General features: G+C 31.1%; 2 protein-coding genes and 1 long non-coding RNA gene across 4 annotated transcripts in view; 1 reads left to right on the top strand and 2 right to left on the bottom strand.

Annotated features, from left to right (window-relative positions):
• The window catches only part of LOC124439029, a 3,946-nt gene extending 3,361 nt beyond the window's left edge, over positions 1-585 (bottom strand). The window contains exon 1 of the mRNA XM_046989225.1: positions 1-585. This exon is cut by the window's left edge and continues 735 nt beyond it. The gene's annotated coding sequence lies outside the window, so the exon portion shown is untranslated.
• A 5,783-nt stretch (positions 586-6,368) lies between these two features.
• On the bottom strand, positions 6,369-7,182 carry LOC124438787. Of its 2 annotated transcripts, XR_006946166.1 has the most exons (3): positions 7,003-7,182; positions 6,638-6,912; positions 6,369-6,431 (listed from the first exon to the last, which is right to left on the bottom strand). It is a non-coding gene; the product is annotated as an uncharacterized LOC124438787 (long non-coding RNA). The 2 variants fall into 2 exon arrangements; XR_006946167.1 differs by lacking the exon at positions 6,369-6,431 and having other exon boundaries at positions 6,502-6,912.
• A 35,160-nt stretch (positions 7,183-42,342) lies between these two features.
• Positions 42,343-44,896, top strand: LOC124439412. Its single transcript, XM_046989637.1, has 6 exons — positions 42,343-42,382; positions 42,923-43,255; positions 43,466-43,698; positions 43,833-43,966; positions 44,054-44,328; positions 44,855-44,896. Exons 1-6 carry the CDS (start codon positions 42,343-42,345, stop codon positions 44,860-44,862), a joined length of 1,023 nt encoding a protein of 340 aa, XP_046845593.1. The 3' UTR covers positions 44,863-44,896.
• The last annotated feature ends 27,193 nt before the right edge of the window (positions 44,897-72,089 follow it).

The raw sequence follows: 72,089 nt of genomic DNA on the forward strand, positions 1-72,089 counted from the left end.
TTACGCCTGCGCTTCGACATATTTTCAGCTTTTCCTAGTCAGAAATGATTTCGGCTTTCCCCAGTGATCCAGTGAGAAATAACTTTTGGCTTTTCCCAGTCAGAAGTCATGGGAAATACTATTATAATGTATATTGTTCAATCCCGATTGCAATTGGCTAAAAACCTAGCTACACTGCTATAGGTGACATATTATATAATTGTTCATGCAAAATTGTAAATAAAAATGTATAATGACAGACTCTTGCTCGATATTTGCAAGCGTTTTGTAAACTGATTTCGCTCGAATTATTGAGTATTAACACGTAAAAATAAACGGAATGGGGTAAATTGTCAGTGAGGAGAGTTTTCATCGAGTATTTTCTGGAGAAAGACGAATGCGACACTGCGGACATTACGTCATTCGAGTGTGATAGTGTGATGTTGTGTGATGTATCACAATATTGCTAGCCAAAGTAGCAAAAAATATATCGCGCATCAGATGAAAAGACTTTCATTCGCGCATTTGTGAATGTCAGCACGAAGTCGCAGCGAGCAAACGTCGCATCAAAGAGCGCGATCTTTATCATGAATTCATAATCTTAGCCTAAGCAAGTAAAAGATACGATAAACATCGCGTGTCAAAACGCAATAAATTGTTGCTTTGAAGGGTAAGTTTAAATTGAAATAAAACCTCTCGAATGATTAGTCAGTCATTAAACAAAACTGTAACGAACTTTCATTACAAGAATTTGTATACGGAAATACGTAAACTCGTCAATCTATGTACAGCTGTTCAAGTCGCACATTTCAACATGTTGACAATTTTTGGTCGGCAGCGATACGTTTTCTATACAATAACTACAAAGTAGCATTCTCATTTCAAATGTTAAATAAGATTATCACACACACGTGTTAAAATGACTCTAACTTCGACCGTTTTAGAAAAACCGTCGTAAAGTATCATACCTAATAGCTGGTCGGGTTCCAAGCCGGACACATTGTCAAGTCCGCAAACAACGAAATAGTCAATGAGCCGTTCTCCCGCAGACGTTGGAGCGGTCATGGCGCTCTTCTTTATGTAACCCTTACTTTAAATAGAGAATACGCCATTTTTTAAGCTACATATCACTGTATGCAAAGTCTCGCATGCATCAAACATGCAAAGAAAAAATCGTTCTCGTTCAAATGTCATGAAGTCATTTGAATCGTTCTCGTTCAAATGTCATGAATGACATGGTTTGATTGATCTCTTGCCACTCCAGCTTCGCGGAGGAAGGACTGTACACTGACCGACCATTGAACTGGACTATTATTTCACCGCTGGCGTTGTTAGATCATGTCAAACCAAACCCATTGAGTTCTAGAAGACCTGGAGGGGAAACGTACGGTGGCCCATAAGGGCCATCACTTAAAAAAAGTCACAACACAAGTAAATGTAATCACAACACAAGTAAAATAATCACAACGCAAGTAAATAAAGTCACAACGCAAGTAAATAAAATCACAACACAAGTAAAATAATCACAACAAGTAAATAAAGTCACAACACAATTAAATATAGTCACAACACAAGTAAATATAATCACAACGCAAGTAAAAATAATCACAACGCAAGTAAATATAATCACAACACAAGTAAATATAATCACAACGCAGAGTAAAATATGAAATACTGGAAATTCTTTTGTGAAGTGGAAACATTGTTGTGATATTTTGCAAAATGGCGCTTGTTTAAATTTGTTACGAAAAAGACTTATTATAAATTATATTCAATATATTGCTTGATGGATAGCAAAAAATGTTTTGTTCAAACTGTGGTATAGAAAGTGTGGAAAATGCGTTTACTGTTATAAATGTGGCAACTCATTCGCACTGGATGTAAAAACTTGAAGAATCTGCAAACACATGTTCTACGTCGAATTCTATAACTAGTGGGATCTCAGTATTATGTGCTAGCGGTACCCTTACTGGTACAACCCAGCCGCCTAAAACGTTAAGTTTTACGATAGCAAGCGCCAGAAGGAAAGCGATAGCGCAGCGACTCGGCCATGCCAGTCCACTCAAAGCAAATTCATGGGGAAACGATAACGATATGAAGTTGCATACATTTGGTTACATGAAGGTCGATAATGACGGAAATTTGAAAAGATGGGTAAACTCTCCCTGTAAAATTTTGCCAAGTGCGAAAAAGAGGAAATCTTAGAAAAGCAGTTAGAAACATGCTAACCACGACAATAACATCCATGGCGAGTTGGGCACGTCCTTTTGAATGTAAACGGGAAGGAAATCACACTTTGCCGGGAACTGAAAAGAGTTTGTGTTAAGCGAATACAGGAAGATATAGGAAGAATTATAATCGCTTAACTTTTCATTGCACTAAAATCTGCATATATGTACAGAGATTTCAAAATTAAGAAGTTGTGATGATAAACCAGAGCTTTCGAATTTTATCTTTTTGTTTTCTTCTCATAAAACAAACCAAGCAATGTTTCAATTAACTTCTTACGACCCTGTCTTTTTCTGACACTTATAATTAAAGACAACCTTAAACAAATTTTATACCAATTTTATCGGTTTATATCTTTCTGATTTAACTCTCCCATTTACTGTTTCTCATGTATCACGAGCAAACCATCCATATGTTTCATGGAAAAGAAACAAGGATTATGTGGTTCCCTTAGTTAACATGCGACGCTCTAGTGCTCAACTATCTCGGGGTATCTGGAGGCATGGACCGAAAACGGGATTCTTTGGTTTTCAAAATTTATCTTTTTCTTTACAAGAATTCTTCTCATAAAAAAACTAGAACGTCCAAGGATACTTCAAAGGTTCAAACAACTTCTGCCTTTTTGAACTATAACTTAAACAAACACTAAGCATGTTTATACGTTTTTTACTTATTACCTTTTACAACGTAACTTTCTCATAACTCTCTCGTGATGAACGAGCCTCCTTATACAATATGACTCTTTCATCATGAACGAACGCATCCATGGGCTTCACGGAAAAAAGGGATTATGTACTTTGTTATAATAGTTTCTACAAAGATAACATTTATTAAGCTAAGAAATTTGAAAATAAATATATTTGAGTTATTAGGAAATAACAAGTCAGAATTCATTGATCATACTCATTCCAATTGGTCTGGAACAACCATGACATTTATAATTTTGACCATCCACCCTTTATCAAGGGCTATTATTAATTAACGACAGTAACTTCATACGTCGTTCTTGCTGAACACCTTCAGGTGAAGTAGGATCATCAATAATCTGTTATATATAAAACATAATTTATCCATAGAATTATAGCAAAGTTACGATGCACAGATAAGAGTTATTAACGCTATAAAACTTAAATTCAATATATCGTATAAAGTACCTCAAATCCCGACGATTTCTCGTATCGAAAGAATTCTAAAGTAAAGGTGATAATTAAGATGAGAAATTTCGAAGAATTGAAACTAGAGAATTTTTCAACAAAAAAATGTTGAAAATACCTGTACTACCACAAGATTCTTCAATGTCTATGCTCTAAAATAATAGTCATAAAAACGACAATTTCAAAAAGCATAAAAAAACTAAGTATTTGTAACATTGGTGAAAGATACAGGATGAACATGAAACCTTCTCAGAAGACGATGGAACGAGACCATAACCATTTGATGTGAACTTCTTCCTAACAACGTTTGCGTAATCCGTTAGCATATCATGAAAACTAACTTCTTGTTTAGGCGACGCTTTACTAGAACCCTCCTCAACGTCTTCAGGACAATTAACGTCTACTGAACTAGTGTCACAAGGCTCAATGACGATGACCAACCACTAGCCATACCTAACATGTTACCACCAGAGATCTTTCTTGGGTAGATCAAGGCTTTAGGAACTTTAGACAAGGGTTTCGTTGAGCTGAGAACTAAAAAAGAACAAATATGGATAGATGATGAAGTGGAGAACAAGAATAGAGGTTAAAGAAGACACACTACGTATGCTCATTGGTGTTTCACAAGAGTATACATTACAGGATAACTATGGATCCAACTAGTCTAAATAACTACGTACATTTAAGCAATCCAACTTTCCCATGGTAAACACATGTGTCAAAAAGTGATCAAATTACAAAATTCGTGCAATCAAATAGTCGGACATGGTATTGTATTTGTAGAAGAGAGCCAATAAAATAAAAAGATTCTCTTGAGGCATTTGTAAATATTAGTTTAGAAATACAGATCGACTAATTATAAAGGCAGAAGATGTAAGAGTGAATAAAACCATTTCCGTCAAATCAAAGGAAAGCTTGGATATGACATGCAATATGCAGATATAAAGTTGTAGAGAAAAATAAAAAACATTTTTAACGTTGTCACGGATATTACGAGTGCCGTAACAAAGTGTTGACGAGTTTCACATGCATTTGTAAAAACAAGCTTAAGTAGACAAAAAGCATGCCAAAAATATATGATGGAAAACTTGCTCAGCGCATCTACAAGCACCAATTTCAGAGCTCGCTCTGTCACAAATTAATTCAGAATCTGAGCATGCGTTGTCAACTCCACAAACTCTCCAAGCTCATGGTAACGACCAACTGGATGTACTAGTACCGATTTTGGAGTAATTAGCTCGCTCAGTCACACGTTTTAAGACAAATCATCTGCGCATGCGCAGTCTTATTGAGTATGCGCAATCAACTTGACCAGCTACCCAAGTTCGTGGTCATGGCAACGACCAACTGCATCTACTAGTACCAATTTTGAAGTAAATAGCATGCTTAGTAACAATTTAATAGAGAAATCGTCTGCGCATGCGCTCGAACATGCGCAGTCCACTCGAGTAATTGTTCATAGTCATGACAACGACCAACTATATGTACTTGCACTACATTTGTGTCAATTAACTCACTTAGTCGCAAATTATCGAAGAAACTATCTGGGCATGCGCAGTAACGATAACAATCATCCCACAACTTTCGTAGGCCTTTAAATTTTGGTATATATATAAAGCTAAAACTCCATATAGTAGATGTCAAGTAGCAGTGGAAGCTGGATGCGATATAGTATGCAGTGGCTTAGGGGCCCTCACTTCGGTGGTGGCGACCGCACTCTCCCAGCGTACCCTGAGCAAAGCCTATCGCAGGTGATCTCAGGGTTTGATGGGCGGAAACTTGCTATTGGCATCTCCCAAGTAGGATAGCGTGGAGGGGCCGAAATCTCCTACCGAAACGATAACATGCGGCGTTCTAGTGCCTTGTGCTTAAGAAGGTATCGGGAAGCATGGACCGAAAACGGGGTTTTTTGCTTTCGAATTTTATCTTTTTGTTTTCTTCTCATAAAACAAACCAAGCAATGTTTCAATTAATTTCTTAGGACCCTGTCTTTTTCTGACACTTATAATTAAAGACAACCTTAAACAAGTTTTATACCAATTTTATCGGTTTATATCTTTCTGATTTAACTCTCCCATTTACTGTTTCTCATGTATTACGAGCAAACCATCCATATGTTTCATGGAAAACAAACAAGGATTATGTGGTTCCCTTAGTTAACATGCGACGCTCTAGTGCTCAACTATCTCGGGGTATCTGGAGGCATGGACCGAAAACGGGATTCTTTGGTTTTCAAAATTTATCTTTTTCTTTACAAGAATTCTTCTCATAAAAAAAACTAGAACCTCCAAGGATACTTCAAATGTTCAAACAACTTCTGTCTTTTTAAATTATAACTTAAACAAACACTAAGCATGTTTATACGTTTTTTACTTATTACCTTTTACAACGTAACTTTCTCATAACTCTCTCGTGATGAACGAGAGCCTCCTTATACAATATGACTCTTTCATCATGAACGAACGCATCCATGGCCTTCACGGAAAAAAGGAATTATGTACTTTGTTATAATAGTTTCTACAAAGAAAACATTTATTAAGCTAAGAAATTTGAAAATAAATATATTTGAGTTATTAGGATATAACAAGTCAAGAATTCATTGATCATACTCATTCCAATTGATCTGGAACAACCATGACATTTATAATTTTGACCATCCACCCCTTTATCAAGGGCTATATTATTAATTTACGACAGTAACTTCATACGTCGTTCTTGCTGAACACCTTCAGGTGAAGTCGGATCATCAATAATCTGTTATATATAAAAACATAATTTATCTATAGAATTATAGCAAAGTTACGATGGACAGATGAGAGTTATTAACGCTATAAAACTTAAATTCATTTTTAGTTCGTATTATATTTGTGTCATCTGCTCCATCTCACTAATGTTACTTATATGAACTGGAATTCTCAGCAGAAGATCGCATGTTGATGTTGTGGGGCGACATTTACAATTTTCTTTGCAATCATGTACAAACGTTACGGAAAATTTTTGGAAAACCCAGAACTGGAATAGTCTTACATCCCGATAACCACTTCAGAAACGCTGATATGGATACGTCTCCTGTTAAAAACATTTTAAACATTTAAGACTGAAAAATGAATAAACAAACTAATCAAGGTATCCATTTTTGTTTTATACCACAACTTCAGATTAGAAAACATCACTTCAATAAATTTTACGCGTTATTTGATACTTTCAAAAAATTCCATCGTAAATACAATAATACAATTTGGCACCCAATTTACAACATATATATTCAAACTAACCTTCAGTATCTAGGGTTTGCACATAGTCGCAAAATATCTTTTACACGTCAACCTCCTTTTCCTTGTGAATCTGCGAACTGCTGAATGTTGGAATAATTTCATTGAGGAAAGTATCAGCAGAAAGTTTAAACGAATCGTTATAAGGATCGAACAATGGCTTCCACAACTCTGGATTTTCTATCATATAATTTATAAGACCACAACTGCTGAGGCCTTCAAGCAATTGCATAATTTGAGGAAGAACTGATGAAAAGTGGCCCATTACGCAAATTGACCTTTAAAAATAGAAATAAATCTTAGACTTTGTAAACCAGCAGCACAAGAATAGTTTTTTTAATCTCCATTAACTTTCAAAATGTACTTACTGAGCAATTTTGGAAACAGTATGCACTGTCTCTTTATGTGGTACACCAGTGTATCCAGCCTCTGATAGCATTTCAATCATATCATCGCTGACAAGTATCTCCCTCAACATTTCATCGTCACAAGCTTGCTTTATCTTTGAAAAGGAGAAGTGTAAAGTAATCATTACTGACATCAGAGAATATAATAAAATAGACTTATTTCAAAATCATGCCACAGCAAGGAGTAATAATCAAGCATATGGTAATCTCCATCTTGTTGCAGCATACCTTTTAACAGCTTTTGTACTTGAGTCGGGCATTCCTTCTGTTGTGAGTGCCTGTTTGGTGATGTACTTGTAAACATCTGGACTTATAAAGATGAAGCTGGTCCGCCTTGAAGTAATGACATCACCATGACCTCGCCAGCAAAACGAAAGTCTCCATTCATGATGGCGACAGTTGAATTAATAGGTTTTCCATTACAGAACAGTCTTCTTTCCATATGCTCCAACATTTCTGATGAAAGAATTAACATCTAATCATATTTTTTCAATTGTCCCCATCCTATATTTAAACCAAACTTGTCAACATTGATTGATGCATGATAGACAAATTATGGGAAATAAGCTGCAAAGGAATTGAAGTGTAGCAGAACAATATATTTATTTTAAATCAACAGGGTGCTCATATTAACCCTAGAAACATATGTCTTACAATATTAGTACCTGAAAAAAACTCTCTCTTTGGCCCCCCGTCATCAATTGCACACTCTCCAACAAACACTATCTTTACACTGTCAGTTGGTGACACTTTACCACTTGATCTATACTCAATGAAGTCACACCATATATTTTTTCTACGAACATTTAATCTTACTGCCTTTGGTGACAATGTTACAGCTTTAATATCCAATAACTTATCTTTCACATTTGTAGTGTTATCTTGGTTTATCACCACATAAGGATTTTCTTCGGGAATGTTCTTTTCACTATCCGTATTTTGAGATTGAAGTGCTCCCACCCATATGTCACAACATATATCTGCATGCTCTGCTATTTCATCTATTGAAAAGTATTGTTGACATGTTGGGCACTCACATTTGAGCTCCTTAGTAGTATAGTACATGGGGGTAGGGGATCAAAAAAAGTTTACTTTTTTTTATCCCATACGCCCCATGTACTATACTACATATAACCTTGGGTAACAACTATCTTTATAACAGCGTAAAATAAGACCATGGTTCAAAAGGCGTCCCTCAGTAAAAGGTCATGTAAAAAAGCTGTGTAAAAAATAGTCATTGTTTCAAAGGGGGTAAAAATCTCGAGGTTACAATTTATCGTTTAAAAATATAGAATCTATATGTTTTTGAAATATATAGGTGCGTTTAAATTTTACAAACGGTCTTTACAAACAAATGTTAACAAGCATCGGTTCGGAGAGGGCTCGGCAGCGCAAATTTTAGCGTAGCTAAAATTGAGCAGGGGAATGGAGCCCTCGAGAATTCTGGAACCCAGGTGGGGAAAATTTTTCACGAAGTGAAAAATTCGGGGTTCCCCCGTAGATTCGAAGAATATTCGAAGAATATTCGAGAATAACAGAGGCTTAAAAAATGCTCTTCAAAAAACCGTCTTTAATAATCAAGTGTTAATAATCAAGTGTTAATAAAGCATTGGTTTTGATGGGGCTCGGCAGCGCAGAGCACAAAGTGCTCGAGCAGGGGATGGAGCCCCATCAAATTATAGGCGACGATGGGAAAATTTTTCACGAAGTGAAAAATTGGGGTCGCCCCCATTGGATTCGAAGAATATTCGAGAATAACAGAGGCTTAAAAAATGCTCTTCAAAAAACCGTCTTTAATAATCAAGTGTTAATAAAGCATTGGTTTTGATGGGGCTCGGCAGCGCAGAGCACAAAGTGCTCGAGCAGGGGATGGAGCCCCATCAAATTATAGGCGACGATGGGAAAATTTTTCACGAAGTGAAAAATTGTGGTCGCCCCCATTGGATTCGAAGAATATTCGAAGAATATTCGAGAATAACAGAGGCTTAAAAAATGCTCTTCAAAAAACCGTCTTTAGAAATCAAGTGTTAACAAGGCCCTGCCAGATCTGTCAGGCGCGTGTCTTAGTGCATGTTTTTAACAATGGTTGTTTAATGTAGATAGCACATTTCATCAGCGCGTTTTAATAATCAAGTGTTAATAATTTAATGTTTTATAAACTACCTTCAGCAAACAATGTCATAGATGCTCTTTACAAAATATGGAATCTATATGTTTTATATAATTTTTGTTAAAAGTGTTTTTACTAATTGTTTCAGGATTTTGAATCTTTTTGTATATCGCTTTTGTATTAATTACTTATTACAAACAGTTATGTGATATGTAGTCAAACATGAGGAGCAGGTATGTATGATTTTACTCTAACAGAGGCCCACGCTACATGCTTACTACATATTATAACTGTATATTAAAATAAGTTTTAATTATTATTTAAATAATGACCATAAGCTCTAGTAGATATACCATCATCTAATATATACCGTTTATCATCAAAACAGCTAAGTGATACTTTATTAATTTCATAACTACTAAGTTGATGGTTTACACTTCTAATAGTTTTCATTGTATGATGTATTTGTTTATTTTCAAATAGTGTTTGTTTATAGTCTTCATATTTTATTTTGTTTTTAATAATATTTTTCTTAATTCCTTTAGCTTTTTATCTCCTTTATTATTATCTTTAATATAACTATACATCTTACTTCTTAAACCAACAAATTCTTTAATTACTATTCCCGAAGCTTCATCTTTCATTTTACCAATAACTTTTTTATTAGTATTATCATAATATTTATGGTATTTATCATAATCACTGTTATCAAATTTATCTTTATCACTCCAAAATCTTGATAGACATCATTAGTTTCAATTTCATATGTTAAACTATCTGTATCTGTGAATAATAATTTAGCTTTATCACCATACCGATTTTGATATAGTTGTAATGAAAATCATACATCAAAGTTTTACTTAAATCTAAGATACACATACCCACATATGCAGGTCTGTTGAGCACCAATTGTTCTTTGATCTTATGCACAGCCACAAGGTTCTCATTGAAAATTTTACTACTTACATAAGTAGGTTTTGAAGCTAATTTTAATAATTTATTTTTATTAGTTACTAGTCTAACATCTACTCTTTTCGTAAGTTTTCCATCGTCTTACCAAAACACTGTTATTCATGAGTTTGAAGAAGTCTTTTTCAAAAGAATTTTTTGCATTAGTTCTTTTTTGAGTATTAAAGTCTATGTATTTTTTCAACCATGGAGATTGATTGAATTCAAGTACTCTATGTACTTTTTTTAATTTTAACCCAAGATCTAAATATAGTTGAAGATTTCTATAATGTAAAACGTATTTGTATTTATTTTGCAATGTAGGTATTAATTTTGAAACTAAACCTGTTGATATATTGTAATTAGAAGCAATTGTCTTACAATATTTTGACAGCATGTTGCTAGTTACCTTAATTTTTTCAGGTCCTAGTGGATAATCGTTATGTAAATTATGTAGTTCTTCAGGGTATTCTAAATCAACTTCTAAAATTAAACCTTTTTTACTATCTGCTTGATATTTAGCAAGGTTTATGTTGTTAATCTGTTTATCATTTAACCATTTGAAATTACCAGTAGGTAAGTTTTGTGACATAGCCCATCCATACAGATTGTTAGCGTCAAGATACATTATATATTTTGAGGGTTTATTCTTATCAAATGTTTCCATATACTTGTTATTAGCTTTACCATATCGGTTAGAAATATAAGAAATACCTCCTCTCATACCTTTTTCAATGAATTGAAACATATCAATATCAGTCATTAGTTCTAATTTAATATTTGTCATTTTTAACATAGCATCCCAGCTTAATCCCGGACTCGTGAAATAATGACATGGGTCTAAGTTATAATATTGAAAACATGTTTTTCGAAAGTTTTCAAATACATCAGCTAATAACAAAACATCAGATTTCAGATACAAATCGTGGTAATCACCCATGTTTTTGAGATTGAATGTATTCCACACTTTCTGTGCATGATTATAAGAATCATCTGATATATTTTCATCAGTAAGAATACTATAAAAATCTTTTTTTGAAGGCAACCCCTCATAAAACTTGTCAAAACTATCCATATAATCATATGGGTATATACCTTTCCTAGTCATTAAATTAAGTTTTTCATCTTTAAACTGATTAGAGGTATATTTAAATGACTCTTTAGGTAAATTACTAACAAGCTTATCAAGACTAGAGCTCATAAATTGAAAACTATCAAGGAATGTGAGATGGTTTCCTAACATAAAAGCCATATACTTTTCCATATTATTAGGTATAGCATTTATATTCATATGCGTTTCCTCACCTTTTTTGTTTTTGTATGTATGCTTATTAACAATAGCTCCGATCTCTTGCATTATGAAGTGACTGTCATACCCACGTAGATTGTGAAATATTACTGGGATCTTTAATTTATCAGAGTCTATTCTAAGTTTTAAGTTACAATCTTGATGTGCTGAGCCTCTATATTTTCCAGTGATATGACAATGGTCTCGAACTCTAATATCTTTGTTAGTATATTTTTTGTTACAAATATGACATTCATCAGCTTTTTTAAATTCTTCTTCATCATCAGTGGTCATTTTTAATGGTTTATTAAAGTGGGTTTTCATAATATTTTTACAATATTTAACTTCTTTCAACATAGCTTCCATAAATTTGTAAACAGCTTTTTCACCTCTATATAGTTGAATTTTTTGTAAATTTATCATCATAACAACAAACAACTTTATATCCATAACCACAGTCTATGTGTTTTGATAGGCTTCTGTGAATGATTTTTATTATTCTGATTACAACCAGATATCTTTTCTGTAATAGCCTCAAAGTCTGCATATATAACAAATGGTACTGGTTGTTGCTTATGATAGTTGTTGAATTTAAGTATGTTGTTATTTTTATCAGGCATTCTTATTGATTGTATACCATTTATTAATATACAGTTTTCTATATGGTTATTTAATATTTTTCAGAACTAAAACATTGAAGACAGCATACAAAAGTGTTTTCTTTCTTTATGCTTTGTTTGATTGTACATAAATGCATTAAAATTTTTTATTAGAATATAATGTTTGTTTTTATTATCAGTTATTAATAGTAATTCCATATGGTCTTTAAATTTTTCTTTTGATATATAAATGGGGTATGGTTGCTTATTTTCATAACCGAATACATTAATGTTAATTTTGTTTTGCTTTTCGATTTTATTATATTGTTTAACAGTCACTGGAAATTCAATCCCAGAGTAGTCTAATTTGTTAATATATTCGTTATCAGATTTTTTTATTCTGTATGGGTGTTTATTTTGTGGGTTTAAATAACGAATATGGCACCACCTAAAACATTCATTATCTGTATTTTTGATATTAATTAATCCTTAATATATGAAGATCCTTGTAATGGCTTGTATTTAACAACATTAAGATAATGATTATCTATAGATTTAATAACCCATGAAGAACCTTCTTGATTAAATTTACTAATTTATTTAATATATTTTGTTTTGAAATTTGTAATGATTCATTAATATTTTCATTATTTATAATTGTTAAAGCTTGACTGTTAAAATAAGCAGTTTCTATCATATGATCAACATCACCACTATTTTTAATTTTAATTTTTCAAATGTTATCTTAAGCGTTTCAACAAATTTTAATCCTTTCATTACTTGTAATATTTCTTTAATATAATATGTAAGATATTTTCTAGTGTTTTGTAATTGTATTAATGGATTTTTATTGTCAATAATATTATTTATATGATTTAGTAAATCCTTTAAGAGCATTGTTTGTTTCTCTTATTTTAACTCTTTTGTTGGTATTGGTTTTTATTTTTATCTGATAGCATCTGTGTATTATTCTCATACTCTTTAACCATCTCTTTTACACTCTTTCTTGGTTTTGGGACTGGTGTTAATACTTTGATTAATTCGTTTTTTAAGTTTATAATAACCTTTAACCTTTTTTCCTTAGCAATATTTTTAACTGTTGCACAGTCATTTGTTTGATATTGGATTGTGATAGTACTTTTGTACTGGTTTGGAAATTGAAGTATTATTAACTTCAACCCACGGCTTTGATTTAATATTAAATTAATTAAATCGTCTTTAGTCAACTTTTGAAGTTCATCTTTTTTCATATTAGGCATACTATATAAAATACTCATGTCTTTAAGTACTTTATGTTTTGTTTTATCTTTATTCATCTTATGCATATTATATAATATAGGTTTGTCTTTAAGTACCTTTCGATTTAAATAATCTCTATTCATATATATACTATATATTTTATTTTTATTTTTTAAACGCACTAATTTTAATTATAGAAATAAATCTATATTTAAAACTTTTTAAAAATAATTAAATTAATCTATTTAACTTTTGAGTGTTTTTAAATATTTTGTAAATATTCTCTTAATTTAGCTTTAGTTTTTATTGTGTTGGGTAACATTCCTGGTTCAAGACCGAAATACCATGGTATGAAACCCTTCTCATGTATCCAGATCACTTTGTTTAATTTTTCTCTAATTTGTGGGTTATTAATAGCATCTAATACACTTGTATTATAATAATAATGAACCTCTTGTTGATGATTCATATAATCATCAGTTTTAAATATTAATAACCTTAAATGTTTATGATGTTCAACTAATTTTAATTGATGTTTATTTGCTTTTGTAATTAGTGTATGTATAAATGTTGGGAGATCTTTACATTTTTCATAACCGGTAGAATCAGGTAGACTATCAATGAATATGAACAAACCAATTTTAGAAAATAACTCCTTATCAACCATTCGAAAATGCCAGCCGGCTCCGAAATAAGCAACGCTAAAAATTTCATTATTATTTTTTCTATTTACTATCATATATATTATGTATATATATTTCTTTAAGTATTTTTAAACGCACCATAAAATTTTATAAAAACTATATTATTTTTAATTTTTTGAATTTATTAAATGTTTTCTAGTTTTAAGATGTAAAGTTTTATATGCTAAACTATATGTTTTATTACATAAATCACAATGCCATGGTTTTGAGAGCATATATAATGTCCTATGTTGTTTAATTTGTTCTTTAGTATAAATTCTTGGCCTTCCTCTTATTAGGTTATCTGAACACATATATATACTATACTATATATTTTATTTTTTTAAGGTGCGTTTAAATTATCTTTTGTTTTATACAATGTTTTTTCAAAATCCTTTAAAACACCTTCTATATTAGCACTAGTTTTTTTACAACATAGAATAAAATTTCTAATCTTTTTTAATAGATTTTTAAGATTCATATATAATAGGAAATATTTTATTTCTTTGACTCTATCCAATTTTTATAATAAGTACAGTTGATGTCTTTATCCCATTCAAGAATTTTATATACTTTACCGAATAATCTATCATCAAAAATCTTCTTTGTCTTACTATTTTTCATATCTCTAACAGGGTGGTTTAATGATATATTCCTACGGCTAGATAAGCGTATTATATAATAGTTATACATACTAATATTCTTTTTATGAATTAATTTATGTTCAATCAGAGTACTAACAACCTTTATAAAATCATTTGTAATCATCTCAACATATTGAAAACTTACACACAATCTAATTTTATTATAAAACCATTTTTTCCTTGAATGAACTGATCGTTGACATTTCCAAATTTCTGGTATCCATTCATTAACTACCTTATATGAGTGAACAGAACCACAGTTCTTACAAACATTCCTTGTATTATCTGAAATAATTTCTTGATTGTCGCAACATAAGTATGTCTTAACAGAACTATTAATATAATTATCACAAATCTTTTTATCACAAAAGCAACAATTTACGTACCCAAAAAACTCTTCTAACTCTTTATGAATCAATTTATTACAATACATATACTAGTACTATATATTTTATTTTTTTAAGTAATTTTATATAATAAATATCCAAATATAATACCAAGCCCTACCATTGTACTAGATTGATAATTTTTCATATTCTTAGATGGTTTGTAAAAGTCATTTAATTGTGGTTCTCTATGAAATGTTAGCCCGTTGTAATGTATCGTTTTTACTTTTCTAAGCGCATCTAAAGCTTTATTCGTAAGTTCTATATCATCATCAGCATATTGAAGTTCTTGTCTTAGCTGTTGAATTTTATCATGCTGCTTGACTTCATTTTCATAGAACGCCTCTTTAGCCTTTTGTAGTTTTACTAAAGAATCATGGTATCTTTTCATTTCCTCAGTGTAACCGTTTTTATCAAGTTTATGAAATAGCCAGCCTGCTAGACTAAATCCTAGGCCGTTAATAACCGCTCCTATAGAAGTTGTTAATCCACTAGTAATAACACTTGTCATATATATTTATACAGATTTAAATGGATTTTCAGGGACCCATTTTTTGTCTTGAGCATATTTAACTAGCATTGTTGATGTCGTAATAGCAATAGCTAGTTTTGTAAAATCTTTAATATTATCAGTATCTGTTAATTTTTGACCTAGTAGTTTTTTAGACGCCATAGAAAGACCTACAGCAGTTGTTGTCACAAGCACTGCATCAAAAGCTTCATTCATAAATTGTTTCTTATTCATAGTATTACTCATATATAATAGGAAATATTTTATTGAAATGAGTCTAAATTATTATTTTTATTTTTTTTTATCAAAACATGTTTATCACTAGTTGTTTCTTCTTTTGCTTTATCGTTTGTTAATTTTTCCTGTCTCTTATCATTTTTCCTTGTATAATAGAGGCTAGCAATAGCGGTCATCACTCCAATAGTTCCAAATAAGAATCCGTAATTAATATTCCAGCTATCATCCTCAATTTTCTTTTTATTTTCTAATTCAATCCTATCTCTCATCTTTTTTTCTTTAGCAGCTTTCGATATAGAAGCCAAGCGTTTCCCAGCTTGAACTCTAATAGGGTCTTTCTCTTTCTTAACTGTAGTTATCTTTACGTTTTCTTCAGACATGTTATATAATACTGTAGATTTTGTTCACAGATAACTTATAGATAACTCACAGATAATCTTATAGATAATCTTACAGATAACTCACAGATCTTTATATTTTTTATTATATTTACTCACATGATGTATATGCAAATTTACACATTTCTAAGTTATTATTAATCTTACTTTTAACCATATAACCTTGAATTAAAGCTCCTAAACCACTCAGGCTGGCTATAACTATAGGGTTTACGGTTATACTACCTACAATGCCAGCAGTCGAGACTAGAACAATACTTCCCATGTTTAATGATAGTCTAATTTTCTTTAATTTATTATACTTCCATTTATAACAGGTATACATCTTGTGATAGTACAAATACAACTTTTTCAGCTTTTCAAATTCATCTTGACTCAACTCACTCGAAATATGATTAAAATCTAGAACTTTCTTCATATTATATTATAAAACATATTTAACTAATATGAATGTTGATAGCGTTGATATACTGAGTAAAGCAATCATATCTGTTTGATGGGTATTATTTACTATCATTTTTGTATGTTTATGTACTACTGGTTTTTTATACACTTCATCTAGATCTAAAGTATCTAAGTGTTGTGATGGTGTATTATCTTGATGTATTTTTTTAGGTTCTTCCTTTTTAACTCCATAAAAATTTATTTTAGAATTAATACCGAATTTCATAGTTTTATTAGCTAATGTTAAAATATTATTATACCCATTAATCTTTTTATTTAATATAATCATACGGCTGGGTATTAAAATCATACCAGGGCTGATTGCCATATTTAAAATAACATTTGTATCTTTTATAGCCTTTCTCATATTAGATATAAATACAGTCGTATCATTCTGTACTATAGTATCCTCTAATAATTTCCTAAAAACTTTTTGTGTTTGCATGCTCTTAGCTCCATAATTAACTATTGACCATCTTGTATTTGCTTGAGCTCCAAGAACTGTATAAACAAAACTTTCAATACTCTCTTGCAAAAGAATTTTTCCGATTAATGTAATCCCTTCAGAATGATATGCAATGAAGCTCCTATAATCAGTAGTCGAATATTGAAAATTAACATAATAACCATCATTGTTTTTATCAAATTTTAAAATACCTTTATAAGGTATATGCTTTTTCAATTCCGTAAAGTCATATTTATCTAATAACGATGGGTGCTTCATAAATTTTTTAATCTGATAATATAAATGGTATTTAACAAGGCTTTGTATAATTCTGCTTTTATCAAAATTTAAATGATTAAGCCCTACCCCAGATAGAAAAGAAGCCACATAAGCCCCACAAATCATAGCGTAGTATGCTTCTTGTTTATAATTTAAATGATTTTTAGTATTGTATCTTATACCAGTCGACTGTTCTTTTTTACTTTTAATTTCACTTGACCACGTGGCTTCTATAGGTTTAAAATTACTCATAAAATAATCATTTTCTGTGACATACAATCTGAAGTTACAGATATCAATATTTACCGGTCTTTGAAATGTAGGTTTTACAATAAATTTTGAGGACCATCGATGTAACATATGATCGAAATAATCCTGACTATGACCTTCATCTCCATTAACAGCTGCCATAAGATTTGAAAACAAAGGCATTTTAGTTGTTTCTAAATATATTTTAGGCCATGTTGTATATGATACATGTTTTAAATCATCATAACCTAATTTTATAGAATTTTCTTCGATTTGCTTGTCTGACATATAATATAAGCTATATTATATATGAAATTCACTATTTTTATAGACGGAGATAGTAGAAAAATTGACTTACAAGAAAGCATAGTTACAACTAACTATTCATATTTATATATCAAAAAAGCTTATGTTTATTGGGAATATAAAAATATAAAATTAAATAATACTTTAGCTTTTACAATAGGCGCAACAAAATATAATATAGATTCTGGTTATTGGAATTTTAAAATGCTTAAAAAGTTTCTTGAGTCTGTTAATGTAAAGCTTGAGATGGTAGAAAACAACGGAACTTGTAAAATAACTAATAATAATGATGAGATATTAGTATTGTCTGATACTCTTATTAAAATGTTAGGTTTTAATGATACTATAAAAACTATGAAAAAAGGTATCGTACAAAATGGTGTTTCTAAAGTGGATATAAACAGAGGATTAACGTTTTTACAAATTTCTTCTAATCTTGTAAATTCAAGTTATAATTATAACCCTGAAGGAAAAAAAAGTAATATAGCTTTAACTTTACCAGTAATAACAATTGAGTCATTATTTGGCTCTCTATACGAATATAATGATATTGAATCTAAAGTTACAATTATAAAAGGAGCCTTTAACGAGCTAATATTTAATATATTAGATCAAGATGGTAACCTTTTGAATGTAGGTAGTGTTCTTATAGAATGTTATCTTGAGTAAGTTAAATGGATGAAGACATTAAAATTGAGCAAAGTTTAAGAGATATTTATTATAATCCACAAACAGGTTATCAATCAGCAGAACGGTTGTATCACAAAGCATTAGAAGAAGGTATAAATATTAGTAGAAAACAAGTTAAAGAATGGTTAATATCTCAAGATACATACACTAGATATAAACCTATTATTAGGAGACATAAATTCAGACAAACAAGGGTAAACTATCTTGGGGAACAAATACAAATGGATTTAGTTGATATGGGTTCTTATAAGTATAAAAACAATGGTTATTATTGGATTTTAACAGCTATTGAAATATTAAGTAGATATGCATTTGCTATCCCTGTTTATAGGAAAGACACAAATAATATGACAAAAGCTGTTGCAAAACTATTAAGTCAATTTAAAGATAGATTTAATGATTACCCGAAACTAGCTCAATTTGATGATGGTAAAGAATTTTATAATGTAGGTGTTAAATCACTTTTAGATAAACATGAAATTAAGTACTTTTCTACTAAAAATGATAAAAAGGCTGCAATTGTCGAACGATTTAATAGAACGCTTAAAACATCTATGTGGAAATATTTTTACAGTAAAGGAACATATAAATGGATTGATATATTAGATGATTTAGTATATAATTATAACAATACAAAACACAGTACAATCTTAATGAAGCCTAATGATGTTAATAAACATAATGAAGATGAAGTATGGAATACATTATACGGTCATGAAGTTGCTTATTTACCATTACCTAAGATTAAAATTGGTGATATGGTTAGAATTTCAAAGTATAAATCTATATTTATGAAAGGCTATCAAGCAAATTTTACAGAAGAGTTGTTTAAAGTGACTAAAGTTATTAGAGGAGATCCGAATTTATATGAGATAGAAGATGTAGAAGGAGAGCCTATAATCGGTAAATTTTATGAAGAGGAACTATCAATTGTGAATAAGAAAGATGATGTTTATAGAGTTGAAAAGATATTAAAACGTAAGAAGGTTAAAGGTAAAAAGATGGTTTTAGTTAAATGGTTAGGTTATGATAATAAACATAACAGTTGGATTCCTGAAAGTGAAATACAAAATATAGAGTAATCTATATAATGGCAGAAGGAGGTTTTGATGATATTGAATTAGAAGATAAGAAGAAAGAATATGATAACAATGATAATGAAAATATTGCTGAAACATCATTTATTAATGATAATGATGATAAATTATTTATTACTGATAAGGATGGTATAACAATAACAATACCTACAAATAAAAATGATACTCTTCCTGATGTCCCTACTTCTACTCCTGTTTATACAAATATTAATAGACCTGAAAATGAAGTTTTTTTTACTGTTGAACAGTTTATTACAAAAAATTATAATAAAGAGTTTAGATTTAATCACCTAAAAGGTATTGCAGCTTATGAAGGTTTAAATTTTAGATTAAATTTAGGTAAAACTGATATAAATAATATTACTTACAAACCATTAAATAAAAACAATGAGCGAGGTGTTGAAAGAATTGTTTTAACACGTAATAATAAAGGAATACTACAATACAATAAAACAAAAAAATCAGAAAAAGCTGTTAAACAATTTAAAAAAAAAATTAATAGAATTTTTAAATTGCAAAATGAATTTATAAAAACTGAAGAGAGTATGCCTATGGTTGATTTAAATAATCAATATACAGATAATTTCAATCAAATAACTGATAAAGAACTTAGAGAACATATAGGGGTAATGACCCCCTCTGGAACTATTGATAAAAGAACACGCCCGCAATTCATAAAAGCACAAATAAATCACTTTGCTGAAGAGCTAAACAAAACTCAAGTTAGAATAAATGAAATAGAAGAAAATGAAAATGAAAATGGTATTAACAACAATATTGATGAATTAACTAATTTACATGAAAGAGCCAAAGAATTAGAAATTATAATTAGAGAAGAAGAAGAACAATTAGAGAAAGAGGATGTACGAGAGGAACAGGAAGAAGACATTACTAGATTACAGCGGTTTAAAGAATGGGTTAAGGAAAATATCCCAGGATTATCAGCTTTAGCTATATCTATAGGCTCGATAATTACAACCATTGTCATTGCTGCAAGAAAAGCAATCCTACAAGGTGCTCAAGCTACTAGTAAATTTTCTAAGGCTTTAGCAAATATAGGTAAAAAATTATGGCCAGTGTTAGGACCATTATTAAATATTATCGCTCAGGTTATATCTTGGGGATCTAAATTTATAGCAATGGTAGCTTCTAATCTATGGGTTTTAGCTATTGCTGCTGCTTTGTTAATATATGATCAGTATAAACAAAGAAAAAAATAAAATATGTTTTAATATATATGAACAGATTACAAGAAGAGCTTTTACCTAATTTTAAAAGAATTAATATGACAAAAATTAAAGGTAACCGTACTTTTTATAGTATAACCTTTAACCCTAATAGTCTTAAACCGAATGAACAAGTTTATATTAATATTCCGAAATTGAAAGCAAATAGTTGCTTAGTGCCTGGTTCACTTAATCTATCGTTTGATCTTAAAATCAGTAATACAAAAAGTCACTTTCTAAATAATCTCAGTCAGATTTTACAACATAGACTACAAATTAAAGTGGCTGGGGAAACCCTTTACGATTGTAGTGAACATAATATTATAAGTGTATACAAAGACTTGTGGTTACCTAAAAGTGATCGACAAGGCCTTATTGAATATGGTATTTGTAGTGAAAATTTACGAAAACTCATTTCGAAAGATGATAGTGGTGCAACAAGTGGAAGTTCAGAAAAGTATCAGACAAATTAATGTATGATATTTATGGTACAAGACAAAAATTAATATTGATAATATTCTTAAAGACCATGGTCTGTATTGCCCTTTCAATATGAATAATAACTTTCAATACATAATAACATTACCACCAAGTGATCAAGTCCTTATCCCCCAAAGTGGTCAAAATATAGGTGATTATGAATTAGAAAATATTCAGCTTGAATATGAAACTATTGAAAACCAAGAAATTGCGAATGAGGTGACAAATTTATATTCTATAGGAAGAAGCCTATTTTATGAACATATAACCCTCTTAAAAAAGGAAACATGGGATAAGTCGAGTACATTACAGAATATAAATGTAAATGTGCCTCGTAAAAGTATGAAAGGCATTGTACTACTATTTACAGAACATTCAGTTAGTGATAGTGAAAAATTTATATATCCAAACATTGATGAAGTCAAAATAACGATAGAAGGGGTTCCTAATGTTATTTTCGCCCAAGGTATGAATAAAAAACAATTTTATGAAGAAGCAAGAAAATTTTTTGATAGAACTATTCCGATAGATTGCTATATGTCAATTGAAAAATTCTATAAAGATAAATTCAGTTTATTGATCGATTTAAGGACCTTTCAAGAAAAAAATATTGCTGGTAACGGTAAAAAAATTATTAATACTCAAAATGGCGTTTTGCTTGAAATTAAAAAGAGAGAGTATATACAAAAGATTTAAACTGTTACATTTATGTTATTAGTGATGCTCTTGTTCAATTTGTAAACAATGATCTCCAAAGTATCCAATACTAGAATAACAAGTAATATATAAATGAACACACCCTTTAATATGATTATTGTAGGTATGACGAATTGTGGTAAAACCTTCATTCTTTTAAGAATGCTAGAAAAAAAACTTTAGTAACCATTTTGATTATATTATTTTAGTATGCCCAACGCTATCATATAATAAAACCTATCAAGAATGGAAATATATAAATGATTCTGATTTAATTAAGGTAGAATGTGACCAAGATCAGGTAGATATTGTTTTAAAATATGTTAGTGATGTATATAAAGGTACAAATAGTCTTATTATATTAGACGATGTAGCTTGTTCGCATGATGTTAAAAATAGGACTTCTGAATTAGTTCGTTTAGCATTCAGTGCTCGTCATTATGGACTTTCTACTATTGTGATTACACAGCAATTGACAAGTATTGCCAAACCTTATCGTGAAAATATAAGTTATTTAGTTGCATTTTATAATACAAACCGCAATAATATGAAAACAATATTTGATGATTATCTTTATGGTGTTGAGAAAGATGATATAGAAGAAATAACCAAAAAATTGAAAAATAATAAATTTACTCATCTATTTATTCAACTAATATATCCATACCAATGGAAAATTGTTATTCCGCAATAAAACATGTGTTAATATATATGCCAAAGCGTAAAGAGCCTGAAACAATTGATGATATAATTAATGAGATTGATTCCGCAAATGATACTATCAAAGATGCTGTATGTGATGATAATATACAAGATAAACCGCAAGAGGGTTTTAATAAAAGAGATCAACTACTTAAACTAGCTGAAGATGGTTATTTAGACAAGTCAGTTGCTTACATTAAAAAAGCTAGTCAAAAAATTATTGATAAATTATACAATGAATACGAGAAAAAAAGATTACAAAAAACTAATGAGTTTTTAACTGATTTAGTTATATCAAAATTTTCAGATATATTAAAGGGTTTGATGTTATTGAATCTCCAAAGAATTAACAAAACAGCTTAAATCAGACGACCTTTTAAAACGAGATGTTTATAGTTTAGTAGAAAAATATCACCCTATTACCTTTTCTAGGTTTTTATCTGGTTGTATAACAACCATTAAACATGTTTACGAACATAAAAATAATAAACCGGATATAAAATCTGAGGAATAATATAAATGAGCTTATTTTATGGGTATGATAAAACAGATATTAATTTAAATATACAAGGACCTGTAGATAAAACACATCTATCAGATAACTACTACACTAAAACTCAAGTTAATAATAAATTTAATGACCACTACTATAATAAAACTCAAGTTGATAATAAATTCAATGACCACTTTACTAAAACACAAGTTAATAATAAATTTAATGACTATTATACAAAAAATGAATCAAATTCCAAGTATGCTTTGACTTATGATTTATCCAAATTCTATACAAAGAGTGAAACAGATGGTAGGTATTCTTTGACTGCTAATTTAAATAAATATTACACAAAGACTGAAACAGATGGTAAGTATGCTTTGACTTCTAATTTAAATAACTATTATACTAAAACACAAGCTGATGGTAAATTTAATGACTACTATACTAAAACACAAGCTGATGGTAAGTATGCTTTGACTTCTAATTTAAATAACTATTATACTAAAACACAAGCTGATGGTAAGTATGCTTTGACTTCTAATTTAAATAACTATTATACTAAAACACAAGCTGATGGTAAGTATGCTTTGACTTCTAATTTAACTAACTATTATACAAAGAATGAGATTGATAGCAGAGTAAATGGTAAAGTAGTACACCATAGCAATCAATTAAATTATAAAAATTTTAATACCCGACAAGATATTATCAGAATTTATTTTAAAAATGTTAAATTTATTGAATTTACACTTTTATTAATAAATCCATCTGATAACTCTAAAACAATTAAATTAGATATGATGGCAGATAAGATTAAAAAATTTATCATTAAAGTAACAAATGATAATGAAAAAAGATAGTTAATGCATTACTAGATTTATATCACGTATACTGTGTTGATGATAAAGATAATATTTTATTTATTATTGAACCAACAAAATCTTCAGTTTCACTAGGTTATGACGAATGGAAAAGAAAATGGCTGGCAGCATTTAATGGATTAACCAAAATTCAAGTTTATTCACAACATCAATCTACATTATCTATGTCATTTAATGGTTTTCACAAAATTTTAGGGCTACTATAGAAGATAATATTCTATCAACTAAAAATTTGTAAATGATGAAATCGAAAAATTAAAAAATTTATTAAAATAACTATCAAGCTAAAACTTAAGATGAAGAATAATCCTCATGTTTGACTAATAACTGTTTGTAATAAGTAATTAATACAAAAGCGATATACAAAAAGATTCAAAATCCTGAAACAATTATTAAAAACAATTTTAACAAAAATTATATGACACTCGCTTGACAGACAAATTAAAAAAAACATATAGATTCCATATTTTGTAAAGAGCATCTATGACATTGTTGCGCTCAAAATTTCAGGCTTAGTTGCCTGAAATTTATCGCCCGACACAACGATTTAAAAAGATGCTTTATTAACACTTGATTATTAAAGACGGTTTTTTGAAGAGCATTTTTTAAGCCTCTGTTATTCTCGAATATTCTTCGAATATTCATCGAATCCAATGGGAGGCGACCCCAATTTTTCACTTCGTGAAAAATTTTCCCATCGTCGCCTAGAATTTGATGGGGCTCCATCCCCTGCTCGAGCACTTTGTGCTCTGCGCTGCCGAGCCCCATCAAAACCAATGCTTTATTAACACTTGATTATTAACACTTGATTATTAACACTTGATTATTAAAGACGGTTTTGAAGAGCATTTTTAAGCCTCTGTTATTCTCGAATATTCTTCGAATATTCTTCGAATCCAATGGGAGGCGACCCCAATTTTTCACTTCGTGAAAAATTTTCCCATCGTCGCCTAGAATTTGATGGGGCTCCATCCCCTGCTCGAGCACTTTGTGCTCTGCGCTGCCGAGCCCCATCAAAACCAATGCTTTATTAACACTTGATTATTAACACTTGATTATTAACACTTGATTTTTAAAGACGGTTTTTTGAAGAGCATTTTTTAAGCCTCTGTTATTCTCGAATATTCTTCGAATCCAATGGGAGGCGACCCCAATTTTTCACTTCGTGAAAAATTTTCCCATCGTCGCCTAGAATTTGATGGGGCTCCATCCCCTGCTCGAGCACTTTGTGCTCTGCGCTGCCGAGCCCCATCAAAACCAATGCTTTATTAACACTTGATTATTAACACTTGATTATTAACACTTGATTATTAAAGACGGTTTTTTGAAGAGCATTTTTAAGCCTCTGTTATTCTCGAATATTCTTCGAATATTCTTCGAATCAATGGAAACTTTTCACTTCGTGAAAATTTTCCCATCGTCGCCTAGAATTTGATGGGCTCCATCCCCTGCTCGAGCAATTTGTGCTCTGCGCTGCCGAGCCCCATCAAAACCAATGCTTTATTAACACTTGATTATTAACACTTGATTATTAACACTTGATTATTAAAGACGGTTTTTTGAAGAGCATTTTTTAAGCCTCTGTTATTCTCGAATATTCTTCGAATATTCTTCGAATCCAATGGGAGGCGACCCCAATTTTTCACTTCGTGAAAAATTTTCCCATCGTCGCCTAGAATTTGATGGGGCTCCATCCCCTGCTCGAGCACTTTGTGCTCTGCGCTGCCGAGCCCCATCAAAACCAATGCTTTATTAACACTTGATTATTAACACTTGATTATAACCTCGAGATTTTTACCCACTTGTGTAGTAGTAATACACATGGGGGATTCGAATACATAAAAAGTAAACTTTTTATGGATTCGTACCCCCATGTGTATTACTACTCTCAACATTCTCCTGCAAGTCAAACAATGACATTAACATTGGTTGCTTTCATAGCTAGAAATGGGAAAAAATATGACCTGTTGGGCCCGGAAGAGTGAACTTTTTCTTCCCAATTCTTTTTTTGACTGATGTTTTATGTTTTTTTTAATAGTACTAGAAAGCAATAACTTAACAATTTTTATTTGAAGTAAAGGGCAACTCAACTGAGCAAGCCATATGCAGTGTCAACAATTTTTGCTCAAACAGCTAAAAGATTTTCCATTTTGTGTTTCTTCATGTTGCAATATTGCAAAATGTCAAGAGTGTTTATATCCTTGCATTTCATAAATTCAAGTATTTCTTTGGTTTCTTTTGTAGGTGATTCACATCACGTTCCACCCCTTGAAAGGTCTTATCGGGCAAAGACATTAGCTCATTATCCTGATCATGTCCCCTGGAATCCATTTGATGAACATGCAGTTTGCATGGTATGATTATGCTTGGTTGGAAACAACCATTTTTAATAAAAGAAACCTTGTTACTTTGCTGAAGGGGGACTGAGCTTGAGAAGCTGAGGGTCTGAGCAAGGGAAGCATTTAGCCATTATATTGTTTATTTAAAACGAGACTCTGTTTTGTAAATTGTTGTGACTCTAGCAACATCTGTGTGTCCTAAGGGAGAAAGTTTTCTTCAAACCTATGCGTCACGTGTGCATGCATTGTGAAATTTCACCACTTAAACTTAAGACTTTGTTATAAGTTTGAGCATTGATGTCAGAAAGCAGTAACATAACGAATCTGTAAGATTAGGAAGCCGTGATATTACGTACAAAGTTGTAACGTTAGAGCGTTGTATCTTGCATTGAGAAGCCGTAAAACTTGTAATCTGTTTCGTGAGAAATCTTCAACGCGAGAAAGTTGTAACGTTTGAATCGAAATCGTAATGTTGGGAAGGCGTAACTTAAGGAAGGCATCACATTAGAAAGTCGTAACTTTCGAAACCTCTGACATTAGAAAATCGTTGTCTAACATTCAGAATTTCGGTTTCAAAAAGAAAACAAGGATGAAACATTTTAATATATTTTATGGCCCATGAATTGATTTAAGCATTTTGCAGGGGCTTAAATTGTCATAAACGTACCAAGTTTCATAATTTTGTTATACTTCCAAGTGACAGCGCCTTTATTTATTTATTTTGTTGAAAAATTCTCTAGTTTCAATTCTTCGAAATTTCTCATCTTAATTATCACCTTTACTTTAGAATCCTTTCGATACGAGAAATCGTCGGGATTTGAGGTACTTTATACGATATATTGAATTTAAGTTTTATAGCGTTAATAACTCTCATCTGTCCATCGTAACTTTGCTATAATTCTATGGATAAATTATGTTTTTATATATAACAGATTATTGATGATCCTACTTCACCTGAAGGTGTTCAGCAAGAACGACGTATGAAGTGACTGTCGTTAATTAATAATATAGCCCTTGATAAAGGGGTGGATGGTCAAAATTATAAATGTCATGGTTGTTCCAGACCAATTGGAATGAGTATGATCAATGAATTCTTGACTTGTTATTTCCTAATAACTCAAATATATTTATTTTCAAATTTCTTAGCTTAATAAATGTTATCTTTGTAGAAACTATTGTAACAAAATACATAATCCCTTTTTTCCGTGAAGCCCATGGATGCGTTCGTTCATGATGAAAGAGTCATATTGTATAAGGAGGCTCTCGTTCATCACGAGAGAGTTATGAGAAAGTTACGTTGTAAAACGTAATAAGTAAAATACGTATAAACATGCTTAGTGTTTGTTTAAGTTATAATTTAAAAAGGCAGAAGTTGTTTGAACATTTGAAGTATCCTTGGAAGTTCTAGTTTTTTTTATGAGAAGAATTCTTGTAAAGAAAAAGATAAATTTTGAAAACCAAAGAATCCCGTTTTCGGTCCATGCCTCCAGATACCCCGAGATAGTTGAGCACTAGAGCGTCGCATGTTAACTAAGGGAACCACATAATCCTTGTTTGTTTTCCATGAAACATATGGATGGTTTGCTCCTGATACATGAGAAACAGTAAATGGGAGAGTTAAATCAGAAAGACATAAACCGATAAAATTGGTATAAAACTTGTTTAAGGTTGTCTTTAATTATAAGTGTCAGAAAAAGACAGGGTCGTAAGAAGTTAATTGAAACATTGCTTGGTTTGTTTTATAAGAAGAAAACAAAAAGATAAAATTCGAAAGCAAAAAACCCCGTTTTCGGTCCATGCTTCCCGATACCTTCTTAAGCGCAAGGCACTAGAACGCCGCATGTTAACGTTTCGGTAGGAGATTTCTGCCCCTCTAGGCTATCCTACTTGGGAGATGCCAATAGCAAGCTTCCGCCCATCAGACCCTGAGATCACCTGCGATAGGCTTTGCTCAGGGTACGCAGGGAGAGTGCGGTCGCCACCACCGAAGTGAGGGCCCCTAAGCCACTGCATACTATATCGCACCCAGCTTCCACTGCTACTTGACATCTACTATATGAAGTTTTAGCATTATATATATATACCAAAATTTAAAGGCCTACGAAAGTTGTGGGATGATTGTTATCGTTACTGCGCATGCCCAGATAGTTTCTTCGATAATTTGCGACTAAGTGAGTTAATTGACACAAATGCAGTGCAAGTACATATAGTTGGTCGTTGTCATGACTATGAACAATTACTCGAGTGGACTGCGCATACTCGAGCGCATGCGCAGACGATTTCTCTATTAAATTGTTACTAAGCATGCTATTTACTTCAAAATTGGTGCTAGTAGATGCAGTTGGTCGTTGCCATGACCACGAACTTGGGTAGCTGGTCAAGTTGATTGCGCATGCTCAATAAGTTTGCGCATGCGCAGATGATTTGTCTTAAAACGTGTGACTGAGCGAGCTAATTACTCCAAAATCGGTACTAGTACATCCAGTTGGTCGTTACCATTGGGACGGGGTCGTTACCATTGGTCGTTACCGTTGGGAAGGGGCGGGTGGCTGAATGGTTAATTCCGTGAGTTGCAAGCCAGACGGCGCGGGTTCAATCCCGGCTCGTGGCACATCTGGCAATGTGTCTGTAAACCTAGCCCGGGTTGACCAAAGCCATGTGAGGGAAATTTGGTAGAGGAAATTATGTCCTCGGATGGACTGTATCTGCATCTGCAATGTTGCAGCCTTGTCACAAATGTGTCACGCTGATATCAGCGTTGTAGTTGCGTGAAAGGTACGAGTGATTGTAGTCTGGTCAGCTGCCTTCACTATAATTTAAGTAACCAGGATGTTCCACTTTGTGGAACCCTCATATGTCGAAATCGACGGAGTCCATTATTAATTAATTAATTAATTAATTAATTACCATGAGCTTGGAGAGTTTGTGGAGTTGACAATGCATGCTCAGATTCTCAATTAATTTGTGACAGAGCGAGCTCTGAAATTGGTGCTTGTAGATGCGCTGAGCAAGTTTTCCATCATATATTTTTGGCATGCTTTTTGTCTACTTAAGCTTGTTTTTACCAATGCATGTGAAACTCGTCAACACTTTGTTACGGCACTCGTAATATCCGTGACAACGTTAAAAATGTTTTTTATTTTTCTCTACAACTTTATACCTGCATATTGCATGTCATATCCAAGCTTTCCTTTGATTTGACGGGAAATGGTTTTTATTCACTCTTACATCTTCTGCCTTTATAATTAGTCGATCTGTATTTCTAAACTAATATTTACAAATGCCTCAAGAGAATCTTTTTATTTTATTGGCTCTCTTCTACAAATACAATACCATGTCCGACTATTTGATTGCACGAATTTTGTAATTTGATCACTTTTTTTGACACATGTGTTTACCATGGGAAAGTTGGATTGCTTAAATGTACGTAGTTATTTAGACTAGTTGGATCCATAGTTATCCTGTAATGTATACTCTTGTGAAACACCAATGAGCATACGTAGTGTGTCTTCTTTAACCTCTATTCTTGTTCTCCACTTCATCATCTATCCATATTTGTTCTTTTTTAGTTCTCAGCTCAACGAAACCCTTGTCTGAAGTTCCTAAAGCCTTGATCTACCCAAGAAAGATCTCTGGTGGTAACATGTTAGGTATGGCTAGTGGTTGGTCATCGTCATTGAGCTTTGTGACACTAGTTCAGTAGACGTTAATTGTCCTGAAGACGTTGAGGAGGTTGCTAGTAAAGCGTCGCCTAAACCAGAAGTTAGTTTTCATGGTATGCTAACGGATTACGCAAACGTTGTTGGGAAGAAGTTCACATCAAATGGTTATGGTCTCGTTCCATCGTCTTCTGAGAAGGTTTCATGTTCATCCTGTATCATTCACCAATGTTACAAATACTTAGTTTTTTTATGCTTTTTGAAATTGTCGTTTTTATGACTATTATTTTAGAGCATAGACATTGAAGAATCTTGTGGTAGTACAGGTATTTTCAACATTTTTTTGTTGAAAATTCTCTAGTTTCAATTCATCGAAATTTCTCATCTTAATTATCACCTTTACTTTAGAATCCTTTCGATACGAGAAATCGTCGGGATTTGAGGTACTTTATACGATATATTGAATTTAAGTTTTATAGCGTTAATAACTCTCATCTGTCCATCGTAACTTTGCTATAATTCTATGGATAAATTATGTTTTTATATATAACAGATTATTGATGATCCTACTTCACCTGAAGGTGTTCAGCAAGAACGACGTATGAAGTTACTGTCGTTAATTAACAATATAGCCCTTCATAAAGGGTTGGATGGACGAAATTATAAATGTCATGGTTGTTCCAGACCAATTGGAATGAGTATGATCAATGAATTCTTGACTTGTTATTTCCTAATAACTCAAATATATTTATTTTCAAATTTCTTAGCTTAATAAATGTTATCTTTGTAGAAACTATTGTAACAAAATACATAATCCCTTTTTTCCGTGAAGCCCATGGATGCGTTCGTTCATGATGAAAGAGTCATATTGTATAAGGAGGCTCTCGTTCATCACGAGAGAGTTATGAGAAAGTTACGTTGTAAAAGGTAATAAGTAAAAAACGTATAAACATGCTTAGTGTTTGTTTAGGTTATAATTTAAAAAGGCAGAAGTTGTTTGAACATTTGAAGTATCCTTGGAAGTTCTAGTTTTTTTTATGAGAAGAATTCTTGTAAAGAAAAAGATAAATTTTGAAAACCAAAGAATCCCGTTTTCGGTCCATGCCTCCAGATACCCCGAGATAGTTGAGCACGAGAGCGTCGCATGTTAACTAAGGGAACCACATAATCCTTGTTTGTTTTCCATGAAACATATGGATGGTTTGCTCATGATACATGAGAAACAGTAAATGGGAGAGTTAAATCAGAAAGACATAAACCGATAAAATTGGTATAAAACTTGTTTAAGGTTGTCTTTAATTATAAGTGTCAGAAAAAGACAGGGTCGTAAGAAGTTAATTGAAACATTGCTTGGTTTGTTTTATAAGAAGAAAACAAAAAGATAAAATTCGAAAGCAAAAAACCCCGTTTTCGGTCCATGCTTCCCGATACCTTCTTAAGCGCAAGGCACTAGAACGCCGCATGTTAACGTTTCGGTAGGAGATTTCTGCCCCTCTAGGCTATCCTACTTGGGAGATGCCAATAGCAAGCTTCCGCCCATCAGACCCTGAGATCACCTGCGATAGGCTTTGCTCAGGGTACGCAGGGAGAGTGCGGTCGCCACCACCGAAGTGAGGGCCCCTAAGCCACTGCATACTATATCGCACCCAGCTTCCACTGCTACTTGACATCTACTATATGAAGTTTTAGCATTATATATATATACCAAAATTTAAAGGCCTACGAAAGTTGTGGGATGATTGTTATCGTTACTGCGCATGCCCAGATAGTTTCTTCGATAATTTGCGACTAAGTGAGTTAATTGACACAAATGCAGTGCAAGTACATATAGTTGGTCGTTGTCATGACTATGAACAATTACTCGAGTGGACTGCGCATACTCGAGCGCATGCGCAGACGATTTCTCTATTAAATTGTTATTAAGCATGCTATTTACTTCAAAATTGGTGCTAGTAGATGCAGTTGGTCGTTGCCATGACCACGAACTTGGGTAGCTGGTCAAGTTGATTGCGCATGCTCAATAAGTTTGCGCATGCGCAGATGATTTGTCTTAAAACGTGTGACTGAGCGAGCTAATTACTCCAAAATCGGTACTAGTACATCCAGTTGGTCGTTACCATTGGGACGGGGTCGTTACCATTGGTCGTTACCGTTGGGAAGGGGCGGGTGGCTGAATGGTTAATTCCGTGAGTTGCAAGCCAGACGGCGCGGGTTCAATCCCGGCTCGTGGCACATCTGGCAATGTGTCTGTAAACCTAGCCCGGGTTGACCAAAGCCATGTGAGGGAAATTTGGTAGAGGAAATTATGTCCTCGGATGGACTGTATCTGCATCTGCAATGTTGCAGCCTTGTCACAAATGTGTCACGCTGATATCAGCGTTGTAGTTGCGTGAAAGGTACGAGTGATTGTAGTCTGGTCAGCTGCCTTCACTATAATTTAAGTAACCAGGATGTTCCACTTTGTGGAACCCTCATATGTCGAAATCGACGGAGTACATTATTAATTAATTAATTAATTAATTAATTACCATGAGCTTGGAGAGTTTGTGGAGTTGACAATGCATGCTCAGATTCTCAATTAATTTGTGACAGAGCGAGCTCTGAAATTGGTGCTTGTAGATGCGCTGAGCAAGTTTTCCATCATATATTTTTGGCATGCTTTTTGTCTACTTAAGCTTGTTTTTACCAATGCATGTGAAACTCGTCAACACTTTGTTACGGCACTCGTAATATCCGTGACAACGTTAAAAATGTTTTTTATTTTTCTCTACAACTTTATACCTGCATATTGCATGTCATATCCAAGCTTTCCTTTGATTTGACGGGAAATGGTTTTTATTCACTCTTACATCTTCTGCCTTTATAATTAGTCGATCTGTATTTCTAAACTAATATTTACAAATGCCTCAAGAGAATCTTTTTATTTTATTCGCTCTCTTCTACAAATACAATACCATGTCCGACTATTTGATTGCACGAATTTTGTAATTTGATCACTTTTTTGACACATGTGTTTACCATGGGAAAGTTGGATTGCTTAAATGTACGTAGTTATTTAGACTAGTTGGATCCATAGTTATCCTGTAATGTATACTCTTGTGAAACACCAATGAGCATACGTAGTGTGTCTTCTTTAACCTCTATTCTTGTTCTCCACTTCATCATCTATCCATATTTGTTCTTTTTTAGTTCTCAGCTCAACGAAACCCTTGTCTGAAGTTCCTAAAGCCTTGATCTACCCAAGAAAGATCTCTGGTGGTAACATGTTAGGTATGGCTAGTGGTTGGTCATCGTCATTGAGCCTTGTGACACTAGTTCAGTAGACGTTAATTGTCCTGAAGACGTTGAGGAGGTTGCTAGTAAAGCGTCGCCTAAACCAGAAGTTAGTTTTCATGATATGCTAACGGATTACGCAAACGTTGTTAGGAAGAAGTTCACATCAAATGGTTATGGTCTCGTTCCATCGTCTTCTGAGAAGGTTTCATGTTCATCCTGTATCATTCACCAATGTTACAAATACTTAGTTTTTTTATGCTTTTTGAAATTGTCGTTTTTATGACTATTATTTTAGAGCATAGACATTGAAGAATCTTGTGGTAGTACAGGTATTTTCAACATTTTTTTTTGTTGAAAATTCTCTAGTTTCAATTCATCGAAATTTCTCATCTTAATTATCACCTTTACTTTAGAATCCTTTCGATACGAGAAATCGTCGGGATTTGAGGTACTTTATACGATATATTGAATTTAAGTTTTATAGCGTTAATAACTCTCATCTGTCCATCGTAACTTTGCTATAATTCTATGGATAAATTATGTTTTTATATATAACAGATTATTGATGATCCTACTTCACCTGAAGGTGTTCAGCAAGAACGACGTATGAAGTTACTGTCGTTAATTAACAATATAGCCCTTCATAAAGGGTTGGATGGACGAAATTATAAATGTCATGGTTGTTCCAGACCAATTGGAATGAGTATGATCAATGAATTCTTGACTTGTTATTTCCTAATAACTCAAATATATTTATTTTCAAATTTCTTAGCTTAATAAATGTTATCTTTGTAGAAACTATTATAACAAAGTACATAATCCCTTTTTTCCGTGAAGCCCATGGATGCGTTCGTTCATGATGAAAGAGTCATATTGTATAAGGAGGCTCTCGTTCATCACGAGAGAGAAAGTTACGTTGTAAAGGTAATAAGTAAAAACGTATAAACATGCTTAGTGTTTGTTTAAGTTATAGTTCAAAAGGCAGAAGTTGTTTGAACCTTTGAAGTATCCTTGGACGTTCTAGTTTTTTATGAGAAGAATTCTTGTAAAGAAAAGATAAATTTTGAAAACCAAAGAATCCCGTTTTCGGTCCATGCCTCCAGATACCCGAGATAGTTGAGCACTAGAGCGTCGCATGTTAACTAAGGGAACCACATAATCCTTGTTTGTTTTCCATGAAACATATGGATGGTTTGCTCGTGATACATGAGAAACAGTAAATGGGAGAGTTAAATCAGAAAGATATAAACCGATAAAATTGGTATAAAACTTGTTTAAGGTTGTCTTAAACTACATCCAACTTTCCCATGGTAAACACATGTCAAAAAAGTGATCAAATTATAAAATTCGTGCAATCAAATAGTCGGACATGGTATTGTATTTGTAGAAGAGAGCAAATAAAATAAAAAGATTCTCTTGAGGCATTTGTAAATATTAGTTTAGAAATACAGATCGACTAATTATAAAGGCAGAAGATGTAAGAGTGAATAAAAACCATTTCCCGTCAAATCAAAGGAAAGCTTGGATATGACATGCAATATGCAGGTATAAAGTTGTAGAGAAAAATAAAAAACATTTTTAACGTTGTCACGGATATTACGAGTGCCGTAACAAAGTGTTGATGAGTTTCACATGCATTTGTAAAAACAAGCTTAAGTAGACAAAAAGCATGCCAAAAATATATAATGAAAAACTTGCTCAGCGCATGTACAAGCACCAATTTCAGAGCTCGCTCTGTCACAAATTAATTGAGAATTTGAGCATGCGTTGTCAACTCCACAAACTCTCCAAGCTCATGGTAACGACCAACTGGATGTACTAGTACCGATTTTGAAGTAATTAGCTCGCTCAGTCACTCGTTTTAAGACAAATCATCTGCGCATGCGCAGTCTTATTGAGCATGCGCAATTAACTTGACCAGCTACTTAAGTTCGTGGTCATGGCAACGACCAACTGCATCTACTAGCACCAATTTTGAAGTAAATAGCAGGCTTAGTAACAATTCAATAGAGAAATCGTCTGCGCATGTGCTCGAGCATGCGCAGTCCACTCGAGTAATTGTTCATAGTCATGACAACGACCATCTATATGTACTTGCACTACATTTGTGTCAATTAACTCACTTAGTCGCAAATTATCGAAGAAACTATCTGGGCATGCGCAGTAACGATAACAATCATCCCACAACTTTCGTAGGCCTTTAAATTTTGGTATATATATATAAAGCTAAAACTTCATATAGTAGATTTCAAGTAGCAGTGGAAGCTGAGTGCGATATAGTATGCAGTGGCTTAGGGCCCTCACTTCGGTGGTGGCGACCGCACTCTCCCTGCGTACCCTGAGCAAAGCCTATCGCAGGTGATCTCAGGGTCTGATGGGCGGAAGCTTGCTATTGGCATCTCCCAAGTAGGATAGCGTGGAGGGGCCGAAATCTCCTACCGAAACGTTAACATGCGGCGTTCTAGTGCCTTGCGCTTAAGAAGGTATTGGGAAGCATGGACCGAAAACGGGGTTTTTTGATTTCGAATTTTATCTTTTTGTTTTCTTCTCATAAAACGAACCAAGCAATGTTTCAATTAACTTCTTACGACCCTGTCTTTTTCTGACACTTATAATTGAAGACAACCTTAAACAAGTTTTATACCAATTTTTATCGGTTTATATCTTTCTGATTTAACTCTCCCATTTACTGTTTCTCATGTATCACGAGGAAACCATCCATATGTTTCATGGAAAACAAACAAGGATTATGTGGTTTCCTTAGTTAACATGCGACGCTCTAGTGCTCAACTATTTCGGGGTATCTGGAGGCATGGACCGAAAACGGGATTCTTTGGTTTTCAAAATTTATCTTTTTCTTTACAAGAATTCTTCTCATAAAAAAAACTAGAACGTCCAAGGATACTTCAAAGGTTCAAACAACTTCTGCCTTTTTGAACTATAACTTAAACAAATACTAAGCATGTTTATACTTTTTTTACTTATTACCTTTTACAACGTAACTTTCTCATAACTCTCTCGTGATGAACGAGAGCCTCCTTATACAATATGACTCTTTCATCATGAACGAACGCATCCATGGGCTTCACGGAAAAAAGGGATTATGTACTTTGTTATAATAGTTTCTACAAAGATAACATTTATTAAGCTAAGAAATTTGAAAATAAATATATTTGAGTTATTAGGAAATAACAAGTCAAGAATTCATTGATCATACTCATTCCAATTGGTCTGGAACAACCATGACATTTATAATTTTGACCATCGACCCTTTATCAAGGGCTATATTATTAATTAACGACAGTAACTTCATACGTCGTTCTTGCTGAACACCTTCAGGTGAAGTAGGATCATCAATAATCTGTTATATATAAAAACATAATTTATCCATAGAATTATAGCAAAGTTACGATGGACAGATAAGAGTTATTAACGCTATAAAACTTAAATTCAATATATCGTATAAAGTACCTCAAATCCCGACGATTTCTCGTATCGAAAGGATTCTAAAGTAAAGGTGATAATTAAGATGAGAAATTTCGAAGAATTGAAACTAGAGAATTTTTCAACAAAATAAATAAATAAAGGCGCTGTCACTTGGAAGTATAACAAAATTATGAAACTTGGTACGTTTATGACAATTTAAGCCCCTGCAAAATGCTTAAATCAATTCATGGGCCATAAAATATATTAAAATGTTTCATGCTTGTTTTTCTTTGAAACCGAAATTCTGAATGTTAGACGTCGATAAATTTCTTTCAACTACTTTCAGGAGTTACGCCTTCTAAAAGCAACGATTTTCTAATGTCAGAGGTTTCGAAAGTTACGACTTTCTAATGTGATGCCTTCCTTAAGTTACGCCTTCCCAACATTACGATTTCGATTCAAACGTTACAACTTTCTCGCGTTGAAGATTTCTCACGAAACAGATTACAAGTTTTACGGCTTCTCAATGCAAGATACAACGCTCTAACGTTACAACTTTGTACGTAATATCACGGCTTCCTAATCTTACAGATTCGTTATGTTACTGCTTTCTGACATCAATGCTCAAACTTATAACAAAGTCTTAAGTTTAAGTGGTGAAATTTCACAATGCATGCACACGTGACGCATAGGTTTGAAGAAAACTTTCTCCCTTATGACACACACAGATGTTGCTAGAGTCACAACAATTTACAAAACAGAGTCTCGTTTTAAATAAACAATATAATGGCTAAATGCTTCCCTTGCTCAGACCCCTCAGCTTCTCAAGCTCAGTCCCCCTTCAGCAAAGTAACAAGGTTTCTTTTATGAAAAATTGGTTGTTTCCAACCAAGCATAAATCATACCATGCAAACTGCATGTTCATCAAATGGATTCCAGGGGACATGATCAGGATAATGAGCTAATGTCTTTGCCCGATAAGACCTTTCAAGGGTGGAACGTGATGTGAATCACCTACAAAAGAAACCAAAGAAATACTTGAATTTATGAAATGCAAGGATATAAACACTCTTGACATTTTGCAATATTGCAACATGAAGAAACACAAAATGGAAAATCTTTTAGCTGTTTGAGCAAAATTGTTGACACTGCATATGGCTTGCTCAGTTGAGTTGCCCTTTACTTCAAATAAAAATTGTTAAGTTATTGCTTTCTAGTACTATTAAAAAAAACATAAAACATCAGTCAAAAAAAGAATTGGGAAGAAAAAGTTCACTCTTCCGGGCCCAACAGGTCATATTTTTTCCCATTTCTAGCTATGAAAGCAACCAATGTTAATGTCATTGTTTGACTTGCAGGAGAATGTTGAGGAAAGAAGGAAAGTTCATTTAGCATAAAAATGATTTAACAAATAAATAATTGTTTTTAGATGTAATAATAATATGTACTTTACATTAAATTATGTGTGTTAAGTCGGGAGTCGGCAAAGGTTATGTTGAACTGTGCAAGACAATCAGGAAGAAAACAAGACAAAATCTGAGACAAGCAAACACCAAGAGAATCAGAGAAGCAGTTGAAAGTGGCAAAGGGTTGAAAAAGAGCACAACAGGAGATGGAAAGAAGGCTCTGATTCAAGCACTGAAGGAGAAGGATGGAAAGGTAATAACAGACAGAAAAAGAATCCTCGAGAGATGTGCAGAATTCTATCAGGCACTGTACGAAGATCACTCCCAAAACATTCAGTTGAGACCAGCAGAAGAGACTCCAGTAATCATGAAATGTGAAGTGGAGAAGGCAATCCATCAGATGAAAAAACGGAAAATCACCCGGTGAAGATCTTGTGGTGATAGAGATGATAAAGGCCGGAGGTGACATCCTAATGGAAAAACTTCAGCATCTTTACAACAAAGCCATTGAGACGGAAAAAGTGCCAAAAGAGTGGAAGAACGCCATCATTATTCTACTCTTCAAGAAGGGAGACAAGAAAGATCTTGCAAACTACCGCCCCATCAGTTTGCTATCCCACATCTACAAGTTGTTCATGAAAATCATCAAGAACAGAATCAGTGGCACTCTGGATGAACATCAACCCCCGGAGCAAGCAGCATACAGGAAAGGATTCTCCACTGCAGACCACCTGCATGCTACAGGACAAATACTCGAGAAAACCAACGAGTACCAACAACCACTGTTCATGGCATTTGTACATTACGAAAAGGCATTCGATTCCATCAAGCATGCCCCAGTATTCCAATCACTTGCGAAACACGGAGTACCAGGAAAGATCATAAACAGCATAAAGGAAACATACAGAGAAGGCACAGCACAAATAAGAACAGAAAAGCTGAGCGAAAAGATCAAGATAAAGAAAGGTGTCCGCCAAGGAGATACACTGTCACCTATCATGTTCACTGCTGCCATTGAAGAGATCTTCAAAAGAATACCATTGGAAAAAGAGTAATGAACAACTTAAGATTCGCAGATGACATCATCTTGTTTGCAAACAAAGAGGAAGATCTCCAAGAACTTTTGACGAAACTGAATGAAGAAGGAAAGAAAGATGGTATGAAAATGAATAAGAAAAACCAAGATCATGTGCAATGACATCGCAAGGAGGAAGCAAAGAAGAGGGATCACAGTTGACGGAGAGAAGTTGGAGGAGGTGGAGGAGTACAAATACCTTGGAAAAATGTTAACACCAAGAAATGAAATCAGTGTTGAGGTCAATCAAAGAATCAATGTCGGATGGAGAAGATTCGGGCAATACAGTCACTTTTAAAGGAGAAGAACATCCCAAACAGTTTGAAGAGGAAAATAATGGACACTGTCATTTTACCATCTATGACATACGGAGCAGAAACATGGGCGAAACATGGCGAGGAGCATGGAAGGAGCATACAATATCAGGAAGACAAGATCAGGAGAAGTAAAGAGAAGAGAACCAGGTGAAAGATGTCATCCAAACAGAAGAAATGAAAAACAGGGTGGCAAGAATGGCAACAGATGGGCCAAATGGAATGGAATGAAACAGAGGAAGAGGAAAGCCAAAGAGAAGATGGAGAGACGATCAAGAGGAAACTGGAAAGACCTGGATGAGGAGAGCTAAAGACCGAATCGAGTGGAAGAAGTTGTGGAGGCCATCTGCCAGCAGTGGCGTGAACGGCTGATGATGATGATGATGATGAAGGTAATTGAATTAAATTATGTAGGCAAAACTTGTATCATCAAATAAATGAATAAGAGTCCCAACAGTCAGAATATTTTAACAGTCAATTTCCAATGAGAATACTTAATGCATCCAATTGTCAAAACAAAAAATCTCAAATAACCACACCTGTCAACACAAAAAATTGGCAAAAATCATATATGCTTTAAACAAAGCAACTACATCAAGTATGAAGGAGAAATTAAATGTTATAATATTTTACATATAAGATGTTAAAAAATGAGTACAACAACTTCAATGACTACAATAACTTCAACAGCTTGGATCTCAAAACAGCCACTGTAATAACCTGAAAGTAGTCAATTACTGTATTCAACTGTATTCAATAACTTGGTCCAAACAACTCAGCCCCTATTCAACCCCTAATTTAATTGTAAGCCTAACTTTGACCATAGCTCCCAACCCTAACCTTAGCCTTTACCTAAACCATTATATGGAACATCGTGCTGTCAAACTGTGAAGAGTGCTTGGCAACCAATGCATCTTGAAATTGAATTGGCTGTTGTCCGAACACAATCTGATATAAATAGCTTGCACATAATAATCTTGGAATACATAAAATGTAAACTTAACATCTTCAACCTTCACATATTACAAATGGTAATAATGAAACAACAGTAATATGAGATCGACACAACATGCAAAAAATCACCATCAAATTTCACAATCCATGCAACCAACAACAAACACCATTTGTTAATTAACAACCCTTCGTAAACAAAAAATTGTATAAAAAAGACTTTCATTCGCGCATTTGTGAATGTCAGCACGAAGTCGCAGCGAGCAAACGTCGCATCAAAGAGCGCGATCTTTATCATGAATTCATAATCTTAGCCTAAGCAAGTAAAAAGATACGATAAACATCGCGTGTCAAAAACGCAATAAATTGTTGCTTTGAAGGGGTAAGTTTAAATTGAAATAAAAACCTCTCGAATGATTAGTCAGTCATTAAACAAAACTGTAATGAACTTTGATTACAAGAATTTGTATACGGAAATACGTAAACTCGTCAATCTATGTGCACAGCTGTTCAAGTCGCACATTTCAACATGTTGACAATTTTTGGTCGGCAGCGATACGTTTTCTATACAATAACTACAAAGTAGCATTCTCATTTCAAATGTTAAATAAGATTATCACACACACACACGTGTTAAAATGACTCTAACTTCGACCGTTTTAGAGAAAAACCGTCGTAAAGTATCATACCTAATAGCTGGTCGGGTTCCAAGCCGGACACATTGTCAAGTCCGCAAACAACGAAATAGTCAATGAGCCGTTCTCCCGCAGACGTTGGAGCGGTCATGGCGCTCTTCTTTATGTAACCCTTACTTTAAATAGAGAATACGCCATTTTTTAAGCTACATATCACTGTATGCAAAGTCTCGCATGCATCAAACATGCAAAGAAAAATCGTTCTCGTTCAAATGTCATGAAGTCATAGACATGGTTTGATTGATCTCTTGCCACTCCAGCTTCGCGGAGGAAGGACTGTACACTGACCGACCATTGAACTGGACTATTATTTCACCGCTGGCGTTGTTAGATCATGTCAAACCAAACCCATTGAGTTCTAGAAGACCTGGAGGGAATACGGTGGCCCATAAGGGCCATCACAAAAAGTCACAACACAAGTAAATGTAATCACAACACAAGTAAAATAATCACAACGCAAGTAAATAAAGTCACAACGCAAGTAAATAAAATCACAACACAAGTAAAATAATCACAACGCAAGTAAATAAAGTCACAACACAATTAAATATAGTCACAACACAAGTAAATATAATCACAACGCAAGTAAAATAATCACAACGCAAGTAAATATAATCACAACACAAGTAAATATAATCACAACGCAAGTAAAATATGAAATACTGGAAATTATTTTTGTGAAGTGGAAACATTGTTGTGATATTTTGCAAAATGGCGCTTGTTTAAATTTGTTCCACGAAAACCAGACTTATTATAAATTATATTCAATATATTGCTTGATGGATAGCAAAAAATGTTTTGTTCAAACTGTGGTATAGAAAGTGTGGAAAATGCGAATTACTGTTATAAATGTGGCAACTCCTTCGCACCGATGCGCGAAAAACTTGAAGAATCTGCAAACACATGTTCTACGTCGAATTCTATAACTAGTGGGATCTCAGTATTATGTGCTAGCGGTACCCTTACTGGTACAACCCAGCCGCCTAAAACGTTAAGTTTTTACGATTTCAAGCGCCAGAAGGAAAGCGATAGGCGCAGCAGACTCGAGCCAAAGACCAAGAAACTCAAAGCAAATTCTGGTAAAGGAAAAGATAAGGAGCATGAAGTAAGCATAAATATTGGTTACATGAAGGTCGATAATGACGGAAATTTGAAAAGATGTCGGGGTAAAACTCTCCCTGTAAAAGTTTTGCCAAGTGCGAAAAAGAGAGAAATCTTAGAAAAAGCAGTTAGAAAACATGCTAACCACGACAATAACATCCATGGCGAGTTGGAGCACGTCCTTTTGAATGTAAACGGGAAGGAAATCACAAATTTGCCGGGAACTGAAAAAGAGTTTGTGTTAAGCGAATACAGGGAAGATATAGGGAAGAATTATAATCGCTTAACACTTTTCATTGCACTAAAATCTGCATATATGTACACAGAGATTTCAAAATTAAAAAGAAGTTGTGATGATAGTGAACCAGAGACAATCGCAGATCTTTCTGATGAGATGTTTTTAGAAACTGATGATACAATTGGAATTGAACTCTCACCTTGTCCATCTTCAAGTCCATGTGAGCCATCAACTAGCTTGCATATTGCTACAAATCTCCCAATGAATACACCTCCCATATATAACTCCCAAAGTGCAAGTAACTATGTATCACGTAGCAAGGAGCTCAAATGTGAGTGCCCAACATGTCAACAATACTTTTCAATAGATGAAATAGCAGAGCATGCAGATATATGTTGTGACATATGGGTGGGAGCACTTCAATCTCAAAATACGGATAGTGAAAAGAACATTCCCGAAGAAAATCCTTATGTGGTGATAAACCAAGATAACACTACAAATGTGAAAGATAAGTTATTGGATATTAAAGCTGTAACATTGTCACCAAAGGCAGTAAGATTAAATGTTCAGAAAAATATATGGTGTGACTTCATTGAGTATAGATCAAGTGGTAAAGTGTCACCAACTGACAGTGTAAAGATAGTGTTTGTTGGAGAGTGTGCAATTGATGACGGGGGGCCAAAGAGAGAGTTTTTTTCAGGTACTAATATTGTAAGACATATGTTTCTAGGGTTAATATGAGCACCCTGTTGATTTAAAATAAATATATTGTTCTGCTACACTTCAATTCCCTTTGCAGCTTATTTCCCATAATTTGTCTATCATGCATCAATCAATGTTGACAAGTTTGGTTTAAATATAGGATGGGGACAATTGAAAAAATATGATTAGATGTTAATTCTTTCATCAGAAATGTTGGAGCATATGGAAAGAAGACTGTTCTATAATGGAAAACCTATTAATTCAACTGTCGCCATCATGAATGGAGATTTTCGTTTTGCTGGCGAGGTCATGGTGATGTCATTACTTCAAGGCGGACCAGCTTCATCTTTTATAAGTCCAGATGTTTACAAGTACATCACCAAACAGGCACTCACAACAGAAGGAATGCCCGACTCCAAGTACAAAAAAGCTGTTAAAAAGGTATGCTGCAACAAGATGGAGATTACCATATGCTTGATTATTACTCCTTGCTGTGGCATGATTTTGAAATAAGTCTATTTTTATTATATTCTCTGATGTCAGTAATGATTACTTTACACTTCTCCTTTTCAAAGATAAAGCAAGCTTGTGACGATGAAATGTTGAGGGAGATACTTGTCAGCGATGATATGATTGAAATGCTATCAGAGGCTGGATACACTGGTGTACCACATAAAGAGACAGTGCATACTGTTTCCAAAATTGCTCAGTAAGTACATTTTGAAAGTTAATGGAGATTAAAAACTATTCTTGTGCTGCTGGTTTATAAAGTCTAAGATTTATTTCTATTTTAAAGGTCAATTTGCGTAATGGGCCACTTTTCATCAGTTCTTCCTCAAATTATGCAATTGCTTGAAGGCCTCAGCAGTTGTGGTCTTATAAATTATATGATAGAAAATCCAGAGTTGTGGAAGCCATTGTTCGATCCTTATAACGATTCGTTTAAACTTTCTGCTGATACTTTCCTCAATGAAATTATTCCAACATTCAGCAGTTCGCAGATTCACAAGGAAAAGGAGGTTGACGTGTACAAGATATTTTGCGACTATGTGCAAACCCTAGATACTGAAGGTTAGTTTGAATATATATGTTGTAAATTGGGTGCCAAATTGTATTATTGTATTTACGATGGAATTTTTTTGAAAGTATCAAATAACGCGTAAAATTTATTGAAGTGATGTTTTCTAATCTGAAGTTGTGGTATAAAAACAAAAAATGGATACCTTGATTAGTTTGTTTATTCATTTTTCAGTCTTAAATGTTTAAAATGTTTTTAACAGTAGACGTATCCATATCAGCGTTTCTGAAGTGGTTATCGGGATGTAAGACTATTCCAGTTCTGGGTTTTCCAAAAAAATTTTCCGTAACGTTTGTACATGATTGCAAAGAAAATTGTAAATGTCGCCCCACAACATCAACATGCGATCTTCTGCTGAGAATTCCAGTTCATATAAGTAACATTAGTGAGATGGAGCAGATGACACAAATATAATACGAACTAAAAATGAATTTAAGTTTTATAGCGTTAATAACTCTCATCTGTCCATCGTAACTTTGCTATAATTCTATAGATAAATTATGTTTTTATATATAACAGATTATTGATGATCCGACTTCACCTGAAGGTGTTCAGCAAGAACGACGTATGAAGTTACTGTCGTAAATTAATAATATAGCCCTTAATAAAGGGGTGGATGGTCAAAATTATAAATGTCATGGTTGTTCCAGACCAATTGGAATGAGTATGATCAATGAATTCTTGACTTGTTATTTCCTAATAACTCAAATATATTTATTTTCAAATTTCTTAGCTTAATAAATGTTATCTTTGTAGAAACTATTATAACAAAGTACATAATCCCTTTTTTCCGTGAAGCCCATGGATGTGTTCGTTCATGATGAAAGAGTCATATTGTATAAGGAGGCTCTCGTTCATCACGAGAGAGTTATGAGAAAGTTACGTTGTAAAAGGTAATAAGTAAAAAACGTATAAACATGCTTAGTGTTTGTTTAAGTTATAGTTCAAAAAGGCAAAAGTTGTTTGAACCTTTGAAGTATCCTTGGACGTTCTAGTTTTTTTTATGACAACAATTCTTGTAAAGAAAAAAATAAATTTTGAAAACCAAAGAATCCCGTTTTCGGTCCATGCCTCCAGATACCCCGAGATAGTTGAGCACTAGAGCGTCGCATGTTAACTAAGGGAACCACATAATCCTTGTTAGTTTTCCATGAAACATATGGATGGTTTGCTCGTGATACATGAGAAACAGTAAATGTGAGAGTTAAATCAGAAAGATACAAACCGATAAAATTGGTATAAAACTTGTTTAAGGTTGTCTTTAATTATAAGTGTCAGAAAAAGACAGGGTCCTAAGAAATTAATTGAAACATTGCTTGGTTTGTTTTATGAGAAGAAAACAAAAAGATAAAATTCGAAAGCAAAAAACCCCGTTTTCGGTCCATGCTTCCCGATACCTTCTTAAGCGCAAGGCACGAGAACGCCGCATGTTAACATTTCGGTAGAAGATTTCGGCCCCTCCACGCTATCCTACTTGGGAGATGCCAATAGCAAGCTTCCGCCCATCAGACCGGTACGCAGGGAGAGTGCGGTCGCCACCACCGAAGTGAGGGCCCCTAAGCCACTGCATACTATATCGCACCCAGCTTCCACTGCTACTTGACATCTACTATATGAAGTTTTAGCTTTATATATATATATCAAAATTTAAAGGCCTACGAAAGTTGTGGGATGATTGTTATCCTTACTGCGCATTCCCAGATAGTTTCTTCGATAATTTGCGACTAAGTGAGTTAATTGACACAAATGTAGTGCAAGTACATATAGTTGGTCGTTGTCATGACTATGAACAATTACTCGAGTGGACTGCGCATGCTCGAGTGCATGCGCAGACGATTTCTCTATTAAATTGTTACTAAGCATGCTATTTAATTCAAAATTGGTACTAGTAGATGCAGTTGGTCGTTGCCATGACCACGAACTTAAGTAGCTGGTCAAGTTCATTGCGCATGCTCAATAAGACTGCGCATGCGCAGATGATTTGTCTTAAAACGTGTGACTGAGCGAGCTAATTACTCCAAAATCGGTACTAGTACATCCAGTTGGTCGTTACCATGAGCTTGGAGAGTTTGTGGAGTTGACAACGCATGCTCAGATTCTCAATTAATTTGTGACAGAGCGAGCTCTGAAATTGGTGCTTGTACATGCGCTGAGCAAGTTTTTCATTATATATTTTTGGCATGCTTTTTGTCTACTTAAGCTTGTTTTTACAAATGCATGTGAAACTCGTCAACACTTTGTTACGGCACTCGTAATATTCGTGACAACGTTAAAAATGTTTTTTATTTTTCTCTACAACTTTATATCTGCATATTGCATGTCATATCCAGGCTTTCCTTTGATTTGACGGGAAATGGTTTTTATTCACTCTTACATCTTCTGCCTTTATAATTAGTCGATCTGTATTTCTAAACTAATATTTACAAATGCCTCAAGAGAATCTTTTTATTTTATTGGCTCTTCTACAAATACAATACCATGTCCGACTATTTGATTGCACGAATTTTGTAATTTGATCACTTTTTTGACACATGTGTTTACCATGGGAAAGATGGATTGCTTAAATGTACGTAGTTATTTAGACTAGTTGGATCCATAGTTATCCTGTAATGTATACTCTTGTGAAACACCAATGAGCATACGTAGTGTGTCTTCTTTAACGTCTATTCTTGTTCTCCACTTCATCATCTATCCATATTTGTTCTTTTTTAGTTCTCAGCTCAACGCAACCCTTGTCTGAAGTTCCTAAAGCCTTGATCTACCCAAGAAAGATCTCTGGTGGTAACATGTTAGGTATGGCTAGTGGTTGGTCATCGTCATTGAGCCTTGTGACACTTGTTGAAAATATAGAAATATGAAGAAATTCATTTTCAGGGGAGGAGGGGTGGTATTCCAAATTTGTAAAATTTTTTTTGTTATGGAAAATGTGTTCAAATGCATAAATTATAGTTTTTTGATGAAAATATGGAAATATGAAGAAATTCGTTTTCAGGGGGAGGGGTGAATTCACAATTTTGTAAAATTTCTTATTTTTGTTGAAAATGTGTTCAAATGCATAAATTATAGTTTTTGATGAAAATATGGAAATATGAAGAAATTTTTCAGGGGAGGGTGGTATCCCAATTTTGTAAAAATTTTGTTATGGAAAATGTGTTCAAAAATAAATTATAGTTTTTGATGAAAATATGGAAATATGAAGAAATTCAATTTCAGGGGAGGGTGGTATCCCAATTTTGTAAATTTTTTGTTATGGAAAATGTGTTCAAATGCATAAATTATAGTTTTTGATGAAAATATGGAAATATGAAGAAATTCATTTTCAGGGGAGGGTGGTATCCCAATTTTGTAAATTTTTTTTTATGGAAAATGTGTTCAAATGCATAAATTATAGTTTTTGATGAAAATATGGAAATATGAAGAAATTCATTTTCAGGGGAGGGTGGTATCCAATTTTGTAAAATTTTTTTGTTATGGAAAATGTGTTCAAATGCATAAATTATAGTTTTTGATGAAAATATGGAAATATCAAGAAATTCATTTTCAGGGGAGGGGTGGTATCCCAATTTTGTAAATTTTTTGTTATGGAAAATGTGTTCAAATGCATAAATTATAGTTTTTTGATGAAAATATGGAAATATGAAGAAATTCATTTTCAGGAGGGGTGGTATCCAATTTTGTAAATTTTTTTTTATGGAAAATGTGTTCAAATGCATAAATTATAGTTTTTTGATGAAAATATGGAAATATGAAGAAATTCATTTTCAGGGAGGGGTGGTATCCCAATTTTGTAAAATTTTTTTTGTTATGGAAAATGTGTTCAAATGCATAAATTATAGTTTTTGATGAAAATATGGAAATATGAAGAAATTCATTTTCAGGGAGGGGTGGTATCCCAATTTTGTAAAATTTTTTGTTATGGAAAATGTGTTCAAATGCATAAATTATAGTTTTTGATGAAAATATGGAAATATGAAGAAATTATTTTCAGGGGAGGGTGGTATCCCAATTTTGTAAAATTTTTTGTTATGGAAAATGTGTTCAAATGCATAAATTATAGTTTTTGATGAAAATATGGAAATATGAAGAAATTCATTTTCAGGGGAGGGTGGTATCCCAATTTTGTAAAATTTTTTGTTATGGAAAATGTGTTCAAATGCATAAATTATAGTTTTTGATGAAAATATGGAAATATGAAGAAATTCATTTTCAGGGGGAGGTGGTATCTCAATTTTGTAAAATTTTTTTTGTTATGGAAAATGTGTTCAAATGCATAAATTATAGTTTTTTGATGAAAATATGGAAATATGAAGAAATTCATTTTCAGGGGAGGGTGGTATCCCAATTTTGTAAATTTTTTGTTATGGAAAATGTGTTCAAATGCATAAATTATAGTTTTTGATGAAAATATGGAAATATGAAGAAATTCATTTTCAGGGGAGTGGTATCCCAATTTTGTAAAATTTTTTGTTATGGAAAATGTGTTCAAATGCATAAATTATAGTTTTTGATGAAAATATGGAAATATGAAGAAATTCATTTTCAGGGGAGGGTGGTATCCCAATTTTGTAAATTTTTTGTTATGGAAAATGTGTTCAAATGCATAAATTATAGTTTTTGATGAAAATATGGAAATATGAAGAAATTCATTTTCAGGGGAGGGTGGTATCCCAATTTTGTAAAATTTTTTGTTATGGAAAATGTGTTCAAATGCATAAATTATAGTTTTTGATGAAAATATGGAAATATGAAGAAATTCATTTTCAGGGGAGGGTGGTATCCCAATTTTGTAAATTTTTTTTGTTATGGAAAATGTGTTCAAATGCATAAATTATAGTTTTTGATGAAAATATGGAAATATGAAGAAATTCATTTTCAGGGGAGGGGTGGTATTCCAATTTTGTAAAATTTTTTTTATGGAAAATGTGTTCAAATGCATAAATTATAGTTTTTTGATGAAAATATGGAAATATGAAGAAATTCATTTTCAGGGGAGGGTGGTATCCCAATTTTGTAAATTTTTTTTGTTATGGAAAATGTGTTCAAATGCATAAATTATAGTTTTTGATGAAAATATGGAAATATGAAGAAATTCATTTTCAGGGGAGGGTGGTATCCCAATTTTGTAAAATTTTTTTTTATGGAAAATGTGTTCAAATGCATAAATTATAGTTTTTGATGAAAATATGGAAATATGAAGAAATTCATTTTCAGGGGAGGGTGGTATCCCAATTTTGTAAATTTTTTGTTATGGAAAATGTGTTCAAATGCATAAATTATAGTTTTTGATGAAAATATGGAAATATGAAAAATTCATTTTCAGGGGAGGGTGGTATCCCAATTTTGTAAAATTTTTTTATGGAAAATGTGTTCAAATGCATAAATTATAGTTTTTGATGAAAATATGGAAATATGAAGAAAATTATTTTCAGGGGAGGGTGGTATCCTCAATTTTGTAAAATTTTTTGTTATGGAAAATGTGTTCAAATGCATAAATTATAGTTTTTGATGAAAATATGGAAATATGAAGAAATTTTTTCAGGGGGAGGGGTGGTATCCTCAATTTTGTAAAATTTTTTGTTATGGAAAATGTGTTCAAATGCAAAATTATAGTTTTTGATGAAAATATGAAGAAATTTATTTTCAGGGGGGGAGGGGTGGTATCCCAATTTTGTAAAATTTTTTGTTATGGAAAATGTGTTCAAATGCATAAATTATAGTTTTTGATGAAAATATGGAAATATGAAGAAATTCATTTTCAGGGGAGGGTGGTATCCCAATTTTGTAAAATTTTTTGTTATGGAAAATGTGTTCAAATGCATAAATTATAGTTTTTGATGAAAATATGGAAATATGAAAAATTCATTTTCAGGGGGGGAGGGGTGGTATCTCAATTTTGTAAAATTTCTTATTTTTGTCGAAAATGTGTTCAAATGCATAAATTATAGTTTTTTGATGAAAATATGGAAATATGAAGAAATTCATTTTCAGGGGGAGGGGTGGTATCCCAATTTTGTAAAATTTTTGTTATGGAAAATGTGTTCAAATGCATAAATTATAGTTTTTTGATGAAAATATGGAAATATGAAGAAATTCATTTTCAGGGGAGGGTGGTATCCCAATTTTGTAAAATTTTTTTTTTGTGAAAATGTGTTCAAATGCATAAATTATAGTTTTTGATGAAAATATGGAAATATGAAGAAATTCATTTTCAGGGGAGGGTGGTATCCCAATTTTGTAAATTTTTTTGTTATGGAAAATGTGTTCAAATGCATAAATTATAGTTTTTGATGAAAATATGGAAATATGAAGAAATTCATTTTCAGGGGAGGGGTGGTATCCCAATTTTGTAAAATTTTTTGTTATGGAAAATGTGTTCAAATGCATAAATTATAGTTTTTGATGAAAATATGGAAATATGAAGAAATTCATTTTCAGGGGAGGGTGGATCCCAATTTTGTAAAATTTTTTTTTTGGAAAATGTGTTCAAATGCATAAATTATAGTTTTTGATGAAAATATGGAAATATGAAAAATTCATTTTCAGGGAGGGTGGTATCCCAATTTTGTAAAATTTTTTGTTATGGAAAATGTGTTCAAATGCATAAATTATAGTTTTTGATGAAAATATGGAAATATGAAGAAATTCATTTTCAGGGGAGGGTGGTATCCCAATTTTGTAAAATTTTTTTGTTATGGAAAATGTGTTCAAATGCATAAATTATAGTTTTTGATGAAAATATGGAAATATGAAGAAATTCATTTTCAGGGGAGAGGGGTATCCCAATTTTGTAAAATTTTTTTGTTATGGAAAATGTGTTCAAATGCATAAATTATAGTTTTTGATGAAAATATGGAAATATGAAGAAATTCATTTTCAGGGGAGGGTGGTATCCCAATTTTGTAAATTTTTTTGTTATGGAAAATGTGTTCAAATGCATAAATTATAGTTTTTGATGAAAATATGGAAATATGAAGAAATTCATTTTCAGGGGGGGAGGGGTGGTATCCCAATTTTGTAAAATTTTTTGTTATGGAAAATGTGTTCAAATGCATAAATTATAGTTTTTTGATGAAAATATGGAAATATGAAGAAATTCATTTTCAGGGGGGGAGGGGTGGTATCCCAATTTTGTAAATTTTTTTGTTATGGAAAATGTGTTCAAATGCATAAATTATAGTTTTTGATGAAAATATGGAAATATGAAGAAATTCATTTTCAGGGGGGGGTGGTATCCCAATTTTGTAAAATTTTTTTGTTATGGAAAATGTGTTCAAATGCATAAATTATAGTTTTTGATGAAAATATGGAAATATGAAGAAATTCATTTTCAGGGGGTTAGGTGGTATCCCAATTTTGTAAATTTTTTTTGTTATGGAAAATGTGTTCAAATGCATAAATTATAGTTTTTGATGAAAATATGGAAATATGAAGAAATTCATTTTCAGGGGAGGGTGGTATTCCAATTTTGTAAAATTTTTGTTATGGAAAATGTGTTCAAATGCATAAATTATAGTTTTTGATGAAAATATGGAAATATCATGAAATTCATTTTCAGGGGGGTGGTATCCCAATTTTGTAAATTTTTTTTGTTATGGAAAATGTGTTCAAATGCATAAATTATAGTTTTTGATGAAAATATGGAAATATGAAGAAATTCATTTTCAGGGGAGGGGTGGTATCCCAATTTTGTAAAATTTTTTTGTTATGGAAAATGTGTTCAAATGCATAAATTATAGTTTTTGATGAAAATATGGAAATATGAAGAAATTCATTTTCAGGGGAGGGTGGTATCCCAATTTTGTAAATTTTTTGTTATGGAAAATGTGTTCAAATGCATAAATTATAGTTTTTGATGAAAATATGGAAATATGAAAAATTCATTTTCAGGGGAGGGTGGATCCCAATTTTGTAAAATTTTTATAAATGGAAAATGTGTTCAAATGCATAAATTATAGTTTTGATGAAAATATGGAAATATGAAGAAAGTTTTCAGGGGGGGTGGTATCCCAATTTTGTAAATTTTTGTTATGGAAAATGTGTTCAAATGCATAAATTATAGTTTTTGATGAAAATATGGAAATATGAAGAAATTCATTTTCAGGGGAGGGTGGTATCCCAATTTTGTAAATTTTTTTGTTATGGAAAATGTGTTCAAATGCATAAATTATAGTTTTTGATGAAAATATGGAAATATGAAGAAATTCATTTTTCAGGGGAGGGTGGTATCCCAATTTTGTAAAATTTTTTGTTATGGAAAATGTGTTCAAATGCATAAATTATAGTTTTTGATGAAAATATGGAAATATGAAAAATTCATTTTCAGGGGAGGGTGGTATCCCAATTTTGTAAAATTTTTGTTATGGAAAATGTGTTCAAATGCATAAATTATAGTTTTTTGATGAAAATATGGAAATATAAAAAATTCATTTTCAGGGGAGGGGTGGTATCCCAATTTTGTAAATTTTTTTTGTTATGGAAAATGTGTTCAAATGCATAAATTATAGTTTTTGATGAAAATATGGAAATATGAAGAAATTTTCAGGGGAGGGTGGTATCCCAATTTTGTAAAATTTTTTTTTGAAAATGTGTTCAAATGCATAAATTATAGTTTTTGATGAAAATATGGAAATATGAAGAAATTCATTTTCAGGGGAGGGTGGTATCCCAATTTTGTAAATTTTTTGTTATGGAAAATGTGTTCAAATGCATAAATTATAGTTTTTTGATGAAAATATGGAAATATGAAGAAATTCATTTTCAGGGGGGGAGGGGTGGTATCCCAATTTTGTAAAATTTTTTTTTGTGAAAATGTGTTCAAATGCATAAATTATAGTTTTTGATGAAAATATGGAAATATGAAGAAATTCATTTTCAGGGGAGGGTGGTATCCCAATTTTGTAAAATTTTTTGTTATGGAAAATGTGTTCAAATGCATAAATTATAGTTTTTGATGAAAATATGGAAATATGAAGAAATTCATTTTCAGGGGAGGGGGTATCCCAATTTTGTAAATTTTTTTGTTATGGAAAATGTGTTCAAATGCATAAATTATAGTTTTTGATGAAAATATGGAAATATGAAGAAATTCATTTTCAGGGGAGGGTGGTATCCCAATTTTGTAAAATTTTTTTGTTATGGAAAATGTGTTCAAATGCATAAATTATAGTTTTTGATGAAAATATGGAAATATGAAGAAATTCATTTTCAGGGGAGGGTGGTATCCCAATTTTGTAAAATTTTTTTGTTATGGAAAATGTGTTCAAATGCATAAATTATAGTTTTTGATGAAAATATGGAAATATGAAGAAATTAGTTTTCAGGGGAGGGTGGTATCCCAATTTTGTAAAATTTTTTTTGTTATGGAAAATGTGTTCAAATGCATAAATTATAGTTTTTTGATGAAAATATGGAAATATGAAGAAATTCATTTTCAGGGGGGTGGTATCCCAATTTTGTAAAATTTTTTGTTATGGAAAATGTGTTCAAATGCATAAATTATAGTTTTTGATGAAAATATGGAAATATGAAGAAATTCATTTTCAGGGGAGGGTGGTATCCCAATTTTGTAAAATTTTTTTGTTATGGAAAATGTGTTCAAATGCATAAATTATAGTTTTTGATGAAAATATGGAAATATGAAAAATTCATTTTCAGGGGAGGGTGGTATCCCAATTTTGTAAAATTTTTTGTTATGGAAAATGTGTTCAAATGCATAAATTATAGTTTTTGATGAAAATATGGAAATATGAAGAAATTCATTTTCAGGGGAGGGGTGGTATCCCAATTTTGTAAAATTTTTTTGTTATGGAAAATGTGTTCAAATGCATAAATTATAGTTTTTGATGAAAATATGGAAATATGAAGAAATTCATTTTCAGGGGAGGGTGGTATCCAATTTTGTAAAATTTTTTTGTTATGGAAAATGTGTTCAAATGCATAAATTATAGTTTTTTGATGAAAATATGGAAATATGAAGAAATTTATTTTCAGGGGGGGGTGGTATCCCAATTTTGTAAAATTTTTTGTTATGGAAAATGTGTTCAAATGCATAAATTATAGTTTTTTGATAAAAATATGGAAATATGAAGAAATTCATTTTCAGGGGGAGAGAGGTGGTATCCCAATTTTGTAAAATTTTTTTATGGAAAATGTGTTCAAATTCATAAATTATAGGTTTTTGATGAAAATATGGAAATATGAAGAAATTCATTTTCAGGGGAGGGTGGTATCCCAATTTTGTAAAATTTTTTTTTTTTGGAAAATGTGTTCAAATGCATAAATTATAGTTTTTGATGAAAATATGGAAATATGAAGAAATTCATTTTCAGGGGAGGGTGGTATCCCAATTTTGTAAATTTTTTTTTGTTATGGAAAATGTGTTCAAATGCATAAATTATAGTTTTTGATGAAAATATGGAAATATGAAGAAATTCATTTTCAGGGGAGGGGTGGTATCCAATTTTGTAAAATTTTTTGTTATGGAAAATGTGTTCAAATGCATAAATTATAGTTTTTGATGAAAATATGGAAATATGAAGAAATTCATTTTCAGGGGAGGTGGTATCCCAATTTTGTAAAATTTTTTGTTATGGAAAATGTGTTCAAATGCATAAATTATAGTTTTTGATGAAAATATGGAAATATGAAGAAATTCATTTTCAGGGGGTGGTATCCCAATTTTGTAAAATTTTTTTTTATGGAAAATGTGTTCAAATGCATAAATTATAGTTTTTGATGAAAATATGGAAATATGAAGAAATTCATTTTCAGGGGAGGGTGGTATCCCAATTTTGTAAAATTTTTTTGTTATGGAAAATGTGTTCAAATGCATAAATTATAGTTTTTGATGAAAATATGGAAATATGAAGAAATTCATTTTCAGGGGAGGGTGGTATCCCAATTTTGTAAATTTTTTTGTTATGGAAAATGTGTTCAAATGCATAAATTATAGTTTTTGATGAAAATATGGAAATATGAAGAAATTCATTTTCAGGAGAGGGTGGTATCCCAATTTTGTAAAATTTTTTGTTATGGAAAATGTGTTCAAATGCATAAATTATAGTTTTTGATGAAAATATGGAAATATGAAGAAAATCATTTTCAGGGGAGGGTGGTATCCCAATTTTGTAAAATTTTTTGTTATGGAAAATGTGTTCAAATGCATAAATTATAGTTTTTGATGAAAATATGGAAATATGAAAAATTCATTTTCAGGGGAGGGTGGTATCCCAATTTTGTAAAATTTTTTTGTTATGGAAAATGTGTTCAAATGCATAAATTATAGTTTTTGATGAAAATATGGAAATATGAAGAAATTCATTTTCAGGGGAGGGTGGTATCCCAATTTTGTAAATTTTTTTGTTATGGAAAATGTGTTCAAATGCATAAATTATAGTTTTTGATGAAAATATGGAAATATGAAGAAATTCATTTTCAGGGGAGGGTGGTATCCCAATTTTGTAAAATTTTTTGTTATGGAAAATGTGTTCAAATGCATAAATTATAGTTTTTGATGAAAATATGGAAATATGAAGAAATTCATTTTCAGGGGAGGGTGGTATCCCAATTTTGTAAAATTTTTTTTTATGGAAAATGTGTTCAAATGCATAAATTATAGTTTTTGATGAAAATATGGAAATATGAAGAAATTCATTTTCAGGGGAGGGTGGTATCCCAATTTTGTAAAATTTTTTGTTATGGAAAATGTGTTCAAATGCATAAATTATAGTTTTTGATGAAAATATGGAAATATGAAGAAATTCATTTTCAGGGGAGGGTGGTATCCCAATTTTGTAAAATTTTTTGTTATGGAAAATGTGTTCAAATGCATAAATTATAGTTTTGATGAAAATATGGAAATATGAAGAAATTCATTTTCAGGGGAGGGTGGTATCCCAATTTTGTAAAATTTTTTGTTATGGAAAATGTGTTCAAATGCATAAATTATAGTTTTTGATGAAAATATGGAAATATGAAGAAATTCATTTTCAGGGGAGGGTGGTATCCCAATTTTGTAAAATTTTTTGTTATGGAAAATGTGTTCAAATGCATAAATTATAGTTTTTGATGAAAATATGGAAATATGAAGAAATTCATTTTCAGGAGAGGGTGGTATCCCAATTTTGTAAAATTTTTTTTATGGAAAATGTGTTCAAATGCATAAATTATAGTTTTTGATGAAAATATGGAAATATGAAGAAATTCATTTTCAGGGGGGGAGGGGTGGTATCCCAATTTTGTAAAATTTTTTTTTATGGAAAATGTGTTCAAATGCATAAATTATAGTTTTGATGAAAATATGGAAATATGAAGAAATTCATTTTCAGGGGAGGGTGGTATCCCAATTTTGTAAAATTTTTTTTTGTGGAAAATGTGTTCAAATGCATAAATTATAGTTTTTGATGAAAATATGGAAATATGAAGAAATTCATTTTCAGGGGAAGGGTGGTATCCCAATTTTGTAAAATTTTTGTTTGGAAAATGTGTTCAAATGCATAAATTATAGTTTTTGATGAAAATATGGAAATATGAAGAAATTCATTTTCAGGGGAGGGTGGTATCCCAATTTTGTAAAATTTTTTGTTATGGAAAATGTGTTCAAATGCATAAATTATAGTTTTTGATGAAAATATGGAAATATGAAGAAATTCATTTTCAGGGAGGGGTGGTATCCCAATTTTGTAAAATTTTTTGTTATGGAAAATGTGTTCAAATGCATAAATTATAGTTTTTGATGAAAATATGGAAATATGAAGAAATTCATTTTCAGGGGGTGGTATCCCAATTTTGTAAATTTTTTGTTATGGAAAATGTGTTCAAATGCATAAATTATAGTTTTTGATGAAAATATGGAAATATGAAGAAATTCATTTTCAGGGGAGGGGTGGTATCCCAATTTTGTAAAATTTTTGTTATGGAAAATGTGTTCAAATGCATAAATTATAGTTTTTGATGAAAATATGGAAATATGAAGAAATTCATTTTCAGGGGAGGGTGGTATCCCAATTTGTAAATTTTTTGTTATGGAAAATGTGTTCAAATGCATAAATTATAGTTTTTGATGAAAATATGGAAATATGAAGAAATTCATTTTCAGGGGGGAGGGTGGTATCCCAATTTTGTAAAATTTTTTTTGTTATGGAAAATGTGTTCAAATGCATAAATTATAGTTTTTTGATGAAAATATGGAAATATGAAGAAATTCATTTTCAGGGGAGGGTGGTATCCCAATTTTGTAAAATTTTTTGTTATGGAAAATGTGTTCAAATGCATAAATTATAGTTTTTGATGAAAATATGGAAATATGAAGAAATTCATTTTCAGGGGAGGGTGGTATCCCAATTTTATAAAATTTTTTTTTATGGAAAATGTGTTCAAATGCATAAATTATAGTTTTTGATGAAAATATGGAAATATGAAGAAATTCATTTTCAGGGGAGGGGTGGTATCCCAATTTTGTAAAATTTTTTGTTATGGAAAATGTGTTCAAATGCATAAATTATAGTTTTTGATGAAAATATGGAAATATGAAGAAATTCATTTTCAGGGAGGGGTGGTATCCCAATTTTGTAAAATTTTTTGTTATGGAAAATGTGTTCAAATGCATAAATTATAGTTTTTTGATGAAAATATGGAAATATGAAGAAATTCATTTTCAGGGGGAGGGTGGTATCCCAATTTTGTAAAATTTTTTTGTTATGGAAAATGTGTTCAAATGGATAAATTATAGTTTTGATGAAAATATGGAAATATGAAGAAATTCATTTTCAGGGGAGGGTGGTATCCCAATTTTGTAAATTTTTTGTTATGGAAAATGTGTTCAAATGCATAAATTATAGTTTTTGATGAAAATATGGAAATATGAAGAAATTCATTTTCAGGGGAGTGGTGGATCCCAATTTTGTAAAATTTTTTTTTATGGAAAATGTGTTCAAATGCATAAATTATAGTTTTTGATGAAAATATGGAAATATAAAAAATTCATTTTCAGGGGGGGAGGGGTGGTATCCCAATTTTGTAAAATTTTTTTTATGGAAAATGTGTTCAAATGCATAAATTATAGTTTTTGATGAAAATATGGAAATATGAAGAAATTCATTTTCAGGGGAGGGGTGGTATCCCAATTTTGTAAATTTTTTTGTTATGGAAAATGTGTTCAAATGCATAAATTATAGTTTTTTGATGAAAATATGGAAATATGAAGAAATTCATTTTCAGGGGGAGAGAGGTGGTATCCCAATTTTGTAAAATTTTTTTATGGAAAATGTGTTCAAATTCATAAATTATAGGTTTTTGATGAAAATATGGAAATATGAAAAAATTCGTTCTCAGGGGAGGGGTGATTCCCAATTTTGTAAAATTTTTTGTTATGGAAAATGTGTTCAAATGCATAAATTATAGTTTTGATGAAAATATGGAAATATGAAGAAATCATTTTCAGGGGGAGGGTGGTATCCCAATTTTGTAAATTTTTTTTTTATGGAAAATGTGTTCAAATGCATAAATTATAGTTTTTGATGAAAATATGGAAATATGAAGAAATCATTTTCAGGGGAGGGTGGTATCCCAATTTTGTAAATTTTTTGTTATGGAAAATGTGTTCAAATGCATAAATTATAGTTTTTGATGAAAATATGGAAATATGAAGAAATTCATTTTCAGGGGGGGGTGGTATCCCAATTTTGTAAAATTTTTTTGTTATGGAAAATGTGTTCAAATGCATAAATTATAGTTTTTGATGAAAATATGGAAATATGAAGAAATTCATTTTCAGGGGAGGGTGGTATCCCAATTTTGTAAAATTTTTTTTTATGGAAAATGTGTTCAAATGCATAAATTATAGTTTTTGATGAAAATATGGAAATATGAAGAAATTCATTTTCAGGGGAGGTGGTATCCCAATTTTGTAAATTTTTTTGTTATGGAAAATGTGTTCAAATGCATAAATTATAGTTTTTGATGAAAATATGGAAATATGAAAAATTCATTTTCAGGGGAGGGTGGTATCCCAATTTTGTAAATTTTTTGTTATGGAAAATGTGTTCAAATGCATAAATTATAGTTTTTGATGAAAATATGGAAATATGAAGAATTCATTTTCAGGGGAGGGGTGGTATCCCAATTTTGTAAATTTTTTTGTTATGGAAAATGTGTTCAAATGCATAAATTATAGTTTTTGATGAAAATATGGAAATATGAAGAAATTCATTTTCAGGAGGGGTGGTATCCCAATTTTGTAAAATTTTTTTGTTATGGAAAATGTGTTCAAATGCATAAATTATAGTTTTGATGAAAATATGGAAATATGAAGAAATCATTTTCAGGGGAGGGTGGTATCCCAATTTTGTAAATTTTTTTGTTATGGAAAATGTGTTCAAATGCATAAATTATAGTTTTTGATGAAAATATGGAAATATGAAATTATTTTCAGGGGGAGGGTGGTATCCCAATTTTGTAAAAATTTTTTGTTATGGAAAATGTGTTCAAATGCATAAATTATAGTTTTTGATGAAAATATGGAAATATGAAGAAATTATTTTCAGGGGAGGGTGGTATCCCAATTTTGTAAATTTTTTTGTTATGGAAAATGTGTTCAAATGCATAAATTATAGTTTTTGATGAAAATATGGAAATATGAAGAAATTCATTTTCAGGGGAGGGGTGGTATCCCAATTTTGTAAAATTTTTTTGTTATGGAAAATGTGTTCAAATGCATAAATTATAGTTTTTGATGAAAATATGGAAATATGAAGAATTCATTTTCAGGGGAGGGGTGGTATCCCAATTTTGTAAAATTTTTGTTATGGAAAATGTGTTCAAATGCATAAATTATAGTTTTTGATGAAAATATGGAAATATGAAGAAATTCATTTTCAGGGGGGGTGGTATCCCAATTTTGTAAAATTTTTTTGTTATGGAAAATGTGTTCAAATGCATAAATTATAGTTTTGATGAAAATATGGAAATATGAAGAAATCATTTTCAGGGGAGGGGTGGTATCCCAATTTTGTAAATTTTTTGTTATGGAAAATGTGTTCAAATGCATAAATTATAGTTTTTGATGAAAATATGGAAATATGAAGAAATTCATTTTCAGGGGAGGGTGGTATCCCAATTTTGTAAAATTTTTTTTTTTGGAAAATGTGTTCAAATGCATAAATTATAGTTTTTGATGAAAATATGGAAATATGAAGAAATTCATTTTCAGGGGAGGGTGGTATCCCAATTTTGTAAAATTTTTTGTTATGGAAAATGTGTTCAAATGCATAAATTATAGTTTTTGATGAAAATATGGAAATATGAAGAAATTCATTTTCGGGTGGTATCCCAATTTTGAAAAATTTTTTTTGTTATGGAAAATGTGTTGAAATGCATAAATTAAAGTTTTTCGATGAAAATATGGAAATATGAAGAAATTCATTTTCAGAGGGTTAGGGTGGTATCCCAATTTTGTAAATTTTTTTGTTATGGAAAATGTGTTCAAATGCATAAATTATAGTTTTTTGATGAAAATATGGAAATATGAAGAAAATCATTTTCAGGGGGGGGTGGTATCCCAATTTTGTAAATTTTTTTTTATTATGGAAAATGTGTTCAAATGCATAAATTATAGTTTTTTGATGAAAATATGGAAATATGAAGAAATTCATTTTCAGGGGGGGAGGGGTGGTATCCCAATTTTGTAAAATTTTTTGTTATGGAAAATGTGTTCAAATGCATAAATTATAGTTTTTGATGAAAATATGGAAATATGAAGAAATTCATTTTCAGGGGAGGTGGTATCCCAATTTTGTAAAATTTTTTTTTATGGAAAATGTGTTCAAATGCATAAATTATAGTTTTTGATGAAAATATGGAAATATGAAGAAATTATTTTCAGGGGAGGGTGGTATCCCAATTTTGTAAAATTTTTTGTTATGGAAAATGTGTTCAAATGCATAAATTATAGTTTTTTCATGAAAATATGACAATATGAAGAAATTCATTTTCAGGGGAGAGGGTGGTATCTCAATTTTGTAAAATTTTTTTCTTATGGAAAATGTGTTTAAATGGAAAAATTATAGTTTTTTGACAAAAATATGGAAATATCGTGAAATTCATTTTCAGGGGGGGAGGGGTGGTATCCCAATTTTGTAAAATTTTTTGTTATGGAAAATGTGTTCAAATGCATAAATTATAGTTTTTGATGAAAATATGGAAATATGAAGAAATTCATTTTCAGGGGAGGGTGGTATCCCAATTTTAAAAATTTTTTTGTTATGGAAAATGTGTTCAAATGCATAAATTATAGTTTTTGATGAAAATATGGAAATATGAAGAAATCATTTTCAGGGGAGGGTGGTATCCCAATTTTGTAAATTTTTTTGTTGGAAAATGTGTTCAAATGCATAAATTATAGTTTTTGATGAAAATATGGAAATATGAAGAAATTCATTTTCAGGGGAGGGTGGTATCCCAATTTTGTAAAATTTTTTGTTATGGAAAATGTGTTCAAATGCATAAATTATAGTTTTTGATGAAAATATGGAAATATGAAGAAATTCTTTTCAGGGGAGGTGGTATCCCAATTTTGTAAAATTTTTTTGTTATGGAAAATGTGTTCAAATGCATAAATTATAGTTTTTTGATGAAAATATGGAAATATAAAAAATTCATTTTCAGGGGGGGAGGGGTGGTATCCCAATTTTGTAAAATTTTTGTTATGGAAAATGTGTTCAAATGCATAAATTATAGTTTTTGATGAAAATATGGAAATATGAAAAAATTCATTTTCAGGGGGGGAGGGGTGGTATCCCAATTTTGTAAATTTTTTGTTATGGAAAATGTGTTCAAATGCATAAATTAAAGTTTTTTGATGAAAATATGGAAATATAAAAAATTCATTTTTAGGGGGGGAGGTGTGGTATCCCAATTTTGTAAATTTTTTTTTGTTATGGAAAATGTGTTCAAATGCATAAATTATAGTTTTTTGATGAAAATATGGAAATATGAAGAAATTCATTTTCAGGGGAGGGTGGTATCCCAATTTTGTAAATTTTTTTGTTATGGAAAATGTGTTCAAATGCATAAATTATAGTTTTTGATGAAAATATGGAAATATGAAAAATTCATTTTCAGGGAGGGTGGTATCCCAATTTTGTAAAATTTTTTGTTATGGAAAATGTGTTCAAATGCATAAATTATAGTTTTTGATGAAAATATGGAAATATGAAGAAATTCATTTTCAGGGGAGGGTGGTATCCCAATTTTGTAAATTTTTTTGTTATGGAAAATGTGTTCAAATGCATAAATTATAGTTTTTGATGAAAATATGGAAATATGAAGAAATTCATTTTCAGGGGAGGGGTATCCCAATTTTGTAAATTTTTGTTTTGGAAAATGTGTTCAAATGCATAAATTATAGTTTTTGATGAAAATATGGAAATATGAAGAAATTCATTTTCAGGGGAGGGTGGTATCCCAATTTTGTAAAATTTTTTTGTTATGGAAAATGTGTTCAAATGCATAAATTATAGTTTTTGATGAAAATATGGAAATATGAAGAAATTATTTTCAGGGGAGGGTGGTATCCCAATTTTGTAAATTTTTTTTATGGAAAATGTGTTCAAATGCATAAATTATAGTTTTGATGAAAATATGGAAATATGAAGAAATTCATTTTCAGGGGAGGGTGGTATTCCAATTTTGTAAAATTTTTTTGTTATGGAAAATGTGTTCAAATGCATAAATTAAAGTTTGTTGATGAAAATATGGAAATATCGTGAAATTCATTTTCAGGGGAGGTGGTATCCCAATTTTGTAAATTTTTTGTTATGGAAAATGTGTTCAAATGCATAAATTATAGTTTTTGATGAAAATATGGAAATATGAAGAAATCATTTTCAGGGGAGGGTGGTATCCCAATTTTGTAAAATTTTTTGTTATGGAAAATGTGTTCAAATGCATAAATTATAGTTTTTGATGAAAATATGGAAATATGAAGAAATTCATTTTCAGGGGAGGTGGTATCCCAATTTTGTAAAATTTTTTTGTTATGGAAAATGTGTTCAAATGCATAAATTATAGTTTTTGATGAAAATATGGAAATATGAAAAATTCATTTTCAGGGGAGGGTGGTATCCCAATTTTGTAAAATTTTTTTTTATGGAAAATGTGTTCAAATGCATAAATTATAGTTTTTGATGAAAATATGGAAATATGAAGAAATTCATTTTCAGGGAGGGGTGGTATCCCAATTTTGTAAAATTTTTTTGTTATGGAAAATGTGTTCAAATGCATAAATTATAGTTTTTGATGAAAATATGGAAATATGAAGAAATTCATTTTCAGGGGAGGGTGGTATCCCAATTTTGTAAATTTTTTTTGTTATGGAAAATGTGTTCAAATGCATAAATTATAGTTTTTGATGAAAATATGGAAATATGAATAAATCATTTTCAGGGGGGTGGTATCCCAATTTTGTAAAATTTTTTTTGTTATGGAAAATGTGTTCAAATGCATAAATTATAGTTTTTGATGAAAATATGGAAATATGAAGAAATTCATTTTCAGGGGAGGGGTGGTATCCCAATTTTGTAAATTTTTATTTTGGAAAATGTGTTCAAATGCATAAATTATAGTTTTTTGATGAAAATATGGAAATATGAAGAAATTATTTTCAGGGGGGAGGGTGGTATCCCAATTTTGTAAATTTTTTTGTTATGGAAAATGTGTTCAAATGCATAAATTATAGTTTTTTGATGAAAATATGGAAATATGAAGAAATTCATTTTCAGGGGAGGGGTGGTATCCCAATTTTGTAAATTTTTTTTATGGAAAATGTGTTCAAATGCATAAATTATAGTTTTTGATGAAATATGGAAATATGGAAATATGGGTGGTATCCCAATTTTGTAAAAATGGAAAATGTGTTCAAATGCATAAATTATAGTTTTTGATGAAAATATGGAAATATGAAGAAATTCATTGGGGGGTATCCCAATTTTGTAAAATTTTGGGAAAATGTGTTCAAATGCATAAATTATAGTTTTTGATGAAAATATGGAAATATGAAAAATTCATTTTCAGGGGAGGGTGGTATCCCAATTTTGTAAATTTTTTGTTATGGAAAATGTGTTCAAATGCATAAATTATAGTTTTTGATGAAAATATGGAAATATGAAGAAATTCATTTTCAGGGGGGGTGGTATCCCAATTTTGTAAAATTTTTTGTTATGGAAAATGTGTTCAAATGCATAAATTATAGTTTTTGATGAAAATATGGAAATATGAAGAAATTCATTTTCAGGGGAGGGGTGGTATCCCAATTTTGTAAAATTTTTGTTATGGAAAATGTGTTCAAATGCATAAATTATAGTTTTTATGAAAATATGGAAATATGAAGAAATTCATTTTCAGGGGAGGGGTGGTATCCCAATTTTGTAAAATTTTTTGTTATGGAAAATGTGTTCAAATGCATAAATTATAGTTTTTGATGAAAATATGGAAATATGAAGAAATTCATTTTCAGGGGAGGGTGGTATCCCAATTTTGTAAAATTTTTTGTTATGGAAAATGTGTTCAAATGCATAAATTATAGTTTTTGATGAAAATATGGAAATATGTGAAATCATTTTCAGGGGAGGGTGGTATCCCAATTTTGTAAATTTTTTGTTATGGAAAATGTGTTCAAATGCATAAATTATAGTTTTTGATGAAAATATGGAAATATGAAGAAATTCATTTTCAGGGGAGGGTGGTATCCCAATTTTGTAAAATTTTTTTGTTATGGAAAATGTGTTCAAATGCATAAATTATAGTTTTTGATGAAAATATGGAAATATGAAGAAATTCATTTTCAGGGGGGGAGGGGTGGTATCCCAATTTTGTAAAATTTTTTGTTATGGAAAATGTGTTCAAATGCATAAATTATAGTTTTTGATGAAAATATGGAAATATGAAGAAATCATTTTCAGGGGAGGGTGGTATCCCAATTTTGTAAAAATTTTTTGTTATGGAAAATGTGTTCAAATGCATAAATTATAGTTTTTGATGAAAATATGGAAATATGAAGAAATTCATTTTCAGGGGGGGAGGGGTGGTATCCCAATTTTGTAAAATTTTTTTTGTTGAAAATGTGTTCAAATGCATAAATTATAGTTTTTTGATGAAAATATGGAAATATGAAGAAATTCATTTTCAGGGGAGGGTGGTATCCCAATTTTGTAAAATTTTTTTTTGGAAAATGTGTTCAAATGCATAAATTATAGTTTTTTGATGAAAATATGGAAATATGAAGAAATTCATTTTCAGGGAGGGGTGGTATCCCAATTTTGTAAAATTTTTTTTGTTATGGAAAATGTGTTCAAATGCATAAATTATAGTTTTTTGATGAAAATATGGAAATATAAAAAATTCATTTTCAGGGGGGAGGGTGGTATCCCAATTTTGTAAAATTTTTTTGTTATGGAAAATGTGTTCAAATGCATAAATTATAGTTTTTTGATGAAAATATGGAAATATGAAGAAATTCATTTTCAGAGGGTGGTATCCCAATTTTGTAAATTTTTTTGTTATGGAAAATGTGTTCAAATGCATAAATTATAGTTTTTGATGAAAATATGGAAATATGAAAAATTCATTTTCAGGGGAGGGTGGTATCCCAATTTTGTAAATTTTTTTGTTATGGAAAATGTGTTCAAATGCATAAATTATAGTTTTTGATGAAAATATGGAAATATGAAGAAATTCATTTTCAGGGGAGGGTGGTATCCCAATTTTGTAAAATTTTTTTTTATGGAAAATGTGTTCAAATGCATAAATTATAGTTTTTGATGAAAATATGGAAATATGAAGAAATTCATTTTCAGGGAGGGTGGTATCCCAATTTTGTAAAATTTTTTTGTTATGGAAAATGTGTTCAAATGCATAAATTATAGTTTTTGATGAAAATATGGAAATATGAAGAAATTCATTTTCAGGGGAGGGTGGTATCCCAATTTTGTAAAATTTTTTTTTTGGAAAATGTGTTCAAATGCATAAATTATAGTTTTTGATGAAAATATGGAAATATGAAGAAATTCATTTTCAGGGGAGGGTGGTATCCCAATTTTGTAAATTTTTTTGTTATGGAAAATGTGTTCAAATGCATAAATTATAGTTTTTGATGAAAATATGGAAATATGAAGAAATTCATTTTCAGGGGAGGTGGTATCCCAATTTTGTAAAATTTTTTTTTATGGAAAATGTGTTCAAATGCATAAATTATAGTTTTTGATGAAAATATGGAAATATGAAGAAATTCATTTTCAGGGGAGGGTGGTATCCCAATTTTGTAAATTTTTTTGTTATGGAAAATGTGTTCAAATGCATAAATTATAGTTTTTGATGAAAATATGGAAATATGAAGAAATTCATTTTCAGGGGAGGGGTGGTATCCCAATTTTGTAAATTTTTTGTTATGGAAAATGTGTTCAAATGCATAAATTATAGTTTTTGATGAAAATATGGAAATATGAAAAAATTCATTTTCAGGGGGGGTGGTATCCCAATTTTGTAAATTTTTTTGTTATGGAAAATGTGTTCAAATGCATAAATTATAGTTTTTGATGAAAATATGGAAATAAGAAATTCATTTTCAGGGGAGGGTGGTATCCCAATTTTGTAAATTTTTGTTATGGAAAATGTGTTCAAATGCATAAATTATAGTTTTTGATGAAAATATGGAAATATGAAGAAATTCATTTTCAGGGGAGGGTGGTATCCCAATTTTGTAAATTTTTTTGTTATGGAAAATGTGTTCAAATGCATAAATTATAGTTTTTGATGAAAATATGGAAATATGAAGAAATTCATTTTCAGGGGAGGTGGTATCCCAATTTTGTAAAATTTTTTTGTTATGGAAAATGTGTTCAAATGCATAAATTATAGTTTTTGATGAAAATATGGAAATATGAAGAAATTCATTTTCAGGGGAGGGGTGGTATCCCAATTTTGTAAAATTTTTTGTTATGGAAAATGTGTTCAAATGCATAAATTATAGTTTTTGATGAAAATATGGAAATATGAAGAAATTCATTTTCAGGGGGAGGGTGGTATCCCAATTTTGTAAATTTTTTTGTTATGGAAAATGTGTTCAAATGCATAAATTATAGTTTTTGATGAAAATATGGAAATATGAAGAAATTCATTTTCAGGGAGGTGGTATCCCAATTTTGTAAAATTTTTTGTTATGGAAAATGTGTTCAAATGCATAAATTATAGTTTTTGATGAAAATATGGAAATATGAAGAAATTTTTCAGGGGAGGTGGTATCCCAATTTTGTAAAATTTTTGTTATGGAAAATGTGTTCAAATGCATAAATTATAGTTTTTGATGAAAATATGGAAATATGAAGAAATTCATTTTCAGGGGAGGGTGGTATCCCAATTTTGTAAAATTTTTTGTTATGGAAAATGTGTTCAAATGCATAAATTATAGTTTTTTGAAAATATGGAAATATGAAGAAATTCATTTTCAGGAGGGTGGTATCCCAATTTTGTAAAATTTTTGTTATGGAAAATGTGTTCAAATGCATAAATTATAGTTTTTGATGAAAATATGGAAATATGAAGAAATTCATTTTCAGGGGAGGGTGGTATCCCAATTTTGTAAAATTTTTTGTTATGGAAAATGTGTTCAAATGCATAAATTATAGTTTTTGATGAAAATATGGAAATATGAAGAAATTCATTTTCAGGGGGAGGGTGGTATCCCAATTTTGTAAATTTTTTTGTTATGGAAAATGTGTTCAAATGCATAAATTATAGTTTTTGATGAAAATATGGAAATATGAAGAAATTCATTTTCAGGGGAGGGTGGTATCCCAATTTTGTAAAATTTTTTGTTATGGAAAATGTGTTCAAATGCATAAATTATAGTTTTTGATGAAAATATGGAAATATGAAGAAATTCATTTTCAGGGGAGGGTGGTATCCCAATTTTGTAAAATTTTTTTGTTATGGAAAATGTGTTCAAATGCATAAATTATAGTTTTTGATGAAAATATGGAAATATGAAGAAATTCATTTTCAGGGGGAGGTGGTATCCCAATTTTGTAAATTTTTTGTTATGGAAAATGTGTTCAAATGCATAAATTATAGTTTTTGATGAAAATATGGAAATATGAAGAAATTATTTCAGGGGAGGGTGGTATCCCAATTTTGTAAATTTTTTGTTATGGAAAATGTGTTCAAATGCATAAATTATAGTTTTTGATGAAAATATGGAAATATGAAGAAATTCATTTTCAGGGAGGGGTGGTATCCCAATTTTGTAAATTTTTTTGTTATGGAAAATGTGTTCAAATGCATAAATTATAGTTTTTGATGAAAATATGGAAATATGAAGAAATTCATTTTCAGGGGAGGGGTGGTATCCCAATTTTGTAAAATTTTTTGTTATGGAAAATGTGTTCAAATGCATAAATTATAGTTTTTGATGAAAATATGGAAATATGAAGAAATTCATTTTCAGGGGGGGAGGGTGGTATCCCAATTTTGTAAAATTTTTTTTTGTTATGGAAAATGTGTTCAAATGGAAAAATTATAGTTTTTTGATGAAAATATGGAAATATCGTGAATTCATTTTCAGGGGGGGAAGGGGGGTATCCCAATTTTGGAAAATTTTTTGATGGAAAATGTGTTCAAATGTAAAAATTAAAGTTTTTGATGAAAATATGGAAATAATGTGAAATCCGTTTTCAGGGAGGAAGGGGTGTTATCCCAATTTTGTAAAATTTTTTTTGTTATGGAAAATGTGTTCAAATGCATAAATTATAGTTTTTGATGAAAATATGGAAATATGAAGAAATTCGTTTTCAGGGGGAGGGTGGTATCCCAATTTTGTAAATTTTTTTTTGTGGAAAATGTGTTCAAATGCATAAATTATAGTTTTTTGATGAAAATATGGAAATATGAAAAATTCATTTTCAGGGGAGGGTGGTATCCCAATTTTGTAAAATTTTTTTGTTATGGAAAATGTGTTCAAATGCATAAATTAAAGTTTGTTGATGAAAATATGGAAATATCGTGAAATTCATTTTCAGGGGGGGAGGGGTGGTATCCCAATTTTGTAAATTTTGTTTTGTTATGGAAAATGTGTTCAAATGCATAAATTATAGTTTTTTGATGAAAATATGGAAATATGAAGAAATTCATTTTCAGGGGAGGGTGGTATCCCAATTTTGTAAAATTTTTTGTTATGGAAAATGTGTTCAAATGCATAAATTATAGTTTTTGATGAAAATATGGAAATATGAAGAAATTCATTTTCAGGGGTGGTATCCCAATTTTGTAAATTTTTTTGTTATGGAAAATGTGTTCAAATGCATAAATTATAGTTTTTGATGAAAATATGGAAATATGAAGAAATTCATTTTCAGGGGGAGAGAGGTGGTATCCCAATTTTGTAAAATTTTTTTTGTTATGGAAAATGTGTTCAAATGCATAAATTATAGTTTTTTGATGAAAATATGGAAATATGAAGAAATTCATTTTCAGGGGAGGGGTGGTATCCCAATTTTGTAAAATTTTTGTTATGGAAAATGTGTTCAAATGCATAAATTATAGTTTTTGATGAAAATATGGAAATATGAAGAAATTCATTTTCAGGGGAGGGTGGTATCCCAATTTTGTAAAATTTTTTTTTGTGGAAAATGTGTTCAAATGCATAAATTATAGTTTTTGATGAAAATATGGAAATATGAAGAAATCATTTTCAGGGGAGGGTGGTATCCCAATTTTGTAAAATTTTTTTGTTATGGAAAATGTGTTCAAATGCATAAATTATAGTTTTTGATGAAAATATGGAAATATGAAGAAATTCATTTTCAGGGGAGGGGTGGTATCCCAATTTTGTAAAATTTTTGTTATGGAAAATGTGTTCAAATGCATAAATTATAGTTTTTGATGAAAATATGGAAATATGAAGAAATTCATTTTCAGGGGAGGGTGGTATCCCAATTTTGTAAAATTTTTTTGTTATGGAAAATGTGTTCAAATGCATAAATTATAGTTTTTGATGAAAATATGGAAATATGAAGAAATTCATTTTCAGGGGAGGGGTGGATCCCAATTTTGTAAAATTTTTTTTGTGGAAAATGTGTTCAAATGCATAAATTATAGTTTTTGATGAAAATATGGAAATATGAAGAAATTCATTTTCAGGGGAGGGTGGTATCCCAATTTTGTAAAATTTTTTGTTATGGAAAATGTGTTCAAATGCATAAATTATAGTTTTTGATGAAAATATGGAAATATGTGAAATTCATTTTCAGGGGAGGGTGGTATCCCAATTTTGTAAAATTTTTTGTTATGGAAAATGTGTTCAAATGCATAAATTATAGTTTTGATGAAAATATGGAAATATGAAGAAATTCATTTTCAGGGGAGGGTGGTATCCCAATTTTGTAAAATTTTTTGTTATGGAAAATGTGTTCAAATGCATAAATTATAGTTTTTGATGAAAATATGGAAATATGAAGAAATTCATTTTCAGGGGAGGGTGGTATCCCAATTTTGTAAAATTTTTTTGTTATGGAAAATGTGTTCAAATGCATAAATTATAGTTTTTGATGAAAATATGGAAATATGAAAAATTCATTTTCAGGGGAGGGTGGTATCCCAATTTTGTAAAATTTTTTGTTATGGAAAATGTGTTCAAATGCATAAATTATAGTTTTTGATGAAAATATGGAAATATGAAGAAATTCATTTTCAGGGGAGGGTGGTATCCCAATTTTGTAAATTTTTTTTGTTATGGAAAATGTGTTCAAATGCATAAATTATAGTTTTTGATGAAAATATGGAAATATGAAGAAATTCATTTCAGGGGAGGGTGGTATCCCAATTTTGTAAAATTTTTTTGTTATGGAAAATGTGTTCAAATGCATAAATTATAGTTTTTTGATGAAAATATGGAAATATGAAGAAATTCATTTTCAGGGGGAGGGGTGGTATCCCAATTTTGTAAATTTTTTTGTTATGGAAAATGTGTTCAAATGCATAAATTATAGTTTTTGATGAAAATATGGAAATATGAAGAAATTCATTTTCAGGGGAGGGGTGGTATCCCAATTTTGTAAAATTTTTTTGTTATGGAAAATGTGTTCAAATGCATAAATTATAGTTTTTGATGAAAATATGGAAATATGAAGAAATTCATTTTCAGGGGAGGGTGGATTCAATTTTGTAAATTTTTTTTTATGGAAAATGTGTTCAAATGCATAAATTATAGTTTTTGATGAAAATATGGAAATATGAAGAAATTCATTTTCAGGGGGGGTGGTATCCCAATTTTGTAAAATTTTTTTGTTATGGAAAATGTGTTCAAATGCATAAATTATAGTTTTTGATGAAAATATGGAAATATGAAGAAATTCATTTTCAGGGGAGGGGTGGTATCCCAATTTTGTAAAATTTTTTGTTATGGAAAATGTGTTCAAATGCATAAATTATAGTTTTTGATGAAATATGGAAATATGAAAAAATTCATTTTCAGGGGAGGGTGGTATCCCAATTTTGTAAAATTTTTTGTTATGGAAAATGTGTTCAAATGCATAAATTATAGTTTTTGATGAAAATATGGAAATATGAAAATTCATTTTCAGGGGAGGGGTGGTATCCCAATTTTGTAAAATTTTTTGTTATGGAAAATGTGTTCAAATGCATAAATTATAGTTTTGATGAAAATATGGAAATATGAAGAAATTCATTTTCAGGGGGTGGTATCCCAATT

This window comes from Xenia sp. Carnegie-2017, unplaced genomic scaffold (genome assembly GCF_021976095.1).
Source record: "Xenia sp. Carnegie-2017 unplaced genomic scaffold, XeniaSp_v1 HiC_scaffold_19, whole genome shotgun sequence".
Taxonomy (NCBI): Eukaryota; Metazoa; Cnidaria; class Anthozoa; order Malacalcyonacea; family Xeniidae; genus Xenia; species Xenia sp. Carnegie-2017.

Bases quoted from the DNA above. Each gene is read 5' to 3' on its own strand.
- LOC124439412 (XM_046989637.1), top strand. From the start codon at position 42,343: ATGAAGGTCGATAATGACGGAAATTTGAAAAGATGTCGGG. The intron at 42,383-42,922 runs GTAAAACTCTCC...ACTTTTCAATAG, and splicing joins AAATTTGAAAAGATGTCGGG to ATGAAATAGCAGAGCATGCA. The intron at 43,967-44,053 runs GTAAGTACATTT...TCTATTTTAAAG, and splicing joins ACTGTTTCCAAAATTGCTCA to GTCAATTTGCGTAATGGGCC.